This window comes from Castor canadensis, chromosome 9 (assembly GCF_047511655.1).
Source record: "Castor canadensis chromosome 9, mCasCan1.hap1v2, whole genome shotgun sequence".
In the NCBI taxonomy this organism is placed as follows: Eukaryota; Metazoa; Chordata; class Mammalia; order Rodentia; family Castoridae; genus Castor; species Castor canadensis.
Window position 1 is genome coordinate 74,632,781 of NC_133394.1, and position 72,089 is coordinate 74,704,869.

Genomic DNA, 72,089 nt, shown 5'->3' on the forward strand with positions numbered 1-72,089 from the left:
ATGAATATGGGTACCTTAATAAAATTAGTGATCAAATGATAAGACCAAGTAAGAATGGAACTTCATAGCCCTGGGTAATTAGCAACAAACGTGAAAGGAGAATAACATTACTTTTTCAAAAGTTGAATTCCTGGATTAAGTATTCCTGTGAATAATTTCACAGAATCAACCTTCTCAAGAACTTTTTAAATGCCCAAAAGACCTGTTTTAAACTCTAATGGCCTCTGTAGTTATCATCCTTTATATTCCCCAGTTATACAAACATATTCATGTACCTGTTTTATACACATCAGACTTTGACTTTTTATTTTGTTTTGTTTTGGGGGAGTTTTTTTTTTTGGCAGAAGTGGGGCTTGAACTCAAGCTGGAGCTTGCTAGGCATGCACTCTACCATGTGAACATTTAAAATTTTTAGTTATTTTTTGGGTAGAGTCTTGTACTATTTTATCAGAGTTGGTCTCAGATGGTAATACTCCCATACACGCTTCCCAAGTAGCTGCGATTACAGATGTTAGTCACCACTCCTGCCCCTGCATTAGAAGTGTTGCAAAGAAAGTTCAAATTCATTCTCAGGTATGCATCATCCTTGGCCCATTGTGTTATGCATATCACTTAGATTATATTTGTCACATCTTGGTAACCACCATACTCAGTCTAATTTTGCTGTGCTTAGAGATATGAATTCACAAGGCAACACCTGAACTATTATCTGTGTGATTATTTCTCTCCGAAATATTCATCTAGGAGAAGTGTCTTGGAATTTCAGAGTGGGCTTAGTTGAATGTCATTTAGATTCAGCATAGCAAGAGTTTTTTGAACTAACACTGGAAATGTTAAAGAAACAAGAGTACCATCTGGGCATGTAGCCAAAGGAATCTAAGTGTTCTGGAGAGACACCTGTACATCATGTTTATCATGGCTTTATTCAAAACAGCCAATCAGCTAGCTGCCCAGTAACAGATGAATAGACGATGAAAGAAAACAATTGAGTAATATTCAGCCATAAAGAACAGAATCATGCTACTTTCAGGAAAATGGATGAACTGAACATTATCATAAAGAGAAATAAGCCAGACTCAGAAAGACGAGTGTCACATTTTTTTCTCTCATTTGTGGAATCTAGACTTTTAAAAGACATGAAAGTAGAAGAGGAAGAGAGCTAATAGAGAAGCAGAAAGTGATCAAGAAGAGTGGGAGGGGAGTAAGAAAGGGTAATGGAGTGGATCTGACTGAAGCAAATTATACACACATATGAGAATGTCACAATGAAACCCATTATATAAAACAATCCATATATATTAATAAAATATGTTTTTAAAATAAGCACCATAGAAAGAATTCAAGTTGCATGGGTTCCTAGGGTCTTACATCTTCTTTAGAGCTAACTGGTAAGTTTAATACAGCTGGGCCAATATTTATATCTTGACCAATTCCATTAACGAAAACCATTTTTCAACATCTGACTTGCTAATTAACAGGTACTGACTTTACAAATTGAAACTGAGTTTTAAAACAAACAAGAACATTTCTTATAATGGAAAAGGAAGAGGTCTAGAAGAGTAAAAATAAATGTATTTACTAAAAGAAGTGTATAGATACATGATCCTCCACAAAACTCACATCTGGGAGAGTATATGGATATGAAAGTGCTCACACTCGCCATTGCACTATACTTACCTAATCCGAATTAATCACACTCAAAATATATTTATGGTATTTTAAACAAAATTAAGTTAAATTCAGCACAGATTAAAACTTATTTGGAGAAAAAACGTATAATCACACATGTTTGATTGAGAGTCTAATAATTTATCAGATGGATGAATGAATGTTTTAAATATCCTATGGCCTAAATTTAAGCAATAAAGTTTTCCCACTGTTTTGGAGCAGGAAAGCATGCTGGGAGTGCCCAGACCAGCTGAAGAAGAAGGGAAATTGTAGGTGCAGTTTAGGCTATACAGTCTCCAAACTATAGTTGTGAGTTTTGTGCTGACCAGTGGTGAAGAGAGATCTCGCCTGGACACGATTTTAAACAAAACACAAATGTTGCTGTTTATTTTTGTTTTACGTTTGCAGATACAGAGATAGGCAAAGATGCTAACTAAAGTGATTAATGGACAATGGATCAGTCCCTAATTCTAACTTGTCAGGACTTGAGGAGCTTGAAAACACATGTACACGCACACACTTACACACACATACATTCATACAAATATATGTAAACATGCATGCACACACACGCACATTCATATACACAAGTACACATGTATACACATTCACACACATGCATGAACATGCATGCATGCAAATTCATGCAAACACATGTACACTCGCACACACGAATGCACACACATACACATGCACTTGTGTGAACACACATACACACACGCAAATGCATGTAAGCACACATGAACACACAACAAATACACAGAAGCACATATGTGCACACATTCATACCCTTGCACACACATACATGTAAAATACAAGTACATGTGCACACACATGTGCACATATATGCACATGTGCAAACATTAATACACATGCACACATACACATGTACACTCATGTGCATACATGTGCATGCACACAAATACATACACGCATGCATGCATGTACAATTATAGAATTGTAGGTGAGGATTTCTGGGAAAGATGCAACTAGGTATTGCTACATGGACATTGATTATGAAGGAACTGTGTCCTACACAAATGTTCACCAATAAGTGACTTGGGTAGAGGAAGAGCTTTGTAACCAGAAGTATAAGATGGCTGTCCTGAGATGCCAGCAATTCCTATTCTTGCCCAGTAAGTTATGGACAGAGTGACCACAATGGCAGGCATGGAGTTTAAGCCTGAGCTCAGTACCATGAACTTTACTTGCCTGGGAAATCTGGCACTGCTGAGTGACAAACCTGCCAGTAGCAGATGCTCATGCTGCACTCATCAATGGACCAGCCATCCTGCCATCAGCGGAGGAGCATCAAGGTGCCAACACTAGAACAAACCATGGGGATACTTACTAGGTCCCAGTGGTATGACCAATGAGCAGCATGTGAAAGATTTCACAAAGGCCAGAGTTACTTACTTTCCAAAGGCAGAAAGGACCAGATATGAGAGACAGCATCCATTCTATAAGATAATTAATGTGAGGCTTTGTTCAGGCAGGGGTTGTATGAACATGAGCAGGGAGTGGAATGGGCAGTAACTTGGTCGCGTTGACAGATGGTGGGGTGAGTGTCCTGATTCGACCGGCATATTGACCAGGGTGTAGTTTAACCTGGAGCCCTGTCTTCTGAGTACTGTGGTTTCTCAGTATAGAATAGAGCAGTCACTGGCTATGGCAGATCTGAAACAGACAAGAAAGGCTGGAGGCCACAAAATGGAGTCTCTTAGGCCTAGTGTTAGCTTCACAATGCTGATCTGCCTCCTCAGCCTGCTGCAATTACACCACCACCACCATCAGAAGAATTTCAGGGTACTTAACTTACCCATCATTCCAAAAGGAAGTCTTCTGACAGGACTGACTCCACAGTGAATGAGGTGCCACAGTGGGCTCAGGCTTCCTGAGGCCATCCATCCTGCAGCAGCTGGCCAGATTTTGTACCTGTTTTTATTTGGAACTTAGGTGTGATTAGAAGAAATATGTAAGGAAGGTCCTTGATAAGGGATTGGCTGCTGCAATCTGCATGGGTGAATTCCAGGCCTTGATTGAAATGGAACTCATACTTCACAAATCTCCCTTCATGTGTATTCTGCAAGCTGAGACTTAGCCAAAACAGAAATTTTTAAGACAGTAAAGATTTGAAAGTGAAACAGTGAAATTACTTTCTGAAGGTTGTAGAAATGCTGGCAACTTTCAGCTGTCCTCATTCTTCTCCACCCCATGTGACCTCCTATTCCCACCTATAAGTCATGCTCCATAATCAATTCTGAGGCCCTTCATTAAATATTAAGGTACTAATCCAACAAGACCACAGCTTTCTTGTCACACAGCAGCACTGGACATTCTTGAGCTCTCACATTGACTGGTTTGCTGACACTTGTATTCTTACAAGTCCTGGTTTCTGATCTTCACTCCATAAACTCTGCCTAATTTCATAAATCAGTGGTTCTGTGACTAAATCCTGACTTAAACAATTCCCTACTATAATGATAGAATCAGGCAAGAATTATGAATGTGCATTAAATTATTAGGTAATGGGGACTATCCCTTGCCCCTCTCTCCCTATGTTACCCAAGTGTTGTGATGAAACACCTTATTAAAGTATAATTTAGTATATGCCAATAAAATTTTAATTTAATAAACAGATTTCTTCCTCTCCATTGTGATACATGGTGAAACTTTTCTTTAGCTTCTGTAAACTGATTCCACTTACTGTCATTAATATTGGAAAACAAAATATGCTGTGACACACAGCCATAAGATGAGGTATTTATGGGTGTGAATTATGTATGCACATACACATATCTATATATACAATTTAGTAATTTACCATTTTGTATTTATGTGTATGTTAACAAGTTAGAACATTAAGTATATTTTAAGGAAAGATTTGTGAAATCTATGTAACCTATGAATTAAGGATCAAGCACTCCCTTAAATCTGTGTGCGTTAGCAACACATATACCTATGCTGTGCGTATATTTGTGTTGTTTGGTTGGTTTTCCCTAGTGGCAATGTTCCCAGAAAAGTTTCTCTGAAGTTCAGGTTCAGTACAGGAGGACTGACTTTTTCATGAGACTCTTTCCAGATGGCCGCTGGTGGGCTCCTCTCCAGTCTCCCACCTTGTAACCTTTTCTGAGACTACATAATCTAGAAACATAGAGGTAGTGAAGGTTACTCAGAACCATTATGCTCATGTGTGAAAGACATAACTGGAATGTCAAGACAATGTCTCTTCTATAGAGAAAGAAAACATTCTGAAAATATCAGCTCAATGAATAAGCATATGCTTCTAAGCAAAACAAAAAGTTTGAATGAGAATATTAATACTTCAACCTGACTTAAGCATTATACAATGTATACGTGTATTGAAACAGTACATGTTACCACATTAATATTTATAATTTTTATATTTGTATGAATCCATTATAAAATACATTTAAATTGAAGAAAAGCAGTAGCAGTGTAAAACACTAGGAAATCTCAAAGATGGTACTTGTTCTAGTGTGGAGGTCAAAGATCTTGAGAGGCTGAAAAATAAGAGCTTGATCTTAAAGGAGCTTCTGATATATGGCATATCTCTGATATACAATTTTTGGTTGCTAAATCCATTCAAAGAAGTTAAGTGGAACAATTCTGTGACAGCCAAACAAAACAAGTACAAAGTAATGCCTATCAATTTAAGTTTTCTACCATAATGGTTGTTCTTTTTCAAAAATCTAAATTAAAATTTTAAATTGATATACAAAAATGCAAAAAAGTGCAATTAATGGAATGTCATATAATGCTCCAATTCATGTATACATTGTTCAGTGTTTGAATTAGATAAACACATTCACCCATCAGCTGATGAATGGATAAAGAATATAAGGTCCATTTAAAGAAGGAAGTCCTATTGTTTCCACAACATGAATTGAACTGGGGATCATTATGGTAAATAAAATAAGTCAAGCACAGAAGGACAGGGGTTACATGACTTCAATAAAATGTGAACTCCAAAAAATGTTTATTTCATAGAAGTTGAGCATAGAATGTTAGTTACCAGGGCCAGGGAAAGTAGGATGGAGGAATATGGAAAAGCTGGCCAATGGGTACTGAGTTACAGTAGATAGGAGCAAAACATCCTACTTTCGCACAGTAGGCTGACTATGGACAATAATAATGTACAATACATTTCAAAAGACCAGAGGAAATGAGTCTGAAAGTTTTCAAATTAATTTGTTATTCATTGTGATATACTCTCACCCTTATGTTTTTGAATATGGTTTTCATGCTACATTTTGAAAATACCATGTTGTATTACCATGTTTTGATTTATCTTAGCCTTTGTTTAAGTTTTTCCTGAGCTCATAATTCTTACAAAACCTCAGGTACAATGTAAATAACTAAAGCACAGAATGCTCAATAACTTGCTCATAACCGTTCTGCAGTAAACTAAGAGCCATTCTGTAGAAACTAGGCCTTCTTTTCCAGAACCTAAGCTTTACACTTCTTTGCTTCCATAGGTAAACTAATTTATACTTTATTGTCTTTTAATAGATACAAATGGTATGTGAGTTAAGGTGAAAAATAATTTGTCCTCAAAATTTCAAAGGTGTGATGGCTCCAAAACAAAAGATTTTATTTTCTGTATATGACCTTTACAAAATAGTTAATGATTCATTTTGTGAGCAGGAAAAATAAAACATGCTGTTAATATATAATCATATAAATATCAGCAACCTCATCTTCACACATCTGTTAATTCATTTTGGGATAAAATATGTGATGCTTAAATGAATAAAATAGGTCAAAACTAACAATATAAATTTGTCCATATAAAACTATGACAAAATAAATTGTGACTGTTAAAAAATACAACTTTTGTTCTGAATTTGTTTCTTTATAATCAGGAAATTATTGAAATGATAGTCCAAAGAAAAATAATATAAACTCACCTAGGGATTTGTAAGGCCATAAAATACACTTTATTATTAAGTTGTAAATCTATTTATCTATACTTTGTGGCCAAATTGCAGAGGCCATATATTGAGCACATGGGATCTCATCATTTTGCACCTTAGTGAAAATTGCCACCAAATTATTAGTGCTGTTTTTTCTTTCCTTATGAGGAAGATAACTAGAGAAACACGTATGGAAAATGCTTATTCTTTAGAAGTGAGTCTATATTTATAGATAGCCTAGGAAATTGTGATATATAATGTGTTTTAAAGATACAACATCCTTGTTGTTGTTGCTGTTTTGGGATAGGGTCTTGCCATATGTTCTCCCCCAATTCTCTTGCTTTAGTCTCCCAAGTACTGAGATTTATAGCTGTGTACCACCAGACCGAGATACATTCCTGGAATAGTTTCAAGGTGTCTTGTTTTCCATTGTCATACATGTGTACATTCAACCTCTTTCACCCTTTCCTTATATCCTCCCCCCTCCCACTGGTACCAACTCCCAGACAGGACCTGTTTTACCTTTCTGTTCTACATTGTTTCTGAAAAAGACATTTTTTTTGTTGTTGTTATTTAAAATAGCTCAACAGGGAGTTTCCTAGTGACATTTCTATGTATATATGTATTATAACCCCAATTGATATATCTCCTCTATTTTTCTCCTTTTTTGCATTAGTCCCCTTCTTATGATGATTTCAATAGATTTTAAAATTCTATAATCATTCTTGTATAGGAAGTACATCACCCATATAAACTTTTTTTACTTCCTTCTTTTCCCCTTCTTCTCCCGTTAGTGACCTCTCTTTAGTATAACCTGTTTTTCATAATAATGTTTTTATTCATATTGTATCTATCTCCCACGTATGAGGGAAAATCTGCAGCCTTCATCTTTTTAAATCTGATTTACTTCACTTAATGTGATGTCCTCCAATTGTATCCATTTACCTTCAAGTTGCATGATTTCATTGTTTCTTCCTTATTGTATATATACAATATATAATGGAGTTTTATTCACAGTGGAGCTGTACATACACACATATATATTCAGTGTAAACTTTCATGATATAATTCAAACTTTTAACATTATGTCTTAGAAATATATATTTTCATTGTTTCCATTCTTACTGGTCCCTTCACATGCAAACTGTTAGGAAAAATGCCACTCACAAAGAAACCTGATGAGAAAAGTCTCACGTCCAAGAGCAAAGTTTAATGGCAGGCTCAAACTGACAGGCTGGCCAGGGAAAGATGGTGCAGCCCAGACTCTGGGCAAGGCGTGGCTTTTATAGAAGGGGGAGGTAAAGGAAGTTAGTGCATGCATGGTAGTCTCTGGTAGGGGTGAGGCTGTCTTAGAGTGTGGGAATTTCTGTTAAGGGTGGGGCTGTCCTTGGGAGATTCTCAAGTGAGGTCTGAGGATAAAATGGCTGCTGATTTACAAATGGCAACATTATTGTTCTATCATTCCCCCATTTTTTTTTTAATAATGATAAGAGTAGGGGTTTAGGATCAGGAATTGGTGCAATGCATTGGTCTCTTAGCTGCTTCCTGCTGGCAGGGGGCTGTGTATGGGGCAGGATCCTCAGGCTCCTGTGTCCTGGTAGGGGCCCTCATAGCATTCCTCTGGATGGTTTTGGAGAAGTTGATATCCCTGGAGGTACAAATGGTTAAACTTTTGATTAGAAATAGCAGATATGTAGTATGATACAAGGGAGAAAACTTAAGAATAGGAGAGCAAGAAATATAGACATTAGGATGGGCATTGACCAGGAGAACCACTGTGAAATGTTGTTCCCTAGATAATTTCAAGGGTCCTCCAATTTTCTTCTCCTTTTTTTTTTAACTGCTCCTTAAGAGGTGCCACCATTGGGGAATCCCATTGAGCTTGACAGCAGTGGGTGTCATGAGAATGACCAGATGAGGGCTGGTCCACTGAAGTCCCAATGGAGAAGGTAGAAGATCCTTTTAGGAGAACAAGATCCACTGATCTAAAAGAAATTGTTGTAGGGTAGGATAGGATCTGCTCTGCATGCTTTCTGAGAAGCTCCCTGCAAAGGTTAAGGTAAGGCAGGTAGTCAGCCAGAGGAGCAGAGTATGTTGGAGGCAAGTTTTCTTAGAGAAATGGGTGGCCATACATTATTTAAGTCCCAAATAGGAATATTAGGAGGAGCATAAAAAGGTGTCTGCTAAGGGACTGCATACTTAGGAATCTAAATTCTGCAAAATCCTGTAACTCCCAAGAAAGCTGTAAGCTGTCTTATGGTATGAGGGGAGGGAAACAGAAGATTGGGTTAATGCATTCATGACTCCGGGAGTGAGTCTGTCCCTTTAAGACCACACCTAGATGACCTGTGAGAGGCAGGGGCTGTCAGGATTTAAATGTAACACTCTTGGATGAAAGAGCGCTTTAGCTCATTATTTTATATAAGTTGATACTTTTAACTTTGTAAATGTTTGTACCATATTTAGATAAAGTATGACATAACACTGTTACAAGGTGGTCATTTAAGACACATAATTAAATATGTAAATAAATTCTGATTTAGTAGTACTTAAAGCTTGACAAGATCAGAGCAAATACAAATAATTTCTTCGATAAAATCTTTCTCTGTAATGCTTTTTTTGTAGATGTTACTCAGAGTAGAACAATATTAAGATAACCTTGTTATTTTATAGACATAGAGAATTTGATTTTAGTTTGACATAACCCTAAAAATCTTTTAGGCTACTCTTATATTATACTCAACTTTAACTTTATTACACATGGAAATTTTTTATCATACACTTTTAAAACTTACTTATACTTTTATATAACATACTAAACACTTTGATGGCTTGTCTTTATCCTTTCTATTGGAAACAATCTTTAGGACAAACCCTTTTTTAGAAAATCCTTTTTTTATCTAAAAACATTCCTTTTTCCTTTAACTTCTCACAAAATACATTTACTACCTATCTATATCCTTTTTAGTTGTTTACTTTGTAACTTGTATCTTAAAATTAACTTTTATAAGAATTTTGAATTTATTATATGGGCTGGAGTAAATAATTAGTAGCCTTTGACATTATAAGGAATTTATGATAAGCATAGGCCTTATCATTCTTCAGAGGGGCTTGAGGGGATATTGTTTTGGGGGTGGAAATTGTGAGGGATTTTTGAGTTTTATTTGAATAGGGAGGACTGTCCAGGCTCACCCTACACTATTCTAATCAGTCCACATTGTGGAATCTATTTGTTCCTGAAGGAGGGGGCAGCAGAAAGAGCTGCCTGAGGGGAGGAGAATTTGAGTTTTTAGTTGAGATAGTAAATCTTGTCCCAGCAGGGTCATTGGAGTTTTAGGTACTATGAAGAAAGAGTGACAGAAGAGGAAGCCTTCCCAAGATCAGGCCAAAGGCTGGGTAAGCTAGCGCTCTAGGGGCTGGCCAGATTTGCCCCAAATGATAACTTTTATCATTGGACCAGGGACCAGGAGAAAAAGGTAAAACAGAGAAATGAGCTCCAGTGTCTAGCCGGAAAATGATCTTTTGTTTTTTTTGTCATAATGGCTACCATGAGACTCCTTAACATCGATACCAAAAAGTGGAACATGGACAGGGGGCTGGGAACAATCAATCCATAGGAGGTGGCACCTCACCTTCCATTTGGAGATGGGGCACTTAGATCTCCAGTGGTTACCTTTGCAGATAAAGCAGGGTCCTGGTTGGGGGAAGGGTTGTCTCCTGGGCTGTCCCCCCTTAAACATTCTCTGCAGAAATATCCCTCCAGTCCAACATGGTAGCAAACTCGAGATGTAGGCCCCAGTCTGGTAGGGGCAGCAATGAGGTCATGTCTCTTATCTTTCTCTCTGTTGGCAATGTCCTGGTTATAATATACAGACATGGTTAGTTGTATTAGTTGAACCAATGACTTTTCTCCTTCAGCCACAGCCTGAGTTTTCTACAAATATCTGGGACTGACTGTTAGAAATTTACCTTTGAGGAGAACCTCTCTCACCTGTGACTCTGGGTCCATCATGGTATGTTTTCTGATAGCCTCCTTAAGATGCTGTAGAAAGGTAAGGGCATTTGCCCCAAATGAAAACTTTTTTCCACTATGAGATGGCTGAAGTGACATTAATGACACTTATCTTCCTTACCTTTTTTTTTGTTTTTAAGCAATGGTAGGGAATTGAACCCAGGACCTTGTACATGCTGGGCAGACACTCTCCCACTGAGCTACACACTTATCCCCAAATATTTTTTTTCTCTTTCCTTTGGCTGTACTGGGGCTTGAACCCAGCACTTTATGCCTGCAAAGTGACACTCTACTGCTTGAACCATATCATCAGTCCCTTTTGGTATGGATCTTGAAGGGGACTGCCTGTGATCCTGTAGATATAGGCACATTTATTTCCTCATTTCCAGGTGCCACTAGTATTAGGGCTTATTGTAAATGGTAATCATTTCCAACGTGAGTGGCCTGGGCCCAAACCTATTGCTTTTCTAATGAGAGAAGAATCTAGTCTAATAGAAGCATAATATCCTTTTATATCAATTGAAAGGTTTGGATCACAGAGATAAAGGCTTGGATGTATTGGTCTGGGGCATCAGTATAACTGTCCAGATGTTTTCTAATTTCCCTTAGATCTGATAACAGGAAGGGGACATAGACTTGCCCTCTCCCTACCATTACCTATTGAAGGGAGAAACACCCATTAGGAGGTTCTGAGTATTGGGGTAGCTTAGAAGGTAGGGCAGAGGGTGGAGCAGTAGGGGTGGACTTTTTCATTGATAAGGGGCTTCTTTGGTCCTCCTTTTCATGTTTATCCTGTGGCTTACAAAGAATGGCCAGTGTTTGAGTATCTAAATAGCAATTTAAAGCCAATCTGAGATGAAAGAAGATTTGTATAGGGGCCCTCAGTTCACTTTTTTCCCTTTTATAGAAAAGGTCTAATTGGAGTATGGTATTGTAATTTAAGGAACCCTGTGAAGGCCACTTCTCTTGGTCACCAAGGCATACTGAGGCCAGGCCTCAGTACAAAGCTTCTAACATCTATAAGCCAGAAGACTGGAAGGTGCAGGTCCCATCTAGAAAGAACAAAACACTAGGATCCTGTCTTTTAGCTAACAGCAGGCAGCCTCTTTAATAAAGGCTACCTTTTTAACAAAGGAATAAATCATCTGTAAAGTTAGTCAAGGGCATTCAGAAGGCATCCTAGGCCAATAACAGTACCATACTGTCCATTTTGTGATTTTTGGGACTATAACCTTGAGCTAACAATTAGCTTACAAGGGCTGGGTCTTGTGCCCAAGGTGTGAGATGGGGCTAGGAGCAGGGCATGTGCAAGGAACTGACCCCTCCACACACACCCAGGACAAGTGACCCTGACTGCCTAGGCCTGATCCTGCAGCCTGTTGCCCCTCCCCCTTTCCTGTGTAGTCCACGTGCCACAGTCACCACCATGTGTGGCTGACGTCCTAGGATGTGTGCTGGGTTGGCCTATGGATTCTCTTAGCTATGGCAGGCATTCTCACTGTGCACAAGCACACCTATTTGCTTTCCCTCTTTCCCTTGTGGGGCAGAGTTAGGGTGTTAGTGTGGCAGACACAGTCTTTTTGTAAGTGCTTTTGCCTAGCAGCAGACTTAACGTTACTTTAGACTGAGAAGCCTGGTAAACTAGTTGGAATAACTTAAGTCATAAGGTACCATGCTACAAGTTTTTCATGGGAGGCAAGGTCCCAGGAAGCACAGGGAGGGAAAGGCAGAGACAAAGGACATGTGGTGAAACCATGGAAGAAGCAGAAAAGGTGTCCTGACATTTTAGGTAAGAGAGAAGAATGCAGAGCCTGGAGGCATGACACATGCCTGAGGGACTAGCCATCACCTGTACCTCTAAGTTTCTCCCATTGACTGGTACTGGAACACTGTCAGCAACATGAAACCTCCACTCTGTGGTTGCTATCTCAGGCAAAAGTGGTATTAGATGGGGGGAAAAGAGAAGCAGTACTCCAATGCCATAATCAAACAGGACACCCCAAATATAGCATGAGGCATACCTAAATAAACCCCAGGCTTGGTTCCAGACTACAGGGAGGGAGCATGAGTTCTCCCAGAGCTGGAATCACCATGAGACCAGAGTAGCAGCCAGTGTGAGCAGCACAAGAAGTTTGCTTACATGGGGAAGGACAAGGTTCAGAAGAGGATTTGGTTCATTTAGAAGCTGGTTTAGAGGCTAATAGAAGCTGTGCAAGGGAACAGAAAGTACAGAGGGAGGGTTTGGTGTGGAGATAGGAAAAGGATTGGGTGTAGGGAAGTTCCTTCCATTTACCAGCACGCTCACAGAAATTGTATAAATCCCTTAAAATATTGGGATTGAAAGTGCCATTAAGTGGCCATTTGAAAACATTCTCTAATGGATATTGGGGCCATGCCTGATTACAGAGAAAAATGAGCTTTCATGGCTTAAGATCAGGTGTTAGGTAGAGGGGCCCAAGATAGGCCAGAAGACATCCCAATGCAGAGTCTGAAAGAATTTTGGATGAGTCAACTCTCATGGTGAAGCCTGACCTGAAGAGAGATATGGCAGGCATCCCCAAAATATGAGGTCCTCAGGAGAGAGAGAGAGAGAGATGTGGAGTATCCAGAGAGAACACCTTCACCACTGGGTTCCCAAGTCCCTAGTGGGGAACCTGGTTACCAGGGATGGGAGTGAGCCAAGACCTAGTGCTAGGATTTTCAGGAAATGAGAGAGGGATCATGGCTCTGTGTAAGAACTCACTGAGAGAGGGCCTTAAGGGAAGATTGGCTGGTGGTGGATGGCAATTGGAGGCACGCTGGGGCAGAGGAAATTCCCTGTGAGCTGGGAGAGAGTGGTGTTTTCTAGGATCAGGGGTTCAGGCAAAGCAGCTCAAATCCCAGAGGAAGGGAATGGGAGTTGAGAGAGAGAGAGAGAGAGAGTGAGATGGGATGGGGGAGGCCAGGAGAGCAAGGTCAGTGCCAGGTGCACCTGATCTGAGTCAAGGCACCAAAATGTTAGGAAAAACTCCACTCACAAAGAAAGCTCACACCAAGAACTAGAGAAAAGGTTAGATCAAAAAGAATTAACCTAGAAGGTAACACACATGCACAGGAAATTAATGTGAGTCAACTCCCTGTATAGCTATCCTTATCTCAACCAGCAAAAACACTTGTTCCTTCCTATTATTGCTTATACTCTCTCTTTAACAAAATTAGAGATAAAGGCAAAATAGTTTCTGCAGGGTATTGAGGGGGTAGGGGGGAGAGGGAGGGGGTGGAGTGGGTGGTAAGGGAGGGGGTGGGGGCAGGGGGGAGAAATGACCCAAGCCTTGTATGCACATATGAATAATAAAACAATAAACAAAAACAAAAACAAACAAAAAAACAAGGCTTACGAGAAAAGTCTCATGTCCAAGAGCAAAGTATAATGGCAGGCTCGAACTGACAGGCTGGCTGGGAACAGATGGAGCAGCCCAGACTCTGGGCGAGGTGTGGCTTTTATAGAAGGGGGAGGTTAAGGAAGTTAGCGCATGCACAGTAGTCTGTGGTCGGGGTGGGGCTGTCTTAGAGCATGGGAATTTCTGTTAAGTGCGGGACTGTCCTTGGGAGTTTCTCAAGTGAGGTCTGAGGATAAAATGGCCACCAAGTTCCAAATGGCGACATGATTGTTCTATCACAAACAAATTGAGACAGGTGCTAATTCAGAAATTTGATGATAAACATGATAAATATGGAGGGTGGTGTGATAAAGCAGCAGACTGATAAGGACTTTCAAAGACAATGTAAGATGAACAGCACAGTGATCTACAAGAGACAGGACTAAGAATAAAAAGAGAAGGAAGAAAAAAAAAGAATGACAAGAAAAGCCTGGGGAGGAACTTCAGTTTTTTTGAAGAGGAAAAATATAGTTGTGTCAGTAGGGTTCCGGAAATTTGGGGACTACAATAGTTGCCATTTGAGTAGTATTACTAAACACTAGGAAGCAGATTTGTTGCAGGATGGCTCAGACAGAGAGACAGGGCACCAAAACTTTCAGGAAGCAAGTTTAATAAGAGGCCAGCAGTGACTCAGAGGATTCGCATCCAAATGCTGAGCCCTGAGAATACCATTTAGAGCAGGTTACAAAAATGAGGGGTACAGATTGTCCCATACATGGTCACATTCAATTTCTTTGGCCACTTTAACCTCTGGGGTGAAGTGACCCTTCTCTGGTCTCACCCCAGATAACATTCCCCAAATCTGTTTTTTCTTTGTTTAACTGTAGCACTCACTATCTCTCATTACCACTCATTATCTCCCTTCCCCCTCCCTACCTTCCCACCACAGGTTGCCAGAATATTCTAAAGAAAGACAAAAAAGCTTTGAAATATTTTATATTTTGTTATTTGGCTTTGCTTCATTTTATGTAAACTTGCACACAAAGTGAATCATGGGACTTTCCATGTTTTGCAAAAGGTATGGGAGACAAAATTCTAATATGAACAAAGCTTCAATATGGAATTTATAAACTGGACACTCATTTTGAAATGAGAATTTTCAAAACCATTTAATTAACATAATCACTTGCTGTCTGTTTAAATGTAAATAAGAGAGAGACTATTGGTAGAAATCACTTTGTAATGGGAAAATGATGCTGATATGTTATACTTAAATATTATGGTGACCTTTGAAGGAACATAGTCTCTGGCAGTGTTCAGGTACCCTACTCTCTCCTTTGAGAAATGCACAGCCTTTTGGGATAGCCTTTAAGATGTTTATTAACACATTGCTTAGAATCAAACTTTCTTACAAGCAAACCCTGAAAAGGTTGCAGCTATAATTTTTTCTTGAGTAAGTTTAAAATATCTGGGACAAGTTCAGGCATAATATTTTTCTTACAAATACTTTCAAAAATATTAAGTATTTTTTCATACACTGTAGCTGGAAAAGAAATCACATTCTCTAAATATATATTTATCAAAATGTTATTGGAATAGTATTGCTAGTAGAATTTTTCTCATCTCAGAAGCACTATAAGATATTCAGTTTATAATGAAGCTACATATTGGTAAATAAATATATTTGGATCATTTTGTTTTTATTTATTGAAATTACAGTATAGGTATTGATATACATTGTAGATCAAATCTTCTGTCTTTCCCTTCTCAGGCATTTCTCTGACTCCTCTATCTTTCTATTCTGTTTTTTTAAGTCCCCATAGGATTGTAGTGAGCCCATGTAAATAATCCAGGTAGACATCCATATTGGAAAGTCTAAAAATTAATTCCATCTGAATCCCTTTTATCATGTGACAAAACCTTGATGGGATACAGGAATTAGAGGTGGACGTCCTTAGGTGATCATTATTTTTTCCAAATACAATAAACTAATATATTATGATTTGTTTTGAAAAAAATACAGCAAATATTTGATTTTATAAAGAATATCTCTAGTTACCCATTCAACTAAAAAAAACTCTGAAGCACTGAGTTCATAAGATAATGAGATACTTTAAAATGTTTGTCACATGCACTTTGAATATATGCATACAATAGGTATATATATATATATATTATATATATATACATGTGATTTCTTATTTATAGATACGTATGTTTATACACATATTTTGACTTTACATATATATTCAAAATAGAAATATTTAAAATAAATCTCCTAGACACAATTATGAAGAAAAGATAAAACTAAAATTTTGCTGTACGAAACAAACAATTTGCTCCACATCCAGAATAGGGCAGTGGGAAGTGTTAAGGGTGACAATTTTTAATAGAGAAAAGTCCACATCCACAATGACTTGTGATCATCTGAAGGAAAACCTTTTGAATTTTTTCAGTCATTTGGTGTATGCTAATTATTGTTGTACAGACGGCTCAGTAGCCTAAGGCTGTGTAAAAAAGTAGCCCATTTTCAGAATTATATAATAATGAGTGTAAAATAAAGAAAAAATGGGAAAACTTGAAGAAAGAACTTAAAGGAGAGCAATTCAAGTGGACAGTGGTCACATGAGAAAAGAAGAGTGAAGCTTTAACAGTAAAATGTCTGTGAGTGAGAGAGAGAGAGAGAGAGAGAGAGATGTTTTTCAGATACAAAAAGTCTAATAAGTAGTTTTCACATAAGCAGGGAGCTGTTGATCTTTGTGGTCCTATCTGAAGTGGGAAAATGTTACTTAAGGGAAGTTCCACCTTAGTTTAGACAGTCAATTGTGATTAAACTAGCTGAACAATTAAAAAAGGGTTGAAGTGTTGGTGAATGTGTTGGCTGACAATTGATTCCATTAGGCTTTTTATGTTTATCCAAACAAATCTGTGAGAGTCTCTCATTTAGGAAAGGGTAAAATAAGCCAACTAACTTTAATGAGAACTAGTAAGAGTGATTTCAGTTAAAGCAGAGATGAGTTGTATCAGAATAGGTTTAACACTCATGAAGAGAAGACTGGTTATTTAGGTAAGAACTTTTTCATACTCATCTTCTTATTAATGTGGGAAAAATAAAACACAGTATATGAGAGAAGCTCTATAGTAGCACCAACAGTAGGAAACCATGAAGCATTAAAAAAAGAGCAGAAAATATTCTAAAAATGGTAGGGTGAAGGAACTCGACTCTGCTTCAAAGAAAAATTTAGGAATCAAATTGCTTTAAATATGGATCAAACCGCTTTAAAACTTTGAAGAAAATTCAATGTCAGCTAAATTCTATGACAATGATAATAAATTGTGAATCATATTCATGAAGAAATGCAGAAATCAATTAAAATTAACTAAGGAATTGAATTAAGACATATGATCCATTTATGTACATACTGTTTATAAATACCACACAAAGAAAATATGACAAAAGATTTAATCTGCTAAAAGTAAAGCATTTTATTCTAGAAATGAGGGAGACAAAATAAAATATTAAAAACCAATGCATTTTACAGAAACATATTAAAGTATATTAGAGCAAGATATAACAAAATCAGTGAAACTATAGGTATATACAGAGAAATTACATGCTATTAAATTAGCATATATAGTTAAAATAAAGAATAAAATTGTGAAAATGTATATGTGTATATATATATACATACATAGATATATACACATACATGCATGCACATATATATAAAGTGAAATATCTGGCCCATAAAAATAGGGATATGGTTGCTACAAAAGGTTGATAAGTTATGAGCAGAAAAATGTCAAAAAGCATAGTTTCAAAGTGTAGTATCCTTGTTGTAAAAACTGTAAGAATAGTTACACAAAATAGGAAATAATAAAACTGACTCCCGAACAAGCATGATCTCTCATTTCCCAGTTTTCACATATACCTATCAGGAGAGGATGGTTTAGTAATTTGCATGCTCCTTCTTGGGGGTTTTATGTTTGTTTTGCACTTCCAAGCTTCTGTAAGGACTCTGAATGCCTAAGGCACCATAAAGTGCTTGTAACTATATTATGATATTCCTGAAGCTTTACTATTTTACAGCAGCAAGCAGAGTCAATTTTCTTGTAATACCCTTCAGCCAATTCTGATATCAAGACTTTGTGAAAGGCTGATCCTCAAAAGTAAATGAGAGAACTGAGAATTTAAAGTTAAACCTAGAATATATACTAGAGCCAAATTAAACAGGGTCTGAGGTTAGCCTACTGCTGATTATACGTGGACTTTCACTGAAATGTGCAATGTCACCAGGAGAACCTAGTATTTTGATGTAAATGGAGGAAATACATTGGTATAAGCAGAAAGCAACTCGCATCTTACACACAGGGTTTTAAAAAGTTGAGAGTGAAGGGCCACAGTTCCTGATCCTTCACTATGCCTACAATCTAAACTACTAAATAGAGATCTGGAGAATCATGGTTCAAGGTCAGCCTAGGCAAAAAGTTAGGAAGACCATATTTCAACAGATAAGCTGGCATGGTGCTGGGCTCCTAGCGTCCCAGGTTTACAGGGGACATAAATAAGAAGACTGGGGTCCATGCCAGTCTGGGTGAAATTGTAAAACCCTATTTGAAAACTAATGAAACAAAAAGTCTGGAGACATTGTTCAAGTGGTAGCACACCTGCCTAACCTGCATGAGGCCCTGAGTTTAAATCCTAGCACTTCTAATAAGGAAATAGTATTGGAGTAGTACTTAGTACCTTTTTGGCAATGTTTTAAGAAGCAGGAAATGGCAATACTTTGTGTGGTGATCTTTTTTTGTTGTTTTTTAAAATAAAAAGCATAGCAGGGGAGATCCCAACATGACCAAGAATAGGTGCCATGTGCTAAATTAACACACAAGGAAGAAAATATTGAAGAAATGGACAAATTTCAAGATACTTACAACTATCCAAAACCAAACCTAGAGGATATTAGCCACCTAAAAGGATGTATAACATGAAATGAAATTGAAGCAGCAATAAAGAGTCTCCAAAAAAAGAAAAGTCCAGGACCTGATGGATTCTCTGCTGAATTCTATCAGACATTTAAAAAAGAACTAATACCAACCCTGCTTAAACTTTTCCACAAAATAGAAAAGGAAGGAATATTGCCTAACTCATTCTATGAAGCCAGTATTATACTCATCCCCCAAACAGACAAAGACACATCCAAAAAGAAGAACTATAGACCAATCTCCTTACTGAACATCAATGCAAAAATCCTCAATAAAGTAATGACAAACTGAATCCAACAACATATCAGAAAGATCATTCACCATGATCAAGTCAGCTTCATCCCAAAGATGCAGTGGTGTTTCAACATACTCAAATCTATAAATGTAATAAAGCACATTAATAGAAGACAAAAACCACTTGATCACCTCAATAGATGCAGAAAACATCTTTGGTAAGATTTAACACCACTTTATGTTAAAAACTGCAAGAAAACTAGGAATAAAAAGAATGTACCTCAACATTATAAAGGCTATATATGAAAAACCTATAGCCAACATCATACTTAATGGAGAAAAACTGAAACTGTTTCCACAAAAATCAGGAAGGAGACCAGGGTGCCCACTCTCCCCACTCTTATTCATCATAGTCCTGGAATTCCTAGCCAGAGCAATAAGGCAAGAAGAATAAATAAAAGAATACAAATAGGTAAAGAAAGTGTCAAAGTACCCCTACTTGTAGATGACATGGTTCCATACCTGAAAGACCCAAAAAACTCTACCCCAAAACTCCTAGACACCATAAATAGCCACAGCAAGGTGGCAGGATACAAAATTAACTTACAAAAATCATTAGCTTTTCTATACACCAACGATGAACAAATTGGGAAAGAATATATGAAAACAATTCCATTTACAATACCTCAAAAAAATCAAATATCTAATAGTAAACTTTAAAAGGGATGTGAATGACCTTTACAAGGAGAACTACAAACCTCTGAAGAAAGAGACTGAGGAAGACTATAAAAGGTGGAAAGATCTCCTGTGCTCATTGATTGCTAGAATCAACATAATAAAAAGGGCTATACTACCAAAAGCAATCTACATGTCCAATGCAATTCCCATCAAAATCCCAATGACATTCATCACAGAGATTGAAAAATCTACCCTAAAGTTCATTTGGAAACACAAGAGAACACAAATAGCCAAGGCAATACTCAGCAAAAAAGCAATGCTGGAGGTATCACAATACCAGACTTCAAACTATATTACAAAACCATAGCAATAAAAACAGCATGGTTCTGGCACAAAAACAGATAGGAAAACCATTGGAACAGAATAGGGGTCCCACATATGAATCCACACAGCTATGCCCACTTCATTGTGGCTTTGCTTCAGAGAAAGGGCTCACATTGTGTCTGCCCAACTCCGAGAACTTAGGCTGTTGGTGAATGGTGCCATTTTAAATACAGTGCCACAGTTGGCATCCATACTGCCCTAGGGGAGAGAAGATTCTGTGTATTTCCATCTCTCTGGCCCCATAAACATTCTAACACAGCCTCATAATCCAGCTGAACTGGTTGTACAACTGTGACTATAACACCCTGCCCATGCAGTCCCTGCACTATAGGATATAGGTATCAAACAATGATTTGTGGGGAGGGCTGTGTGTTCAAGACCTGAAGAACCTGAAGCCATTCTTAGCACCATCTGCATGCACTGCTGAAGGTCCTGAGGAAGTGCTGGCTGTACCTCCCTTCCTCACTGCTAGCTTGTGGAGCTGCATGTCCCTACAAGGCCAAAGGGTTTTTTCACTGAATCCACATTTGACACTGTTCCTGTAGGGGCTGATAATGGTGCTCACTAAGGTGGACCTGAAGACAGAAACCTGCACACAATGTCACTGAGCTACCACTGCCATTGAGAGTACAGATTGCCCCTTAGTGAACCTAGGACATGTTCCCTACAGTCTGTGTCCTCTCTGGCTCCCACCTTAGCTGTTTTGGGGGGACTGTATTTGATCATTGAGTAGTGCTTGCTCCCAGGGTCCTAAGGGCATTCACCCATCAAATTCCTACATGCCTAGTAGACGTAATATGGCCTCCACAAGTACCTACAGTCTAAGGCACTGAGACTCACAGTCACTGTAGATATTGAGTACAGCTGAAGAACATCTTGCTGCCCACTCAGAGCCAAAACCAAAGCACTTTATCCAAATGATACTCTACAAGTAATCTATATGGAAACTTTCTCCCTATGAAAGATATTTTCTAAAATTAGAAGAGGTGACAGACATACCAGATTCACAGATATGCATGTAGAAACACAAGAAGTAGGAACAAACTAGGTAACATGATGTCTCCAAAAGAAAAGAATAGCTCCCTAGCCAAAGATACCCCCCCAAAGAGAAAATAATGATTCTGAGAAACTCAATGAGATATAAGGAATTATACATAGATAATTCAACAAATGAGAGAAACAACTGAGGATATGAATGAAAAATTCAGAGATAGGGGTCATAGGAGTCAAGAGCAGAAATGCTGAGGCTGAAGAAATCAATAAAATAATTTAAAAAGCAAAGTAAGATCCCCAACAACTAAGTAGATTAAGTATATATACACATATGTACACATGTATATATATATAAAGAAAAGGAAAAGGAGTCTTTGATCCCATTTCTTGAGTGGGGAATAGGAAATGCTTCTCTCTCTCTTCTCTCCTCACTTTTGCTCTCCTAATAAACTTCACTGTTACTTTTACTAAAAAGAAAAGAAGAAGAAGAAGAAGGAAAGAAAAAATCCCAGAGAATGGAAGAAAGCCTTTGAGATTCATGGAAAATCATTAAGTGAAGAAATATTGTAATTTTAAGTACTTATAAGAGAAAAGGCAAACAAATACTATTCATAAAATAATAGCTAAAAATGGGTACATCTTTGGAATGATAGGAACATTCAGGCTTAGGAGGTTAAACAGACTCTTAACAGATTTGACCAAAAATAGTCCTTTTTGTGACATATTCTAGACAAATTGTCAAAAGTACAAGACAAAAAGAACTTTAAAAGAACAAGAGAAATTGTGTAGATCCTATTAAACTATAAGAAAATTTCAGCAGAAACTTAATAGGTCAAGAGGGAATGAGTTGATTTATTCAAAAAGAAAAGTATCCAGGGATAGGCATTATGAATCCCACCTATAATCCCAGATACACAGTAGGTGGAGACAGGCAGGATCATGGTTCAAGGCCAGTCTGAGTAAAAAAATAGTGAGAACTCATCTCAACAGAAAAAAGTGGATGTTGTTGTATGTGCCTGTGATCCTAGCTACACAGAGGCATTGGTACGAGAATTGTGGTACAGCCTGGCCCAGGTAAAAGTGCATGGCCTACCTGAAAATTAAGTAAAGCAAAAGAATGGCTAGAGGTGGACCCGAGTGATAGAGCACCTACTTAGGAAACACGAGGCACTAAGTTCAAATGCCAATATCTAAAGTGCACCAAAAAAAAGAAGAAAATATGTCCAAGTACAAATCTTATTGTGAGCAAAGTTATCCTTTACAAATGAAGGAGAAGTAAGGATTTTAAAAGATAAGCAAAAGAGGTTCATGGCAATAAGTACCTATATAAAAAAAAATAGAAGATTTTCAAATAAACAATCTAGCAATGCAACTTAAGGAACTAAAAAAGGAAGGACAGAACAAATTCCAAATTTGTTGAAGGAAACAAAATAAAGATCAGAGCAGAGCAGCATTGAGAGATTAAAAAAAAAAAAAGCCCTACAAATGAATAGTGAAATGAAGAGGAGTTAGTTTCCTTTAAAAGATAATAAAACTGAAAGCTGGCAAACCTTCAACTAGCTAACCAAGAAAAAACAGAAAGAAAATCCAAATGGATAAAATCACAGATAAAAAAAGAAATATTACACCTTATGCCACAGAAACACAAAGCTTCAAATCCATAACAACAAATTAGAAAATTTTTTTAAAAATGGGTAAATTTCTGGAAACATAATTTACAAAACTGAACATAGAAAAGCTGGACTGGGCAATAGCAAACTATAATATCGAATTAGTTTTTTTTTTTTAAACAAAATCTCCTAAGCCAGGCACTGGTATCTCCTACCTGTAATCCTAGCTACTCAGAAGGATCAGGAGGATCGTGATTCGAAGCCAGCCAGCATAGGGCAAATAGTTCTCCAGACCCTATCTTGAAAAAACCCATTACAAAAAAACAGGCTGGCAATGCAGCTCAAGTGATAAGGGTGCCCGCCTAGCAAGATGAGACCCTGAGTTCAAAACCCAGTACCACAAAAAAAAGCCATAAAAAAGACAAACCAAGAACCTTATGACTTCATTTTTGAATCCTATATAATGTTTTAAAAAGAACTAGTACAAATTATTTTCAAACTATCACAAAAAATGAAAAGGAGAAAATGCTGCCAAACTCATTCTAAAAGGTCTATACAATCCTGATACCAAAATCAAAGACAGCTGAACAGAAAACAACATAGAGAATAAAATCTCTCATTAACATAGATAAAAAAATGATCAAAATATTAGAAAACAGAATAAAAAAGATGTTGTATCATGATCAAATGGATTTTATTCCAAGGAACAAGGATGGTTTGACATATGCAAATATATAAATGTAATAAAGCACATCAACAGATTGAATGACAAAAACTACACTTACCTCAATAAACATAAAAAATTCTATAATTTTTTCTATTGTCTTGAAGAGATAAAATCTCAACAAATTCTTTATAAATGGAACTATAGGTTTAGGTATCAAGGAATTACCCCAACAAAATAAACCCTATATATGACTGGCCCACAGCCAACATCTTGCTAAGTGGGAAAAGCAAAAAGTCTTTTCCTTAATATTTGGAACAAAACAAGAATGTCCACTTTCATCACACTCCTGTGCAACACAGAGTTGTAAGATCTAATGAGAGAAATTAGGCAAAGAAAAAAATACAAGGTACCCAAACGGGAAAGGAAGGTCAAATTATTCCTGTTTGTAAATCATATACAATCTTTTTTTCTTTCTTTTTTTACTTAGCATGTGTCAATTCTACAAATTAAGTGGTTTAATTATATTTCTTAACATGCATAATATTTAATTTGATTAATGTTTAACTTTGATGCTCCTCTCCTCTATTAGTTTTTCTTTTCCTGTCATCCTTTTTCCCTTCCCCTTCTACTTCCCTTTTACTTTCATGACCTTGTCTTTTGTTGTTGCAGTTTGTTTTCTCCTAGCTTCCACAAATGAGAAAAAACATGTAACATTACACTTTATGGGACTGACATATTTTTCTTAACATGATCTCTAGTGCCATCCATTTTCCAGCAAATGAAAGAATTTTATTGTTCTTTTGGCTGAGTAAAAATTCATTGTGTATATATACCACTGTCGGAGCCAGCAGTGGGAACTTGCCTGTGTGAGTTGGCATCTGGTCTTCTAAGAAAGCTCCAAGGAACTGAGGCAAAGACCAGACTGTGCCTGTGTGTGTGTGAGTTGGTATCTGACCTTGTGGGAAAGCTCCAAGGAACTGGGGCAAAAGTCTCAGACCAGACTGTGACTATGTGAGTTTGTATCTGGCCTTGTGAGAAAGCCAGACATCCAGAAAAACAATATTCAAGGTTCCCAGATGATTTTGTGTCCTTCAAATGTAAATAAGAAAGTTATGTTGACCATGTGCTTCTCCTGCTTCTCTGTTCCCATTTTAAAGGACACATAACAAAGAGTTAATTTTAACTGTGCTTCCCTGTGCTAATGTAACCTTGACACGTAACACTTGGCATGCTTTTTCTGACAAAATGCTCTCTGTGTAAGAGGAGTTTATAAAAAGCGAAGTATACTTCATTAAAGTGACTACTGAGCAGGACTCAGTAGTCCCCTCATCTCTTCCTGCTTTGGTTACCTAGGTTCCCCGGTAAACAGCATTACATTTGGTGCCCAAACAGGAACCTGAAGGAGAATTTTGAAAGTGAAGTGAAGACCGTCACAGAAGAAGGTAATGAGACAAGATGGGGCAAAATCAGTGCAGAGTCCAGCCTTTTCTTTCACTTGTACATCATTTTTTATTATGAGGAGGAACTCGAGTTTCCAAACAGCAGTTAAAGGACTGCTTAGAAGTAATTTGTGATTATAATCCTTGGTTTCCTGAGGAAGGTACTTTAGATGAAGTTTGGGAGCGAGCATGTAAAAATGTTGAAAAGGCATACAGATAGGGAGAAAAGATAGCTGTTCATTTTGGGATAACATGGGTCCTGGTTAAATCTGTAATTCTTATACTTGGGGGAGAGAGAAGGGAAGAACACTTACAAAAAGAGACTGTTGCATTCCCTTCATGAGTATAAATTAGATGCAGGTGCTATGGGAAAAATCACTAAGGAAAGTAAAAGCTGCTTTAGTCATGGCTTTATTGTGCTGGAGGAAACTGAAAGTAAACTGCCACTTGCAGCACCAGTAATTGCAATGGCTCCTCCGAGAGAAACTGCTGATATTTTTCCTCCTCCCAGAGGAGGAGGATTGGAATGAACATCCTAAAAGGGGAAACATTGAAGAAGAAATGCGTTACTTACACATTTGCCCCAAAAAGGGCTTGGGAAGAAAGAATGACCTTTCATTAGCAGCTCGCATTCCTATCCCCCCATGGCCACATGAATTGCGACTGCTGTTTCCTGTTATGTTTAATATGACTAGCAATAACACTTATAATGGATTGGATATGAATCTTATAAAAGACTTTAAAAAGGCTTGTGAAACTTATGATCCTGCTTCTCCTTTTTCTAGAGAATATTTGGCAGGATGGAGCAATGACACTGGGTAGATTCTCTATGACTGTCATATTGTGGTCCCTAAATAATGAAAAAATTACAGGCTTTAAAACAATTAATTCAAAGACAATTAGAGCACAAACATATAGAACCTTTCTTTTCTCCTTGGAATTCCCCAGTGTTTGTTATTAAGAAAAAAATCTGAAAAATGGAGACTTCTTACAGATTTAAGAAATGTAAATGCATCTATGGTAACTATGGAAGCTTTACAACCTGGATCGCCTGCTCCTACATGTATTCCTAAAGAATGGCCTTTGACTGTTTTAGATTTACAAGATTACTTTTATACTATGTCTATACATCCCAAAGATAAGGAGAGGTTTGCATTTTCCATACCTAGCTTAAATCAGAAAGAACCTTTACAAAGATATCAATGGATGCTGCCACAGGGTATGACTAATTTCCCCACTATGTGTCAGTATTTTGTAGGAAAAATATTACAACCTATTAGAGTAACATTTCCTAATGCATATGTCATCCATTATATGGATGACATTTTAATTTCTCATGCATGTTCTAAACAATTAGAAAAAAATTTTAAAACCACACAAAAAGCTTTACAAGTAGGAGGATTGGTAATAGCTCCTGAAAAAATACAAACTACTACTCCTTTTCAATATTTAGGTCATACAATTGAATGACTCACCATTCATCCTCAAAAATCTGCCATAGGAAGAGACTCATTAACAACTCTAAATTACTTTCAAAAGTTACTAGGAGACATTAATTGGCTTCATCCTTCTTTAGGTATACCAAATTATAAACTTACTATTTGCTTTCTATCTTAAAAGGTGATACAACCCTGCACAGCCCTCAGACTTTAACACCTGCTGCTGAAAATGAATTACAATTTTTTGAGTTATGGTTACAGACTGCCTTTCTAACAAGATTTGATCCTTTAAAACCTATTTCCTTGTTAATATTTCCTTCTCCACTTCTCCTACAGGAATTTTAACCCAAGAGAACTCTCCTTTAGAATGGTTATATTTATTTATTTATTTTAAAATTTATTTATTTGTTTTTTTTTATTATTCATATGTGCATACAATGCTTGGGTCACTTCTCCCCCCCGTCCCCACCCTCCTCTTACCACCCACCCTACCCCCTCCTTCTCCCCCCACCCCCTCGATACCTGGCAGAAACTATTTTGCCCTTATCTCTAATTTTGTTGAAGAGAGAGTATAAGCAATAATAGGAAGGACCAAGGGTTTTTGCTACTTGAGACAAGGATAGCTATACAGGGAGTTGACTCACATTAATTTCCTGTGCGTGTGTGTTGTCTTCTTGGTAATTCTTCTTGATCTAATCTTTTCTCTAGTTCCTGGTCCCCTTCTCCTATGGGCCTCAGTTACTTTCAAGGTATCTGCTTTAGTTTCTCTGCATTGAGGGCAACAAATGCTATTTTTTTAGGTGTCTTGCCAATCCTCATATCTCCCTTGTGTGCTCTCGCTTTTATCTTGTGATCAAAGTCAAATCCCCTGTTGTGTTTGCCCTTGATCTAATGTCCGAATATGAGGGAGAACATATGAGTTTTGGTCTTTTGGGCCAGGCTAACCTCACTCAGAATGATGTTCTCCAATTCCATCCATTTACCAGCGAATGATAACATTTCGTTCTTCTTCATGGCTGCATAAAATTCCATTGTGTATAGATACCACATTTTCTTAATCCATTCATCAGTGCTGGGACACCTTGGCTGTTTCCATAACTTGGCTATTGTGAATAGTATTGCAATAAACATGGGTGTGCAGGAGCCTCTGGAGTAACCTGTGTCACAGTCTTTTGGGTATATCGCCAAGAGTGGTATTGCTGGATCATATGGTAAATCAATGTTTAGCTTTAGGTAGCCTCCAAATTTTTTTCCAGAGTGGTTGTACTAGTTTACATTCCCACCCACAGTGTATGAGGGTTCCTTTTTCCCCACATCCTTGCCAACACCTGTTGTTGGTGGTTTTGCTAATGATGGCTAGTCTAACAGGGGTGATGTGGAATCTTAATGTGGTTTTGATTTGCATTTCCTTTATTGCTAGAGATGGTGAGCATTTTTTCATGTGCTTTTTGGCCATTTGAATTTCTTCTTTTGAGAAAGTTCTGTTTAGTTCACTTGCCCATTTCTTTATTGGTTCATTAGTTTTGGGAGAATTTAGTTTTTTAAGTTCCCTATATATTCTGGTTATCAGTCCTTTGTCTGATGTGTAGCTGGCAAATATTTTCTCCCACTCTGTGAGTGTTCTCTTCAGTTTAGAGACCATTTCTTTTGTTGAGCAGAAGCTTTTTAGTTTTATGAAATCCCACTTATCTATGCTATCTTTTAGTTGCTGTGCTGCTGGGGTTCCATTGAGAAAGTTCTTACCTATACCTACTAATTCCAGAGTATTTCCTACTCTTTCCTGTATCAACTTTAGAGTTTGGGGTCTAATATTAAGATCCTTGATCCATTTTGAGTTAATATTGGTATACAGTGATATACATGGATCTAGTTTCAGTTTTTGCAGACTGCTAACCAGTTTTCCCAGCAGTTTTTGTTGAAGAGGCCGTCTTTTCTCCATCGTATATTTTAGCGCCTTTGTCAAAGACAAGTTGGTTATAGTTGTGTGACTTCATATCTGGGTCCTGTATTCTGTTCCACTGGTCTTCATGTCTGTTTTTTTGCCAGTACCATGCTGTTTTTATTGTTATTGCTTAGAATGGTTGTACTTAAAACAAAAGGAAACTAAAGTGTTAACTTCATATATTGATCTAATATCCTCTTTATTTGTACAGGAAAGAACAAGATGCCAAATCTGTTACCCCTTAATGATAATTTAAGTAATAGTATAAGCAATTATTATGGATATATAGGTAATCATTACCCAGCAGGTAAGTTGTGGGATTTTTTAAAGCAAACTCCATTTATTGTTAATACTATAGTAAATTTAAATCCTATATCTCATGCTTTAGTTTATTATATAGATGGATCATAATATAATGGTCTAATAAAGACCCCCACTTATCCCTTATATGTTACTCATATTAGGGCTCATTCTAATTTGCCCAGCCCTCTAGTGCGAGGAAATGATATTGCAGATAATCTTACATGTGCAGTGTTTTCATCCCCTGAAAAAGAACATCAGCATTTACATACTAATGCCAACAGATTACATGTGCATTATAAAATTCCTCTTCATACTGTTCATGATATAGTTAAATCTTGTCCTGTATGTGCTTCTTTACATTGTAGATCTCACCCATCTGGTGCTAATCCTTGAGGTCTACGTACTAATGAGTTATGGCAAATGGATGTGACTCATATAACCTTTTTTCCACAGCAACCATATTTACATGTTGTTATTGATACCTATTCTAAATCCATTTGGGCTGTTCCTCAATGCAATGAAAATGTTCATGCCATTATTGCCTCTGTTTTACAATGCTTTGCAGTTATGGGAGTGCCCTCTAAACTTAAAACAGACAATGGACCTGCATATATAAGTTGTCAATTTAAACAATTTTATAAGGAATGGAACATTGTTCATGTCACTGGCCTCCCTTATAATCCACAAGGACAAGCTATTGTTGAAAGGGCACTTAGAACTTTAAAAACACAATTGTTAAAAAATGAAAAAAGGGGAGCCCCCTGAGATACCCTGGTATTAATACTTTTCACTTTAAATTTTTTAAATTTACCTCAGGGTGATGTTTTGACTGCAGCAGATAAACATTTTGTTGAACCTCCCTCTTTGCCAGACATACAAATCCCAATTTGGTATAAATCTTTTAACTCTTGGTTGCCTGGGCTCTTACTTAAAAAGGGAAACAATTATGCATGTGTTTCTACAGATGTCCATGTATCCCCTGAAACATTATGGGTTCCTTTTCAGAGCATCAGGCCCAGAAAAACCAATGAACATGTCCAACAAAGTGATGACCACTCATCAAAGGGAGATTCCTAAAGATGAACAAATGGAACAGGCCAAATACAAGACTATATCATATAAACATTGGAAATATTCCCCTCCTCATTGGAACAATTGCCATGCCAGTACTGAAAAGTTACTTGCATCCACTCATAATTTCTCTTTTATTGATTGGGGCCCTCATGAACACTTTGTACACAATTGTCCTGAAGATTGAAATAGGATGGTCTGTGATTATATTTACAAAATTATTTGGCAAGATAGTCCATTACATACAGAACATCATATGAAAGGACTAATGGCATGACATGATGGGGGAATGTCATCCCCAAGGCCCCAGTTGCTAATACAAAGTATTACTTATCCAGAGCAACCTGAGATCTGGAAATTGGTTGTTGCCTCTGCGCCAATGACCTATTGGAAGAAAGTTTTCTGGAAGCAAATATTCCTGGTCTGACTACGTCTTTGATTATAATGCATCCTTTTATGTGCAAGCATGTGTCAATTTACCATATGTCTTAGCTTTTGGAACTTTTAGTTTTAATTTTAATCTAAAAAGTGTTGATTGCTATGATTGTAGACTATACACCTGTGTTGACAATTCTTTGTCTATTAATTGTTCCTCTCAAGCATTGTTTATATTAAGGGCAAGAGAAGATGTTTGGTTGCCTGTAAACTTAAAAAGAGAATGGCAACACTCTCACTTAGAAGGTTTAATGACTAAAGTAGTGTCTGAATTATTGACACAATCCAAAAGATTTATCAAATGGGTTATTCTTGCTATAGTTGGTCTTGTTATTTTTTGTATAGGATACTCCTGTCTCCAATGACAATTAAAATCTTACAAAACTTTTGAAGCCATGGTCACATTGGGATTGCTACATTTAAAAAATAAAAAAGGGGGAATTGTTGGAGCCAGCAGTGGGAACTTGCCTGTGTGAGTTGGTATCTGGCCTTGTGAGAAAGCTCCAAGGAACTGGGGCAAAAACCTCAGTACCAGACTGTGACTGTGCTTGTGTGAGTTGTTATCTGGTCTTGTGGGAAAGCTCCAAGGAACTGGGGCAAGTCTCAGACCAGAATGTGACTATGTGAGTTTGTATCTGGCCTTGTGAGAAAGCCAGACATCCAGAAAAACAATATTCAAGGTTCCCAGATGGCTTCGTGTCCTTCAGATGTAAATAAGAAAGTTATGCTGACCGTGTGCTTCTCCTGCTTCTCTGTTCCCATTTTAAAGGAGACATAACAAAGAGTTAATTTTAACTGTGCTTCCTGTGCTAATGTAACCTTGACACGTAATACTTGGCATGCTTTTTCTGACCAAATGCTCTCTGTGTAAGAGGAGTTTATAAAAAGCAACATATACTTCATTAAAGTGGCTATTGAGCAGGACTCAGTAGTCCCCTCATCTCTTCCTGCTTCCATTACCCAGGTTCTGCTGGTAAATGGCATTACATACCACATTGTCTTTAACCACTTGAATGTTGGTGGGCACCTTAGCTGGTTCAAAAATTTGGTTATCATAAATAGTGCTGAGAAAAACTTGTACACAGTTATTTTTGTAGTCAACTAACTTGGATTCTTTTGGGTATTCTTTATAGTATTACTCAATCATATGCATAGTCTATTTTTACTTTTTATGAAATCTCCACACAGATTTTCATAGTAGTTGGAATAGTTTACATTTCCACCATCAGAGGGTGAAAGTTACCACTTCCCCCTCCTCACTAGCATCTGCTGTTTTTTGTGTTCTTGATGATAGCCATCTTGTGGTGAGGTGGATCACAGTATAGTTTTGGTTTGCATTTCCCTGGTGGCTAAGGAGGTACAATATTTTTTCATGTATTTATTGAACATTTGTTTTTCTTCTTTTGAAAAGTGTTTGTTCAGTTCCATTGCCCATTAGTAATTTGAATAACTATTATTTTGGTGTTTAATTTTTGAGTTCTCTAAGTATTGTACATATTAAATCCATTCTGGGATTAATCTGACAAAGATTTTCTCCCATTCTGTAGGCTGCCTCTTTGCTCTTTTGATTGTATATTTGATGTGCAGGTTTTAAATTTGATGCAATCCCATGTCATTTCTTACTTCTGTATCCTTAGTAACTGGAATACTATTTAGCAACTTATTACCTATGTCTATATCTTGAAAAGTTTCCTGTGTTTTCTTCTAGTACTTTTAAAGTGTCACAGTTTGTAATATGATATTTGATCCATTTTGACTTGATTTTTGTACAGGATGAGAGACAGGGGTCTGGTTTCAGTCTTCTGAATGAAGATAATTATTTCAGCACCACTTCTTAGGAAGGCTTTCTGTTTTTGATGTTCGTTTTTGGTGCCATCATTAAGAATCAGATGGCTGTATCTTCTGAGGTTTATTTCCAGATCTTCAATTCCTAGTGTACCTGTTTACATATCAGTTTTTCTGCCAGTATCATTCCTTTTTTGTTATCATGTTTCTGTAGAATAGTTTGAAGTAGGATACTGTGATACCTCCACTATTGCTCTTTTTGCTCAAGGTTGCTTTCTCTATTTGGGTGTCTTCTATGCTTCCATATGAATGTTAAGGTTTTTTTTTCTATTTCTGTGAAGAAAGTCATAGAAGTTTGATGGTTATTTCATTGAATTTGTATATGAATTTTAGTAGTATGACCATTTAACAATATTTATTATGATCCATGAATATGGAAGATGTTCCCAAATTGTAGTGCCTTCTGCAATTTTTTTCAATGCTTTACAGTTTTTTATTATATTGATCTTTAACATCTTTGATTTAGTTTGTGCCTTGGAAAATTATTTTATGCTATTGTAAATATGATTGCTTTCCTGATTTCAGCAAGTTTGTTGTTGGTGTATAGAAAAGCTATGAATTTTTGAAGGTTGATTTTGTATCCTGCTATTTTATCCAAAGAGTATACCAGACCTAAGAGTCTCAAGAATCTTTCATGTATCAGATCATATATTCTGCAAACAGGGATAATTTGATCTCTTCAGTTCCTATTTGTATCCTTTTTATTTCTCTTCCCTGCCTTACAGCTCTGGCTAAGAACCAGAGCATAAGATGGTTCTGGCTAGGTACCATTCTGCATAAGAATGGTGATAATGGATAACTTTCCTGGATTTAGAGGAAGTGTTTTCACTTTTTCTCTATTGAGTATAATGTTGGCTTGTGTGCCTCTCATATATAACATTAATTATAGTGCTGTATAAACCTTTCAGTTCTCCTTTTTCAAAGCTTTTGTAAAGAAACAAATGTTGCATTTGGTCAGACCATTTCTGCATCTACTGAGATGGTTACATAATTCTTCCCTTGCCCTTGTTTATGTGCTGTGTTACATTTATAAATTTTGTGTGTTGAAGCACCCTTGGATTCCTGGAATGAAATCCTCATTGTGTAGGGTGACTCTAACATGTTGGTGAATTTGGTTTGCAAGTAGTTTATTAAGGATTTTTACTTGTATGTTTAGAAAGGAAACTCCCAATAGTTTTCTTTCTGTTGTGTTTTTATCAAGGTTTTCTGTCAGGGTAATACTAGCTTCATGAGTTTTGGAGTTTTTGTTTCCTTTATATTATAAGGAATCATTTGAGGAGCACTGGAGTTTGTTTTTGTTTAAATGCTTGACAGTATTCTGTGGTGAATCCATCTAGTGCTGGGCTTTTCAGTATTGGATTACACTTTAATAGTGTTTCAATCTCATTGTTCATTGATTATCTATTTATCATATATGTATCTTCTTGTTTCCATTTTTGTAGGCTTTATGTTTGTAGACAATTATTCATTTGCCCTAAGTTTTCCAAATTATTGGAGTATAAGCTTTAAGTATACTCTCTAGTAATTATCTGTATTTCAATAGTATCTGTTCTATTCTTCTTCATTTTAATTTTATTAATAAATGTCTCCTTTTTTTCTTTTGATTAGCTTGGTTAAGAGTTTGTCAATCTTGCTTTTCATTTTAAAGAATCAACTTTTTTCATTGGTCCTTTGTATTATTCTTTTATTTTCCATTTTATTAATATAGGCTCTGATCTTTATTATTTCTTTCCTTCTACTAATTCTGGAATTGGCTTGTGCTTATTTTTCTATGACTTTGAAATACATCATTAGACTATTTGTGCTATCTCATTTTTAAAATGTAGGCATTTTATAACTATAAACTTCCTTCTGAGAACTTTTTTCATTGTAACACGCTGTTTCTGATATATTATGCTTTCATTTTAATTTTATTCTAGAAAATTTTTAATTCCCTCTTTACTTCTTTGTTGACCTACTGGTCGTTTAAAAGTGCTTTTGTTTTGCTCAGTTCTTCATGTACTTTTATATTTTCTATAGGTTCTCTTTTATTTTTATTTTAGTTTGATAAAACAGAAGAAGTTACTTTGATTTCATTGTATTTGTTAAGACTTACTTTATGTCCTAAAGTAATTTGTATTATAGAGAAATTTCCATGGGCTGCTGAGAAGTATGTTTATTCTGCATATATTGGGTAGAATATTCTGTACACATCTCTTAAATCTATTTGATCTACAATGTCATTTAATTCTAAAGTTTCTTTGTTGATTATTTTTGTCTAGCAGGCTTATCTATTGGTATGATAGGAGAATTGAAGCTATGTACCTTTATTGTATTGGGTTATACCAATGGCTTCATCCCATCTCATCTTCACTTTATGAAATTGTGTGCATCAGTGCTTGGTGTGTACATGTTCCCAACTGTTATATTTTCTTGATTGATTTTTTCTTTATCAGTATGAGTTGGCATTCATTGTTCCTTCTGACTAACTTGGCTTGATGTCTGCTTTGTTAGATATGAGTATAGCCACTCCTTGCTTCCTATTGGGCTCCATTTGCTTAGAATAACTTTCTTTGTCCTTTCACTTAAAGGCTTTGTCCAAAGGCTTTGTCTTTGCTAGTGAGATGTAGTTCTTGTAGGCAAGAAACAATTACGTCTGTGTCTTTTAATTGAAGAATTGAGACAATTAATATTCAGAGCTACTATTGAAGGTATCTACTAATTCCTGTCATTTTACCAATTTTTATAATGCTTGATTCTATCTTAACCATTTGCTTATCTATTATTCTAGCGAGGTTTATTTTTTTCAATTTTTCATGACTGTGTTTATCTTCTCTTTGTAGGATTCTTTAGATATCTTTCTCAGGGCTGGCTTCATGGTTATTAATTCCTTTAGTTTGAATTTATAATGGAATTTTTTTCCCTCCAATTATGAAGGATAGCTTTACCAGACACAGTAGTCTAGATTGGCAGTTATTTTCTTTCAGGACTTGAAATATATTATTCCATGCCTTCCTTGCTTTTAGAGTTCCTTTTTTGATTTCTTCTATTATTTATTCTTTTATATGTGTTCCAGCTTCTTTCCTTAATGTTTTAACTATAATATGATATATAGAGAAACTTTTCTTATCTTGTCTATTTAGTGTTCTAAAAGCCTCCTATAACTTGATGGCTATCTCATTCCCAAGATTTGGGAAATTTTCTAGTCTTATTTTAATGAATATGGTCTTTGTGCCTTTAACTTGTATCCTTATCTTATTTCTATGCCCAAGATTTGTAGGTTTGTTTTTTTTTAAATGGTGTCCCATAGTTTTGCATGTTCTACTCATACCTTCTTATATTGTTATCTTTCTTAATGCCTAACTGTTATAATCAATCTAACTTCTCTTCATTCCCTGATATCCTATCTTTTATTGAACCAGAATATCTTTGATTCTATTCGTGTAGCTTTTAACTTTGGTTTTTACATGACTATTTAGCTAATCATTTCAAAATTTCAATGTGATTTTTTTCAGTATTTCCATCTCTTCATTGAATCCATATTCCATGCCCTGTATTTTGCTCCTTATTTTATTTGGTTATTTATTTGTATTATATTTAAATATGTTCAAGTATTTACTGTGTCCTCCTTCATTTCATTGATCATTTTATAATCATTATTCTGAATTATTTTCTAGGATTTCATCCACCTCACTGCCATTGGAGTCTTTTGTGGAATTACTGCATTTGAAGGGACCATGCTGCCTTGTTCTTTCATATTCCTTGTCTCTGCATGAACATTTGCACATTCAGACCCAAGATGTTTGTTGGATATTTTAATGTCTTGGATTCTTTCACTTGATGTATTCACAATGTTAAGGCAGGTCTGGATTGTGGCAGGGTTCAAGCAAACTCTCTCATCACTGGACAGAGGGCATTTCTCAGTAACCCCCCAGTCATACTCAAGGCACTATGTCTTGCCCAGCACAACTCAGAGAAGAAAAAACTAGCCTTGGAGGCAACCACAATTGATAGACTCACTATGTAAATATAGCAATAATTCACTTAATACAATGGTCACCAAAACTCCAATAACCTTAGAAGAGTAAAAAAGCATGCTATGTGAGATAAGATGATACTAGTTAAAGGTGGAAATGGAAAGAAAACAGAAGAAATAATATTAGTGAATAACATTAAAAATGTACAGAAAAGAAGCAGAAGTATTTATGAGAGGCATAAATACTTGGGGGAATGGGAAAGAAGTAGGAAATAAAAAAGATCCAAATGATGGTAAAGACAGAGAAAATAATAATACCCAGCAAATAAATAGCCAAAAACTGACAATACAGAAGAACTATAGAAAGAGGGATAGAGAAAGAAGAAAAGATAAGAGACAGAGGGGAAATGATCTAATGGAAGACAGAAAGAAAATAAAAATGAGGAAATAGGTGAAAGGAGAGGAAGGAAGAATGAAGATTGAAAGATTGTGTATTGTTTTGGATCTATTTTCCTAGCACTTGGGAGATTGAGTGAGGTAAGTCACAAACCCCAGGTCAGCCTGGACCCCATCCAGAGACCCCATTGCAAAAACAGAACAAAACTAAAGAAGACTAAGAAGAAGAAGAAAAAAGACAAAACAGGTCAAAGAAATTAGTCATTAAATGGACAAGTCATATGAGGGAAGCATAAAAGCAAAGAAGAGACATGGAAATTGTACAAAAATAGAATAAAAAATTTATATGAGCATATTTAAACTGATTGCTCTTATTTAAAAACTCTGTAGAAGGAAGTGAAAAATTGAAAACAAAATAATGGGAGGAGGGAATAATAAATTTTAATTTTTTCAATAAAAAAGAATACATATCCAGTCATCAGAGGATGCTAGTCTTGTGGGCTGCAGCAATCTCTGGATCAGTGCTTAGTGGATTTTCTTTATTCAGTGAGGATTTTCTCTGTTTTCCTTTTTGTCTGTCTAGCAACCAGAGGATGCATTTCAGAGAGAGTGTAGGTAATGCTCACTGCTGCAGAAGCCTCTCCTGGTCCTTGTCTCCCAAGTGGTCTCCTTCATCCCCAGCTATGCCTAGATTGGAAATGACTTCCATGACTCTGTTTGACTCCAAACACTTTCCCAGAGTGAAAGAATCAGGTACTCTGATCCACATTTTCTTCTAAGACTAAATCAATTCTCTGGGCAGCTCTCAGTCTATACCCACCTAATTCTTTCTATATGTTCCCATATATGCTTTAAGCTGTGACCAAATGCCTGGAAGAAGAGAGACATTCCCAGGATGCCTGACTGGATAGACTGCATGTCTGTTTGGTTTGAGTCTAATATTGTAGTGTTTTCTGATATCCTCTCTTTTTTGCTTTTTTGCTCTGTTCTGTGGCTACTAATGAGGCCATGTGCTGAATCTTCCTCTTTCATCCTTCAGTTTCTGAGACTTTCTGTTTTTTTTTAAATAAGATTTTCATTTCACAACTGAAGCCATATTGCACATTTTTTCCACCTTTTGTTTGTTCTTATTTTCTTTTGCTTTAGTTTGCACCCTTCACAGCTGCCTCTGCTAATAACATATAAGGCACTTGACCTCTTAGAGCAGGCTTTCTCTTTCATTGTTCTGCTTACCAAAATCATCCTCCTTTCTCTTTAAATATGGGTCTATCTGTATGCATCTGAAACATCAGCTGCTTTCCAGCTGCCCTACATCTCTTTCCCAGAGATACTATGAATATAGGGGTGCTATTAGACCACCATGTAAAGTCCTGATGACATATCTTACAAAAGGAAAATCCTAAAGGCTCCAAAAAAGAAAAAAAGAACATTCCAAAAACACTAGCACTGTTGTGTGTTTGCAACAAGTCATCTAAAACTAAAACTAAAATAGCAATTGCATTAACAATTTGCACACAAAATCTGGAATAAATTTAACCAAGGATAGGAGTGATCTATACAGTGGAAAAATAGAAAACACTAATGAAGTAAGTAACAGGACTCCCAAACTGAATACACAGCTCCTGTCCAAGGATTGAAAAAATGTTAAAATGTCCACACTATACAAAGCAATCTATAGATTCAATGCAATCCCTACTAAAATATAAATGACATTCTTCATAGAACTAGAAAAAAATCCTAAAATTTATATGGAACTACAGATTCACACAACTATTTACCAAAAAAAATTGCCAAACCAATCTCAAGCAAAAAGAACCAAGCAAGAGACATTGCATCACCTAATTTCAAAATATACTACAAAACTTTAGTGATCAAAACCAGAGGTACTATAGTTTGGATTCTGAATGCCCTCTGAAGCACCATGTATTCAAAGCTTCATCTGCAGGGTGGTGTTATTAGGAGGTATTGCTAGCTTAAGGAGGTGTGGCCCCAGAAGAAGTCTTTAGGTCATTAAGGGTGTTCCTTCAAGGTGAGCCTTTCCTCTTCCTCTCTAATGCTTCCTGGCCAGGGTCAAGCAGTTTTCTCTGCTATGTTCTCCTTGAGTATTATTTGGCATACTGATCAGTGGCCCTCAGAATCCCTAAATTATAGCCCAAATGAAAATTTTTATTTTATAAGTTAATTTTTCTCATGAATGTTGCTATATTGATGGAAAGTGACTGATGCTGCATGGTATTTGTATAAATACTTCAGAGAACAGTGGAACAGAAAGGAGCTTGTGGAGATAATCTACATATTCAAAGCTACCAACTGACCTCTGACAGGCTGATAAGAACATGTGAAGAATATGCAATGGAGTCTTTCCAACAGTGTTGAGAAAATTGAATATCCACATCTGAAGGACAAAATTTGACTCCTGTCTCTCACCATATAAAAAAATCAAGACAAAATAGATTCAATACTTTGAAAGTGGTATCTAAAACTGTGAAACTACTAATAGAAAACATAGGGGAAATACTTCAAGACATTTTTATTGCAAAGTTTTTGGAGAAAACCCCAAAACCCCAAAGGACAGGCAATAAAACAAACAAAGTGAAGAGACAACCTACAGAATGGAAGGAAATATTTGCTAACTAGTCCTCTAAAAAGGAATTAATATGCAGACTACAAGAAACTCAAAAACTCAGCAAAACTCAAGTACTCCAATGTAATAATGTGATCTAAACAGTTTTCAAATGGAGATATACATATGGCCAATAAGTATATAAAAATGTCAGTATCCGTAATCATCAGAGAAATGCAAGCCATATTAAGGCACTGTCTTACCCCAGTTAGAATGACTATTATCTAAAATTAAAAAAAAAAAAGAAATGGTGAAAATTAAGAAAGGGGAAATTCTTATGTATGATTGGTGGGAGTGTTAATTAGTACAGCCATTATGAAGACAGTGTGGCTGTTCCTCAAATAACTGAAAACAGAACAACTATTTGAGCCAGCAATCCTGTTTTTGCTTCCAAATCTCCACATCAAAGTGATACCTACACTCCCATGTTTTCTGCAGCATTAATCATAAAAGGCAAGCTATGGAGTCAACCATGCTGTCTGTTAGTGAATGCATGGATATTTAAAATATTCATATATATGATGGAATGTTAAACAGCTCTAAAAAAATATGGAATCCTACCAATTGTGGCATGATAGGTAGAATTGGAGAACATTATATTATATGTAATAAAGAAGGAACAAAAAAACAAATAGTGCATCTTGTCACTCAGCCACAGCAGCTGAAATTGATAACATGGAAGTGCAGAGTAGAATAGTGAATACTAGAGGCTAGGAAGCAATGGGAGAAGTAGGCAGTGAGAGGCAGTTTGGATAACAGATGGCAAAATACAGTCAGATAAGAGTAATAAGTTCTAGTGTTCTATAGCACAGTAGGTGACTACATCATATATATATATATATATACATAAAGTCAGCCGGGAGATTCTACAAACATAAAGGAATGCAAAGGAGGGCTCAATGGCAGTGCTTATCTAGCATTTGTGAGGCACTGAGTTCCATCCCCAGCACTGCAAAAACAAATTTGATCCTTATGTATTGTGTATATTCTTTGAATTAACTTGTATTATTTGATTTGCATCATAAATAAGGACAAATATTATATGTCAGTTTGAAAATTATAAAATAACTTGGAAGCCATGAAAGCAATGCTGAGAAGACAGTAAGCATCTCAACACTGTCTGGATGAAGACCTCAACTGATTTAAACTAAAGTCATGTGAACAAGGGTGGAGACAATAAATCCAATGGACTCCACCAATAGCAGGTGATTGCAGGGATTCAGGATGGGAGAGACTGGGCCTTCCTGCTCTGCCTGATGTTCAGTGGCCTCTGTGCTCCTCCATCACTTGTACACACCATTTCCTGCACTCAGTCTCCAAGCTGACTGCTGCACACCATAGATTCCTGAATCTCAGGTCATGTATATAGTCATCTCACAGACAGCACAGGGGAAGTTTTTATTATGATGATTATTATCAAAACTGTTTCATTTAGAATTTATTAGTAGTACAAGGGGGTTCCCTATGAAAATTCTACATAGTCATACAGTGCATTTTGAGCAACTTTAATCCCTCTATTTAGTTCCATAACTCCCTCCCTCTTCCATTCCTTTAAAAGACATTTGGTGTGTTTCTTTACCCTATCTCCAGAGAGTTTTGATTTAAGATTTTCATTTTGATAGTCTTATACTTAACACTGGAATTTTGAGGCTGACGATAAAATTCATCTGGAGATAAAAGAGTTAAGAACTAGTACTACATGTGATTTCAGTTGTAGTTATGTTTGTGAATGTTTTGTTGATGAATTTACTAGGTTTTCCCTGTATTCCAAAGAAACAACAAATGCAGAAGAAATATAAATGGTGTTTTCACATTTGGTGAAAGCCAAATGATATGCTAGCAAGTTAAATTCTCCAATGGAAATAATAGAAGATAAAGTAAGAAAAACCCTAAATCTACTAGCCTTCTCAGAGGCAAAAGTTAAGAATGGAAATCACAGTTTTAATTGTCAAAACTTGTGGGTTTTCATTAGTTATCTTAAGAACTCAGTATTTCTACTATAATTTTCAAAAAGACTGTTAGTCAAAAGCTTTGCTCCAAGCAGGTGAGTCTGCTGATTTGTGTAGACCATTGTACAGGAGCCAGGAGAGAGTTTGATATGTTTTATAATCCATTGCAGTCCCCAGCAGCCAGCCTGCCCCCATTGTCTCCCAGGTCATGGCTCTCATTTCCCCAGGCTTCTAAGTGCAGAAGTTTTATACCCATATAGACAAAAGTGGGACCCAGCCACATCGTTATATCTACTACCCATGTGAATCCAGCAATTAGTTACATAACTAGTTGTCCCTTGGTGGTTACCTAGCAACAGTGAGTCCTAAGTACAGGTAATTTGCTTAATAATCACTTTCTGTACAGAAAGTATGGGAGCAAACAGTCAAACATGAGTACAACTGTTTTCTACCAACTACCTCAACATAACTTTTCAATGATATGTTGACTAACTTTTACAAAAAAACAAAGCCATATTTTGGTATACTGCTATATTTTGGTATACTATTTCCTATCTCCTATCTGGTGTTTACCAGAGAAATTGAAGACTGAGTTGTTAATATTAAGCAGAATAATATCACATTGATTATATTGGCCTTTGGAGTTTACCTCAGAGCCTATTTTGTATCAAGCATTTATCAATAGTACACATATGTTTGCTTATTAGGAGTATATAACATGTACATTAAGGTGCATCTGCATGTATTTTAAAGTATTGGAAACACTGTATTAAACACATTTTATAATATTGTGAAAACTTGATATGGTCTACATCATGTATAGGTAAATAAATGAATCATATTTTTATTAAAAAATCATAAGAGGCCAGACACTGGTGGCTCACAATAGTAATCCTTGATGGGAGGCTCAGATCAGGGGGATTCTGGTGTAAGGCTAGCCTGGGCAAAAAGTTCTCAAGACCACCTCTCCACAGTAGCTGGGTACAATGACATGAGACTATCATTCCAGCTATGAGGAGACTAAGATTGAGAGGATCTTCATTCCAGGCCAGTCCAGACACAAAGAAAGTTTGCAAGATCCCATTTCAGTGGAAAAATAGTTGGTGGCACACACTTGTTGTCCTAGTGATGGCAGAAACTTAAAATATGAAGAATATGGTCTAGGCAGGTTTGGGAAAAAAAACTAAACTCTATCTCCCAAATAACCAAAGAAAAGAGGCTGGAGGTATACTTCAAATGATAGAGCACCTGCCTAGCAAGTATAAGGCCCTGAGTTAGAATCCCAGTGTCACCAAAAAACAAAAAATCGTAGTATACATGTGGGTAAGTATATGAGGACAGAGGGTGGGTGATGAGCTGCTGCCTGAAATAAGGCAGATTGCAGGCCACAAAGCTCATCTCCTAAGCCAGTGAGCAACATCCAAAGTCAGATGATGTTTCAAAATTGAAAAACAGTCAGCAAACCAGCATAACACACTGACAGCCGACAGCTGGCTGACAGATCTCTGACCTTGCCCCAGAGAAAAGGTGAAAGGCAAAGAAACAAGCCCCCAATATACCAACACAGTGAAAACCCAAGTACAAAACAGACAGCTAGTGGGCCACAGAGATGATCTTTAGAACCTGAGAATAAGCCATACCTCACTGAAGGAGGAGCTGAATAAGCAGCTGCTGCTGAAAGACAGGGAAAAAAAGCTGGTGAGTCTCCCGAACTATCTGGCAGGACTAGGACAGAGCTTCTGCTTAAATACCAACAGCAGGACTGGTTGCTGAAAGAGTAACACCAGAATTACTAAGACTGAAATTCTATTGTTCCTGAACCTGGAATTTTTTTTTTATGTGTTTGTTTGTCTACCATCTCTCCCTGTTGATTTCTTTTGTTCTCTCTCCTTTTTTTCTTTCTTCTTATTCTTATTTTTTCCCTTCTTTCTTTGCTTTGTTAGTTTTACTATTGTAAGTTAGCTAATAATAAATTACACACAGACCAGGGACAGAAACAGCACCAAGTGGAATGATGGGAAGACAAAAAAGTGATGGAAACCATTCTCCCCCAAAAAATAAATACAGGATTCAGAGGGAAATGAAGAAAATGGATACCCAGTTCCAGACTCCAACAAAACAAAGATCAACTATGCCAACAAACCCAATGAAGCTCACAAGAACACTCTGAAAGAAAAAAATCCTGCAAGTAAACACTGAGAATTTAATGGAGATATTACTGGACATGGTTAACCAAAATGTACAAGAGGCACTCAAGAAATTCCAACACAACAAAAATAAAGAATATGAGCAGACACAAAAACAAATGAACTTGTAGGAGCCCTAAATAAATACCAAATTGAAACAGAGAACACCATAAATAGATAATTGAATTAAGGATGAAAATTGACAATTTTAAACAGGAAGTGATCCATGATATGGAAAACCTCAGAAAAAAGAATGAAACAGAAAAACAAAACACAGTGGAAGGCCACTCCAACAGACTAGAACAGGCAGCAGACAGAATCTCAGAACTGGAAGATGAAATGGAAATTAAAGGAAAAACTGAAGAGCAATTAGTCAAGCAACTCAAGACCTATGAAAGAAATATGCAAGAACTCACTGACTCCATCAAAAGACCAAACCTGAGAATCATGGGCATTGAAGAATGAGAAGAGGTCCAAGCAAAAGGGATTTGTAACATATTCAACAAAATAACATAAAATTTTGCAAATCTAGAGATAACTAAACCCCCATTCAGGTACAGGAAGCCTCCAGGACACCAAACAGCCATGACCAAAATAGAACTTCTCCATGACATATTATCATTAAAACAACAAGCATAGAGAATAGAGAAAGAATATTGAAGCCTTTAAGAGAGAAAAAACAAACAACATACAAAGGTAAACCCATCAAAATCACAGCAGATTTCTCAACAGAAACCTTAAAAGCAAGAAGAGCATGGAGTGAGGTATTCCAGGCATTGAATGAAAATAACTTCAACCCCAGGATACTCTACCCAGCAAAACCATCATTCAAAATAGATGAAGCAGTAAAAGTCTTCCATGATAAGCAGAAACTAAGACAATATATGACCACCAAGCCACCACTACAAAATATTCTTCAAGGAATTCTGCACACAGAAAATGAAACCAAACAAAATCATGAAAGGACAGGCAGTACCAAACAACAGGAGAAGAAAAGGCAAGAAAGTAGAGAATAACATTGATTCAGCTGCACACAATCAAACCCTTAAACAACAAAAACAGCTAAATGACAGGATTCACCACATACCTATCAATACTAACACTGAATGTTAGCAGACTTAATTCCCCCATCAAAAGACACCATTTTGCAAAGTGGATTAAAAAGGAAGATCCAACAATCTGTTGCTTACAGGAGACCCATCTCATCGACAGAAACAAGCACTGGCTTAGGGTGAAAGGCTGGAAGAAGATTTACCAAGCCAATGGCCCCTGAAAACAGGCAGGGGTAGCAATACTTATCTTGGACAAAGTAGACTTTAAACTTACATTGGTCAAATGAGATAAAGAAGGACACTTCATACTAATAAAAGGGGAAATACACCAAAAGGAAATAAAAATTATCAACCTATATGCACCCAACATCAATGCACCCAATTTCATCAAACATACTCTGAAGGACCTAAAAATATATATAGACTCCAACACAGTGTCAGTGGGAGACTTTAATACCCTCTTATCACCAACAGATAGGTCATCCAAACAAAAAAGATCAATAAAGAAATTTGAGAACTAAATCACACTATAGATCAAATGGACCTAGCTAATGTCTACAGAATATTTCATCCAACTTCTGCACAATATACATTCTTCTCAGCAGCCCATGGAACCTTCTCCAAAATCAATTATATCTTAGGGCACAAAGCAAGCCTCAGCAAATATAAGAAAATGGAAATAATCCCATGCATTCTATCTGATCACAGTGCATTAAAACTAGAACTCAACAACAAAAACAACAGTAAAACACATGCAAACAATTGGAAGCTGAACAACACATTGCTCAATGATCAACGGGTCATTGATGAAATAAAAGAGGAAATTAAAAGGCTCCTGGAAGTTAATGAAAATGAAAACATGACCTACCAGAAGCTATGGGACAAAGCAAAGGCAATCCTAAGAGGGAACTCTCTGTATAGCTATCTTATCTCAACTAGCAGAAATGCTTTGTCTTTCTTATTATTGCTATGTCTTCTCTTCAACAAAATTGGAAAAGAGGTCAGAACAGGTTCTGCCTGGAAATGAGAGGGGTGGGAGGAGAGGGAGGGGGAGGGGGTCAGGGGGGAGAAATGGCACAAATAATGTGTGAACATGTGAACAAATGAATAAAAAATTTTTTAAAGAAAGTATATGAAAGGAATTTGAAAACGTAACTACTAAATAATAAGCCAGGTCAAAAACTGCAGAATCCTTATATATCCCTCCTGATTTTCTCTTTCTTGAGTTACTTGTGAGTAACTTATTACATGCTAATCACCCACAAACCCCCACTTCTGTGCTACAGTCATTTAGAGAACAGGATCTCTTCCACGTGGCTTTTTGTCACAACTGAATTTTTGGAATCTCCCCCTTGAATAGCCTGTACATCAACCACATTCACTCTGCTTTAACTGCTCCACTTACCCTGCCCCCTTCCATTAGTACCCAGTCCCAAACAGGACCATTTATGCATTCGTGTCCTTCATTCTTTAAGTGTATATTCATTGTTTAAGGGGTTTTCACCATGATACTTCACATCTGAATATATTTGACTTTAATGTAAAGATTAGCCTCTCTATTGCTCTCTCTTTTCCTTCCCTTCCCCATTTTTTTAAAGGCTTTCAGTGCATTTCATATGCGATCTTCATACACACATGTGATGTATTTGGATATTACTCACTCTTTGTCGTTCTAATTCTTCTACCTTCCCCTAGTCCTCTCAGACAGTACCACTATTGCAATCATCTCTCTCTCTCTCTCTCTTTCATGTATATGTTTATCTTTTAAGTCTATGTTCCACATATGACAGAAAGCATGTTACTTTTGTCTTTATGAACCTGGCTTTCTTTGCTTAACATGATGATGATCAGTTCCATCCATTTACCTGCAAACAACATAATTTCATTCTTCTTTATGGCTGAAAAATACTACATTGTGTACATATACCACATTTTCTTAATCCATTCATGAGTTCTAGGGCATCTAGGTTGTTTCTATAAAGTAGCTATTGCAAACAGTGCTGCAATAAACATGGGTGCAAATGGCTCTATTGCATCCTGGCCCACATTCTTTTGGATGTACACCCAGTAGTGGTATCACTGCATCACCTGATAGGTCTAGCATTACTTTTTTGAGGAAATTTTATACTGCTTTTCACAGAGGTTGCACTTATTTATTTTCCCACCAACAGTGGATTTTCCCAAAATCTTCACCAAAATTTATTTTGTTTGTATTCTTGATAATAGCCATTTTGACTGGGGTAAAGTGGAAATTTCAAGGTAATTTTGTTTTGAATTTCCTTTGTGGCAAGGGATCTTGAGCATTTCCTCAAGTATTTTTTTGCCACTTGTACTACTTCTTTTGAAAATTGGTCAGTTCATTTGCCCATTTCTTCATTGTGTCTTTAATTATTCAGGACTTTAGTTTTTTGAGTTCCCTGTAAGTTCTGTTCAGATGTATAGCTCTCTTGTCAGATGTATAACTGGCAAATATATTCTTCCATTCTTTAGGCTGCCTCTTCTATCTTGTGGGTGTTTCCTCTGCTGTGCAAAAGATTTTTGCTTTCATGAAGTCCCGTTTGTCAATCCATTATCTTATTTGCTGAGCTATTGGAATTCTCTTCATAACATTATTGTCTATCCCTACATGTCACAGTTTATTTCCTATTTCTTTCTTTAGTAGTTTCAAAGGTTTAAGACTTCTATTAAGGTCTTTGATGCATTTTGAATCTAGTTTCAGTCTTCTACATGCAGATGAAGCAGGCTAGAATTAGGGAAAGTTCACAACTCATAAAAAACGTATAACTTAATATTGCACATCATTTTGACCATGCTCTGGTTCAGGGACTGCCCTCACCTGGCCTGGGAACAACCTACAGACATACCCACTCTTTGATTATTGGACGGATGTCACCTGGTTCCTCCCTTTCCACAGGTTAGTGTAAGTTTCAAAAGCACCTGGAGAAAAGAAGCATGTTCCCTATGCTTCCCAGCTTCCACCTGTATTTCCCTTCACTAACTTTTAATAAGGCCCAATTGCACCCATGTGTCCTGCCATGGATTCTTTCCAGCAGGACACAAAGAATTTGGAAGTCTTCTGGTCACAGACTGCTCCTGTGCCATCAACATGGGTATCCAGTTTTCCCAGCACCGTTTGTTGGAAAGGGTGTCTTTTCTCCAATGTATATTTTGGGCTCTTTTGTTGAGAATAAAATGTCTGTAGCTGTGTATGGTTACCTCTGAGTCTTCTGTTCCATTGCTCTTTCCATCTATTTTTGTGCCAGTACTATGCTGTTTTTATTGCTATGATTCTGAAGTATAACCTGGAATTAGAGACTTTGATACCTCCAGCATTTCTTTTTTTCCTCAGGATTGCTTTGGGTATTCAAAGTCTTTTGTGCTTCCATATAAACTTTAGGATTTTTTTTCTATCTAGGAAAAATATTATTGGAATTCTGACAGGGATTGCATTGAACGTACAAATTTCTTTCAGTGGTATAGCCAGTTTCACAATATTGATTTTGCTGATCCATGAACGTAGACCATTGATCTAGATCATAGATCTATACATCATAGACCTTTCCATCTTCTGATTTTTTTTTATTTCTTTCCTCAGTGAGTTGCAGTTTTCATTGTAGAGGTTTTTCACTTCCTTCATTAAACTTATTCCTAGGTAATTTTTAAGGCTATATGTTTACATATATAATCTTCAGTGCATTGAGGTTCATGCCTTATATTCTAACGTTCTTCAGAGCTTTTATCATAAAATGATGACATACTTTGTTGAGGCTTTTTCTGCATCAATTGAGATGATCATGTGATCATTGTCCTTTATTTTGTTTATATGCTATATTACATTTATTGATTTGTGTATGTTTTTCATCCCCATGATGAAATCAACTTGATCATTTGTATACTCTTTTTGATGTATAATTGAATTTGGTTTTCAAGTTTTTTGAGAGCTTTTGCATGTATGTTCAATAAAGAGACTTGTATATAATTCTCTTTTTTTTGTTGTGTCCTTGTCTGGTTTTGGAATAAGTGCAATACTGGCTCCTTCAAATGAGTTTGGTAGTGTTCCTTTCATTCTATTTCAGAAAAAAGTTTGAGAAGTATTAACTTTAGTTCTTCTTTAAAAGTCTGATAGAACTCAGCTATAAATGTATCAGGTCCTGGGCTTTCCCTTGTTGGGAGACTCTATATTACTGCATTAGTCTCATTGTTTATAATATATCTATGTAGGTGGTTTATATCCTCTTATTTCAATTTTGGTATGTCAAATACATCTATAAAATTATTCATTTCTTACAAATATTCCAGTGTATTTGAATATAGGTATTCAGAATATTCCCTCATGATCCTCAGGATTTCATTTATATTTGTATGATATTCTCCTTTTCACTCTGATTTTGTTAATTTGGGTCTTTTCTTTTATACTCAAATTAGTTAAGAGTTTATGAATCTTATTTATGATTTAAAAGAACAAACTTTTAGTCTCATTGATTCTTTGTATAGTTGTGTGTTGTTGTTGTGTTCTAGGCACTCAAAGGTATAAACTTTCCTCCTACCACTGCCCTTGCTGTATCCCAAAGGTTCTGGTAGGTTGTGTTTTTGTTATCATTAAATTCTAGGAAATTTTTGATTTCTCCCCTATTTCTTCAATGACCTACAGATCATTCAACAATGTATTGTTCAGACTACATACATTTGAATATTTTCTATACTTTCTGTTGTTGTTAAGTTCTAGTTTTATTCCATTGTGGTCAAATAGAATACAGGGAGTTATTTCAGCTTTCTAATATTTACTAAGATACTTTGTGTCCTCAAATGTAATCCATTTAGGAGAAACTCCATGGAATATTTAGAAGAATAAGTATTATACAGTGGCTGGATAAAATACTCTGTTTATATGTCTGTTAAGTTAGTTTGGTTTGTTGTGTCAGTTAAGTCTCAGGTTTGTTGAATGTTTACCTGATGTATTATCTATAGGTGAGAATAGATTATTGGAGTCTCCTACTATTATGGTACTGGGTTTAATCTATGCTTGCAAGTCCAGTAGTATTTGTTTAAACAAGTTGGATGCACTGGCATTTGGCACATATATGTTAAGAATTATTATTTCCTCTTTTTGGATTGTTCCCTTTGTTAATATGAAGTGACCTTCATTGTCCCTTCTGACTAATTTTTGCCTGAAGTATGTTTTATCAGGAATGGGTATTGCTACTCCTGCCTGCTTTCAGGGTCCATTTACTTGGAAGATCTTTTTCCACCCTTTCACTTAAGCCAGTGTTTGTCAGTAAGACATGTTTCTTTTAAGCTACAAAAGTACTTGCTTTTTAAATCTAACTTGTATCTTTAAAATGTTTTTATTAGGATATATTCATTGTACAGGGGGATTCTCTGTAACTATTCTAAACAGAATTATACTGTACATTGGTAAGATCACCTCCATCATCTCTTCTTCTTGACCCCCTTCCTACCCTACTTGAAGCAATTATATGAAGTTTCTTTGTTCTATTTCATGTAAGTATATGAAGTCTATCCACGATAAACCCTCATTTAATGTCCTTCATTCACCCTCTGCTCTCTCACAAGTACACTCTACATCTTACCTTCCCAGATATTGTTTTATGATATTATTAATGCTCTATCATTCTCTTTTCCTTTCCCTCTTTCCCCAAGTTCCATAAAGTAGTTCCACTGTTAAACATGTACTACATCTGAGTTTGTGTATGATAATGCTTGTTTTTGTGTATATGTTTATCTTTTAGATCTGTCTTCCACATATGAAAGAAAGCATGTGGCCTGTTTTTCTGAGCCTGACTTACTTCACTTAACTTGATGTCCTCCAATTGCACTCATTCCCTTTCAAACCACATGGTGTCATTATTCATTATGGCTGAGTAAAATTTCATTGTGTACATATACTACATTTTCTTGATCCATTCCTCAGTTGTAGGGAAATTGGGTTGTTTTTTAATAGGGGAATTGAAGCCATTAAAGTTCAGTGTTAATATTGAAAGGTTTGTTGTACTTTCAGTAATTTTATTGTTCTTCTGATGTTTACTTTTTCCCGTATTCCTTGTTTGCTAACTATTTGTCTAGTGGCATGTATTTTTCGTGCATTTTCCTGGCTGCATCTATCTTCTTCAGGTGTGTGTAGGATTCCATGAAATATTTTCTGCAGTGCTGTTTGGTGGTCATGAATTCCTTTAGTTCTTATTTATCCTTCAATTATGAAGAATAGCTTGCTGAAAACACCAGTCTAGGTCAATAGTTGTTTTCTCGTAAGGCTTGAAATATATCATCTCATGTTCACCTTGCATTTAGAGTTTGTGTTGAGAAATTTGCTATTATTCTAATGAGTTTGTCTTTATATGGGAATTGTCATTTCTCTTTTGCAGCTTTTAATATTGTTTGTTCAGTATATTGAGTGTTTCAATTATAATATGTCTGTGGGGTGTTTCTTTTTCTGATCCTACATGTTTGATGTTCTGAAAGGCTATTGTACCTGCTTATCCCTCCCTTTCTCTACATTGGTCAAGTTTTCTGCTATTACGCTACTAAACAAGTTATCTGTACCTTTATTTTGTATTTTTTCACCTTCTTCTTTATCTATGATATGTGCGTTTGGCATTTTAATGGTGTTTTGGGGGGTCTTCCAGTTTCATTCATATTTTCTTAATATTTTTTTCATCATCTTTGACTGATTAATCTAATTCCTCTACTTTATCTTCTTTTTTTTTATAGTCAATGCTTTTATTGTGCATTTTATTTTTTTTATTTTTCTTTTATTATTCATATGTGCATACAAGGCTTGATTCATTTCTCCCCCCTGCCCCCACCCCCTCCCTTACCACCCACTCCACCACCTCCCTCTCCCCCCGCAATACCCAGCAGAAACTATTTTGCCCTTATCTCTAATTTTGTTGTAGAGAGAGTATAAGCAATAATAGGAAGGAACAAGGGTTTTTGCTGGTTGAGATAAGGATAGCTATACAGGGCATTGACTCACATTGATTTCCTGTGCGTGGGTGTTACCTTCTAGGTTAATTCTTTTTGATCTAACCTTTTCTCTAGTACCTGTTCCCCTTTTCCTATTGGTCTCAGTTGCTTTAGGTATCTGCTTTAGTTTCTCTGCATTAAGGGCAACAAATGCTAGCTAGTTTTTTAAGTGTCTTACCTATCCTCACACCTCCCTTGTGTGCTCTCGCTTTTATCATGTGCTCATAGTCCAATCCCCTTGTTGTGTTTGCCCTTGATCTAATGTCCACATATGAGGGAGAACATACGATTTTTGGTATTTTGGGCCAGGCTAACCTCACTCAGAATGATGTTCTCCAATTCCATCCATTTACCAGCGAATGATAACATTTCGTTCTTCTTCATGGCTGCATAAAATTCCATTGTGTATAGATACCACATTTTCTTAATCCATTCATCAGTGCTGGGGCATCTTGGCTGTTTCCATAACTTGGCTATTGTGAATAGTGTCGCAATAAACATGGGTGTGCAGATGCCTCTGGAGTAACAGTCTTTTGGGTATATCCCCAAGAGTGGTATTGCTGGATCAAATGGTAGATCGATGTCCAGCTTTTTAAGTAGCCTCCAAATTTTTTTCCAGAGTGGTTGTACTAGTCTACATTCCCACCAACAGTGTAAGAGGGTTCCTTTTTCCCCGCATCCTCGCCAACACCTGTTGTTGGTGGTGTTGCTGATGATGGCTATTCTAACAGGGGTGAGGTGGAATCTTAGTGTGGTTTTAATTTGCATTTCCTTTATCGCTAGAGATGGTGAGCATTTTTTCATGTGTTTTTTGGCCATTTGAATTTCTTCTTTTGAGAAAGTTCTGTTTAGTTCACGTGCCCATTTCTTTATTGGTTCATTAGTTTTGGGAGAATTTAGTTTTTTAAGTTCCCTATATATTCTGGTTATCAGTCCTTTGTCTGATGTATAGTTGGCAAATATTTTCTCCCACTCTGTGGGTGTCTCTTCAGTTTAGAGACCATTTCTTTTGATGAACAGAAGCTTTTTAGTTTTATGAGGCCCCATTTATCTATGCTATCTCTTAGTTGCTGTGCTGCTGGGTTTCATTGAGAAAGTTCTTACCTATACCTACTAACTCCACAGTATTTCCTACTCTTTCTTGTATCAACTTAAGAGTTTGGGGTCTGATATTAAGATCCTTGATCCATTTTGAGTTAATCTTGGTATAGGGTGATATACATGGATCTAGTTTCAGTTTTTTGCAGACTGCTAACCAGTTTTCCCAGCAGTTTTTGTTGAAGAGGCTGCTATTTCTCCATCGTATATTTTTAGCTCCTTTGTCAAAGATAAGTTGCTTATAGTTGTGTGGCTTCATATCTGGATCCTCTATTCTGTTCCACTGGTCTTCATGTCTGTTTTTGTGCCAGTACCATGCTGTTTTTATTGTTATTGCTTTGTAATATAGTTTGAAGTCAGGTATTGTGATACCTCCTGCATTGTTCTTTTGACTGAGTATTGCCTTGGCTATTCGTGGCCTCTTGTGTTTCCATATAAATTTCACAGTAGATTTTTTGATCTCTTTAATGAATGTCATTGGAATTTTGATGGGAATTGCATTAAACATGTAGATTACTTTTGGGAGTATCGACATTTTTACTATGTTGATTCTACCAATCCATGAGCATGGGAGATCTCTCCACTTTCTATAGTCTTCCTCAATCTCTTTCTTCAGAAGTGTATAGTTTTCCTTGTAGAGATATTTCACATCTTTTGTTAGGTTTATACCTAGGTATTTGATTTTTTTTGAGGCTATTGTAAATGGAATTGTTTTCATACATTCTTTTTCAGTTTGCTCATTGTTGGTGTATAGAAATGCTAATGATTTTTCTATGTTGATTTTATATCCTGCTACCTTGCTATAACTATTGATGATGTCTAGAAGCTTCTGAGTAGAGTTTTTTGGGTCTTTAAGGTATAAGGTCATGTCGTCTGCAAATAGGGATATTTTGACAGTTCTTTACCTATTTGTATTCCTTTTATTCCTTCTTCTTGCCTAATTGCTCTGGCTAGGAATTCCAGTACTATGTTGAATAGGAGTGGAGATAGTGGGCATCCTTGTCTGGTTCCTGATTTTAGAGGGAATGGTTTTAGTTTTTCTCCGTTACCTCTACTTTATCTTCTATCCCTGATATTCTTCTTTCAAGCTGTTCCACTCCATTAGTCAGACTTTTTTAAAAATTATAAATGTATCCTTTAATCATTGTAAAAATGAAAACATTAGCCAGACTTTTAATTGAGGTTCTTATTTGGGATTTTGAGCTTTCCATTTCCAAGACTTCATTTTGATTTATTTTTAGGATTTTTATATTCTTTATTGAATACTTTTTCATATCCTTCATTATCTTCTTTATTTCATTCATCTGGTTGTTTAAATTCTCTTTGAGTTCAGTTGATTGTTTATTTGTATCCTCTTTGAATTCAAATAGCTGCCTATATGTTTTTTCTTTGAACTCATTAATCATTATTGTCATTGATTTTTAAAAATTTGTTAATTGATATTCCTTTCTCTTCACTACTGTTTTAAGTCTTTTGTTGTGAAATTGTTGGCTTTTGAAGGAGAGCTGTTGCCATGTTTCTATGTTGAGATTTGTGCATCTAAGGTCAATTTTGATCAGAGTTTCAAATACCCTGCCTCTCTTTGAGGATTTCTCAAAGTTTATTGAGGACTGGGTAGTACCTGGGCCATGGTGCATTTTCTGTTCCCTAGACTGGGGATGTGCTGCTCAGTCGTCAAACATTCACCTTCAGTTTTCAAGATGTTGAGCACAGCTCCATACTCCACAAAAGGTGAGGAAGCTTAATTGCTAAAGCTATCAGAGTTGCTAAACCATTGTTTAGCAGAGTTGCTAAGCAAGTGATATGGCAGCAATTCTTAAATATCAATTGCTTCTACTGTTCTAGTAACTTTAGAGATATATTGGAGCAAACATGAATTTTCACAATGTAGGAAGACTGAAGGTAACAGGGTGGTAATAGGAAAGAGTGGGCTATGAATAATACAAGGCACATGGTTTTATAAGGCAGAAAGGGGGTGATATCTAACCTTAGTAGAAGAGGTTAATGAGAAAGTTGAGCAGCATAGATTGAAGTGGTCTAGTTAATATTTTGTTGAGGGAGAGAAGAGGAAGAGAAATATAGAAAGTTGAACAGTTAGAAAAGCAAACATAAGTAAAACCAAGAGGAAACAAAAAGATCTGGCAATCTACCCACTAAAAGTGCAGGTAACAGGTGGGTAAACAGAGACAAAAGAAAAGATGAGCTAGAGAGCAGTTCTAGCTGTAATCAGGAAGAAAATACACATGGAAAAGGGTGATATGAAAGGGAAGGAGAAGAACAGAAGTTTAAGATTGAATACTGAAAGGTGGGTTTCATGGCACTCATATGATGAGTACAGAGAAAGGGAAGGGGAAAGAAACAGAACTACAGAGAAAATGCGAGAGAGTGCAAAATTGCCCTGAGTCTGATGCACGAAAAAATAATACAAACAAATGCATAAAATAATCTAACTATCTAAAACTTAATGGTAACAAAAGCAAATTAGTATAGAAATACAAATTTTCTAATGCTTTTCTGAGTAGATATTTTTTCCCCCTTAGCATCTTAAGTCTTTCAGTCCTTTAGGTGGCAATCTAGTTGGATACCTAATTATGGAATGGTTCAGTTTGCCACCTTTTCCTTCTTAGAAAAGAAGTGAGGTGGAAGAAGAGAATTTGGATGTATGAATATCTGATAATCTGAATATTATCTCTGGTGAAAATCTTCTGGACTTTGGACCCTTATCTTGCCAGTCTCACACTGCCTGCCTTAATTCGGCTCTCTCAAGCCCCCAAGTACTTAGTCTGTTATTGTAATCTGGGCATAGTCCTTTGTCAGATGTCTGCTCCTTGGTAAGCCTGGACAGTGTGATGGGATGCACAGCAAGGCAGCTCTGGACAAAGATGCAGGCCACTGATTCCTGACATGAGGTATGGCTAGGGGCAGAGCCCTGCTGGTGCTAGGGAACTTATGTTTGGATGGGTCCACTGCCTAAACACCTCTGGCCAGTTTCTCTGAACATTAGAGCCCTTGCACTAGACCCTCCACCTGCTTCTGCACTCTCACCCCATTTGATGCCCCAGGCAGCACTGCACACTGGTTTGTATTTTGTGCCAGACCACAGGCTGCAGCTTCTCTCCCACCACCAATCTGAGGTTCATGTGCTCTGTTACAAGCTGCTTTCCCACGTGGTCCTGAGCAGTTTTAAATAGTTTTCTCAGCACATGATTGATGCACACATGAATTTAAGGAGGCATTGAATGTATACACAATATGATTTAAATATCCATGCTTAAAATTTTGTTGTCTATGTATTGGAAGAAAATTGCTTTTTTTGCATATTGACTGTGAGTCAGAGCTTATTGTCAATCTACACATGAATTTTAATGGTTTTTAAGTTAGTTTAGTTTCTTCCTATACTTAATCATGTCATCTATGCATAATTGATTTTCTTCAACATTTCTAAATTTTATAATTTCTTTTCATTGGTGTTTTTTCTTTGTTTTTTTAGAGACAAGGTCGTGCTATATAGCACAGGCTGACTTCAAGCTCAAGGTCCTCTTGCCTTAGTCTCCTCAGTGCTGGGATTGTAGACATCCACCACCATGCCTGGCCCAAACTTCTTATACTTTCAAACAGTAATGATTTAAACTTAACCAAGTAAATATATTTGTCATTTTCTCAAACTCAGGAAGAAAGCATTTAATATATCATCATTTATTTTTTGCCATTTTTTTATCTGGTTGAAAGTTTTTCATTCTATTCCTTCTTTGCTGGAAGATTTTAGTTTTCCCATGAGTCAATATGGATTTTATGTGACATTATTTCTACATTTATTGAATGGTTGTGTAATACAGTTATTTTGCTAATGTATTAAACTATGTTGATTGATTTTCAAATGTTTTCGTTCTTGGAATAAATCCATATGAGTTATAATGGCTCACTCATATTAATCTGTGTTGTCTGTGAAATGATACTATTTTGCATAAGGTTTTCTCTTTAAATATTAGTATTACCCAATAAAGAAGTCTGAAAAAGGCTTTAGCTGAACCCACAAAACACATTGGAGAGTACTTCTTCTTTTCCCTGTATGAGAAAAATTTGGTTAAAATTTTATTCTTTATTTAATTTTTGAGAAAAATGATTAAAAGCCATCTCTGGCTGAGTGTTTTTTCTGGAAGTGTTAAAACAATCTATCTTTCCCCCACATCTTACTATATTTATTTTGTTAATTGAAGGAGATAGTTAAAATGTTTTATTTTTCTGTCAGTTTGGGAGAAGTGTAGTTTTGAAAGAATTTGGGATTATATACAACTTTTTGACTTTATTAGAAAACTGTCTTTTCTGTTAAATGACTTAGAATTTTGTTCTGATATCCTGTTTTTCCTCTTATTTTGTAAGTTTTATCATTTTTCCTTCTTTGATTTTTCTACAGATTTATCCATTTTATTAGTGTTAACAAAATTTTGGCTTTTTACATTTTTTTCTATTGAAAAGATATTTTATATTCATTAATTTCTTCTTTTCCTTATATTATACACTTTCATCTACTTTATTTTAATTAATTTCTTTTCCTACCTTTTTAAGATTGATCAAAACTTTGTTCATTTATTATAAGCATTTCTGTTACTTCCTAAAATACATATAAACACTATAAACACAGCTTTGGCTACATCCTAGAATTAAGGATTAGGCATATTTATGTTATCATCCAATTAAAATTATTATTAAATTTTGGTTGTATTTCTTTTTGATATCTTTGATATTTTAAAATATGCTTAATCTGTAATATTTTGAATTTTCTTATTTGTCATTTTGATTTTTATTCTTATGCTAACTCCATTATAATAAAAAATTATAATTGTTTTGTTTTTTAAATAATTTTTATTAGGCTATATTAATGATACAGGGAGGTTTCAATAGTGACAACTTCTACTAGACTTATATTGTACATTGGTTACATTGCCCTCACCCTCTCTGCCCCTCAGCCTCCTCTGCACTGGACTTAAAGCAATTACAAGAGGTTTTTTAGTTCTGTTTCATATAGGTATATGGAGCCTATCTACCATATATAGTCACCTTAATCTCCTTAGTTTGCCCTCCCTCCAACTAGTACACCCACACTGCATACACTGTGCCTATTTTACGGTCCTTGTTTTTGTAATTAATATCTGAGTTGACATTCAGAGAGATGTCTCAATGTATGCCATCTGTGAGTGTGTTTTACTTTGGTCTGTTCAATCCCTTAGAATGCTCTCCCTTACCTCTTTACCCCAATTTTTCAAAATCTTTCAGTTGCACATTTTCATATCCTCTACCTTCACATCTTGTGATATGCAATATTACTGTTGCTCTATCATTCTCTTTTCCTTTCTCTCTTTCCTGAGTTTCATAGAGTAGGTACACTGTTACAAACCTGTTCTACAACTGAGTTTGTATATGATCATGTTTGGTTTTGTTATATATTTATCTTTGGATCTATCTTCCATTTATGAGAGAAAACACACATATTTTGTGTTTCTGATCCTGGTTAACTTCACTTAAAATGATGTCCTCCAATTGCATCTATTTACCTTCAAACCCATGTCATTATTCCTTATGGCTAAGTAATTCTCCATTGTGTATATATACCATAATTTCATGATCCATTAATCTGGGTTGCTTTTAGATAATGCTGCAATGAATATCAATGTACAGGTGTCTCTACTACATACAATCTTTTGTTCTTTGGGGTAGATGGCCAGGAGTGGTATCACTGGATCATATGGCAGTTCTATCTCTAGTTTTTGAGGAATCTCCACATTGTTTTCCATAATGGTTTTACTAATTTGCATTCCCACCGCAGTGTATAAGGGTTTCACCATATTCCTGGCCAGCTTTTGTTGTTGTTATTACCCTTGATTCTGACCATTCTAACTGGGGTGAGATGAAATCTCTTTCATAACCAGAGAATTTGAACACTTCTTTGTGTATTTACTGGCCCTTTCTACCTCTTCTTTTGAGAATTCCCTCTTTAATTCATGTGCCCATTTCTTCATTGGGGTGTTGATCCCTGGGGGCTGAGTTTTTTTGGAGTTTCCTGTAGATTATGGATATTAGAACCTTGTTGGATGAGCAGCTGGCAAAGATTTTCTCCCATTTTGTGGGCTGTCTCTTAAGTCTGGTGATTGTTTATTTTGCTGCTCTTTAGCTTAATACATTCCCATTTGTTCATTGCTTCTCTTAGATGCTGAGGCTTTGGAGTTCTGTTTAGGAAGTCATTCCCTATACCTATCTGTTCTAGTATATTTCCTACTGCTTCTTAGAGTTGTTTCAAAGTTTCAGGCCTTATATTAAGGTCTTTGATCCACTTTGAATTGATTTTGGTACAGGGTGAAAGACAGGGATCTAGTTAAGTCCTCTGCATGTGGATATCCAGCTTTCTCAGCAGCATTTGTTGAAGAGGTTGTCTTTTCTCCATTGTGTGTTTTGGGCTCCTTTGTCAAGGATCATCTGTATATAGGTGCACAGGTTTATTTCTGGATCTTCTATTCTGATCCAATGCTCTTCCTGTCTGTTTTATGCTCTTTGTATTGCTATGGCTCTGTAGTATAGTCTGAGGCCTGGTATTGTGATGCCTCCAGTACTGGAATTTTTGCTCAGAATTGATTTGGCTATTTGAGGTTTTTTTGTGTTTCCATATGTACTTCACAATGGCTTTTTCTATTTCTGTGCAGTATGTCATTGGAATTTAATAATGATTGCATTGAACATGTAGATTGCTTTTGGTAGTATGGCCGTATTCATGATGTTGATTCTACCACTCCATGAGCATGGAAGGTCTTTCCATCTTCTGAAGCCTCCAATTTCTCTTTTCAGTGGTTTATAGTTTTTATTAAAAAGGTCTTTGGTTTCTTTTGTTGAATTTATTCCAAGGTACTTTTTTTTTTGAGGTTATTGTAAATGGGATTGTTTCCCTGATTTCTTTCTCAGTCTGTGTGTTGCTGATTTATAGAAAACCTACTGATTTCTGTATGTTAATTTTGTACCCTGCTACTTTGCTGAAAAAGTTTATGATTTCTATTAGTTTTTTGGTCAAGTTTTTGGGTCTCTTGTGTATAGAATCATATCATCTGCAAATAGGGATAATTTGACTTCTTCCTTCCCTATTTGAATCTCTTTTATTTCTTACTCTTGTCTTATTGATTTGGTGAGGAATTCCAAAACTATTTTGAATAGAAGTGGAGAAAGTGGATGGCCCTGTCTTGTTCCTGACTTTAAAGAGAACAATTTCAGTTTTTCTCCATTTAGTATGATGTTGGCTCTAGGTCTGTCATATTTAGCCTTTATTATGTTGAGGAATGTTCCTTTTATTCTTAGTTTTTCAGAGCTTTTATCATGAAAGGATGTTGGATTTTGTCAAAGGCTTTTTCTGCACCTATTGAGAGGATAATGTAGTTTTTGTTCTTGCATGTTTGGTACTGCATTACGTTTATGGATTTATGCATGTTGAACCATCCTTGCACCTCTGGAATGTAACTGACTTGGTCATGGTGTATGATCTTTTTAATGTGTTGTCGAATTCTGTTCGCTGGTATTTTGTTGAGAATCATTGCATCTATATTCATTAAAGATATTGGTCTATAATTCTCTTTTCTGGTTACATCTTTATTGGGTTTTGAAATGAGTGCAATACTGGCTTCATAGAATGAGTTTGTTAGTGTCCCTTCCCATTCTATTTCCTGGAAAAGTTTGAGGAGTATTGGTGTCAGTTCTTCTTTAAAGATTTGGCAAAGCTCAGCCATGAATCCATCAGGTCCTGGGCTCTTCTTTGTAGGGAGACTCTTTATTACTGTTTCAATTTCATTGCATGTAATAGGACTATTTAGGTGGTTAATATCTTCTTGGTTCAATTTTGGTTGGTTGCATAAATTTATCCATTTCATCTAGATTTTCCAGTTTATTTGAATATGTTTTCAAAGTAGTCTCTAATTATTTTCTGTATTTCATTGGTATTTGTGATTATGTCCCCTTTTTCATCTCTGATTTTATTAATTTGGGTCTTCTCCCTCTTGTTTTGTCATGTTGGCTAAGGGTTTGCCAATCTTCTTAATCTTTTCAAAGAACCAACTCTTTGTTTCATTCATTCTTTGAATTGTATTTTTTTTAGTTTTATTAATTTCTTCTTTATATATGTTTTTAAATCATATTATCTGCTACATGCTAATTTCATATTTTGGTATAGTCTTGTTTCAGTGAAATGTTAACAACAAGTGAAGGAGAACATTAGAAGACAAGTACAGTATATTCAAGGGAGAGGTTGGCCCATGATGGTGGATAATGCAAAGTGTGGCTATACTGGGAGTGAATGGGTATTGCAGGATTTTGATCAGAAGAGTTGCAAGAAGTAACTGACTATTGAGATAACTTAGTCTACCTCTGTGTGGTGAATGCACTGTGAAATGGCAAGAGTCAGGGAGCTTATCTTGGAGCATAGTGCTTTAGTGTATTTGAAATGAGGATGGCTCACTAAAGTGGGAGAAGTGACTGAACTCTAATTTTTAAAGAAGAAACAAGAGGATATACTAATAGATATCAGAAGCGTGGAGTAGCCTGAAACAGAAATGAATCAAGAGTGCTTCCAATATTTTTAATAGCAGATGTCACAAGAATAATGTTACCAACAGTGGTGAGCAAAGCTTCAGATAGGCATTGGTGAGGGACAGTCACAAAGCTGCCTGACTGCTTAATAAAGGTGTCAGACTGGGATAAATACATAACTGTAAAACTTGTTCTTTCACAAAAAAAATTCCATTTTCTTTGTTGGTAAGTGATCACAGTATAAAAATACATAAGAAGGCTCATAGCATAGCATAGCTGTAGTGCAGTACAAATTTTAACTTTTTTGGTGAAGTCAGCAAGGTAAATTGCTTCTCAAGATTTAAAAAGGTGAAGGCATTAGTTTGCAGCTATTTTGTTTTCTCACAGAGTATTTTTTCAATGATTCACATATGTAAGCATAAAGGATGGAATATCAAAGATGCTTCTACTTAGTTCTGTTTGCGTCTTTTATGGCTTTGCTTGTTTATTGATTCAGATCATCATAGATTTTGTTTCTCTCAACCCATCACACTTTGTTAGTTTAAATTTGGCTTCATATATTTAGCATAATGCCACATAACTACAAATTACCTTCCTTTAATTTGAAGAAGGCACATTTTATTTCCTACTGTGTTTTAACAGTAGTTTCTCTCATTTCTTTACATTCCTGAAATGTTACATAATGGATTCTAATTCTGTAACACTTCCTTGGGCTAAATTGTTCTACTTCTATCAAGACAAACACCTCCTCTGGTCACAAGCTAGTTATACATTCCTTTGTTTTGTCCCAAAGGAAGCTTGGGATCCTCTAAACACTATGAATGTTATGTGTGATCCTCCAAAAGCTATAAATACAATTTTCTAAGAACTGTAGATAATGAAATGCATTCTAGCACTGATAACAGAGAAAACTTGTATAATGAAAAATCCCCTCCATGCAATGATAGTATCAAGTTTCTAATCCCTGCTATTATTTGTCTATTAAATGTCCCCTCTGTAGAAGGGATAAAAATGAATCTGCAAAGATAAATAAAAAATTTTGCAAATGAGTATGGTGTACAACCTTTTAAATTATGTTTCTGCTCTAGTGTTTAATACAATTACCCTTATTTAAAAATAGAAAATTTCTTCAGCCTAAAAGAAACAAATTGGAGAGAGTTTCATTTTGTTTCTGTCTTCATAGGCAGACAGAAACTCTTTATTGATGAAGTGAAAGTTAAAATAAACATTTATTAAATTAAAGTAGTCCTTACCAATATGTCAACTGTTACCTTTTGTAACCAAGTGGAATACTAGAGAGAATAAAAAAGTGAGCAAAAACATGGGGTTGATATTTAAAGCTTATACTTCCAACTAGAAGATAAATATATGAATTAGTCCACTAACGTAAATTCTGTAATATCAGCTTATATTTTAATGGGGAGTTCCAGGAAGATAATTATACAGCAACAATAAAGTTATTATATAAACTTCTTATGAAAACAAGGAAGAAACATAAAACTATATGGTTTTAAGTGAGGTGTGCATCAATGATTTAGGAACATACATTTGATCTTTTAATTTTAATTAGAATTTAACACTTACGGAAATCTATTATCTGCTAAATTAGATGACATCGAAATCTGACCAAATGAGAAAATAGAATTAATAGACATGCATATCAATTATATTGACCTGTCCAGAATGGTTTCTCACATGTGTGTTTGTGTGATGTGTGTGAGACTAAAATTTTTTAAAATGCAAAATAATAAAACATGGCTTGTTTTTCTACAGCTCTTTAAAAAGTTGAAAATTTTACAAGTGTAGTAGAATAAAATGAGCCAAAGTGTTGGCATGGTGATGATATTTGGGCAAGCATCACTATATATTTCCAATATCTACTCTTAGGTAGCTCTCACTATCTTTTCATACTACAGAATCTCTTTCATTCACATGTGTGTTCCCTGGAGACTTAGCTTTAATGATCCCCCAGTTTTGAAGATTGTTCTTATGCTCTCTCCTTCTGCACATAAATAATTGTTCTTTTTAGAGTGTCTCTACATTTTTGTTGCACTGTATTCATGTCTAGCCTGATATTTGCACAAGTTTCTGACGAATGGTGGCCCTTTGCCAAGAGAAGATATAATAACAGAGATGCAGGCCCAGATTGAAGGTCCCTTGAAATTAGCACCTTATGACTCTATGAGACCAGCCATGGTAATGCCATGGAAATCTGTGGAGTACTTGCATTAAAATTTTAGCAGTTGCAATGCCAAATCTACTGGCTCCTTGCAGCTGGCAAGCAGACATCAATCACAGAATGCTTCTTCTCTGCCCAGGCCTGCGCTAGGGTATTACTGTACATGATGTGTCCCCATGAGCTTTGCATATTCCATGCACAAATTAGTGACTTTGCAATAGCACCACTTTTTGCAAGACACATGCTGATGGTATATTGTCATCACTACCTTCTTTGAGAATCACAGGCCTCCCTTTAACCTATTAAGGACTGATATCACCAGTTTCAATGTCATCAGTCTTCCTGCATTCTATCTTATAGTCTGTACTGTCAGTTTGTCCTGAAGATTGGGAAATAAGTAGGAGAGAAATCAAAACTGTAGAAAATGACTACTCGCCCTTCCACATTTCTTTTGTTTTATAGGTCAAAGAAAGCCCTGGAGTCAGGCTTTTTGTGTCATTAAAATTATAATCCTTCTTCTTAAGAAGAAATATATATGATCTAACATCATAAATCAGGAGACTACATTCCACATATGATGGAGACTTAGAATCTACTGGACTTGGTGTTTATGTGATAAGGGTTTTACAAAGCATCTTCTCTTAATGAAAATGGCTTTAAGTCCTGCTCTGTTAGGAGATAATCTGATTTGGAAATGCCAGAATAATATAAAACACCTCTACCTCTATTATTTTTGTATGAAAGTCTTAGTCACACCCTTCTTATAATTTACTGGCATCTTGATTATATATGCCGGTGAGAGTAATGTTATGAAAAATAAAGCTTAAAGAAAAGAGTCCTTGCACACCATAAAAATTATAGCCCATTGGTACTTTCATTTATTGAAAGCATTTCCTTAATTTGTAAATGTACATTCTTTAAATTAATATATTATTTTTCACTGAGTTGTCAGGCAATTTATTAAGAAGAAACTGCATTTTGAGTGTTCCTGTTCTCAATCAGCTCCAATGCTGACTCCAGATTTGTAGGAAATGTTAGTGAATCCAGAATCCACTCATTTGTCATTCCTGACTGGGTGGTGTCTCTGAGGGATGATAGGGCCTCAAGACAGGGCTCTTTGTGTTATTTCTTCCTGTGACTTGGAATTTTCTGTGTATGTCTGTGATACCCAGTTATTTGCAACTCTGTGTCAAATCCAAGACAACCACTGGCTGCCAATGGTAAGGATTCATCTCAGTGACCTCACCTTCATCTGGCTAGTCTATAGCAAATGGTTTGCTTGTGATTGAGATCAGTGACTGAACACAAGTGTCAGTGAAAGATGTAAAAGACACCAAATGTATTCTCTCCTTCATCTACCTGAGATCTAAGGGTGATGACCAGAGCTCATCTTTTTCTTCTTCTGAGCTGCCATTCTGTGGTTGTCTCCAGACTCTGCTACCAGAAAGAAAACATAAAATCAAATTAGAGCCACAATAGTTTTCTTTCCAAATTCTATTACAATGGAACAATAAAGATATAGAACACTGAGTATCTTATGTAGAGGCATATAATACATCGAACTGTCAAGAATTTGAAATTCAGTTTTTTTTAAAAGACCAAAATATATGGACACTGGAAAGGAGCTTAGACAATATAAGAATGCATTACAGTTAAAAGGGAATTTCAAGATTATCAATATCAATATTGACACTGACATGTTTCTACATACGTACAACCTCTGATATTGACTCTCTCAAGGTGTTTATGAACTGCTATTACAAATGCTAAATATGATGGCAAGTATTTTGGTAGAATCAATTTTTTAATAAAGGAATTGCTTTAAAACCTATGTGAATATTTTCCAAATACAGAAGATGATTCTTAAGTTTTAAGTCTATCAGAGCCACATTTGTAATCCTTTAGCTCCTTCTAGCCAGTTACTGCTTCAGTTATACAACCACAGTCACAGGGAAATGATTTATAAATGAAAATGAAGTAAAAGCCAGGAAAGTATAAATTTATCATTTTCTTTTTCACTCCTTTCTTTCCTTCTCCTTTGCATAGGCACAAAACATAGACATAGTCAGATGTACTAGAAGATATAACTGAAGAGATTATTAGGAATAATATTAATATAAATTTGTACATGGGTTTAAAGTTTTAAGATATTATTTCAATGTTATACTTCTTCTGTTTATTTCTAAAATTATGTAGAGATGAAAGTTAAGAAAACAAAATTGAGCCAGCTGTGGTGGCTCACACTATAATCCTAGCTACTTGGGAGGCAGAGATCTGAAAGATCACAGTTTGAGGCCAGTCCAGGCAAAAAGCTCACAAGATCCTATCTCAACTGATGGAAGCTGGGTATGGTGGCTCAGGCTTGCCATCCCAGCTACACAAAGAAGTATAAATAGGATTATGGTCCAGACCAGCCTGGGCATTAAGGCAAAGCCCTATAGAAAAATACTTAAAAGCAGAAATGGCTGAGGTTGTGGTTCAAATAGCAGAGTGGCTGCCTAGCAAGCACAAGGCCCTGAGTTCAAACCCCAGTAACGCCAAAAGAAAAAAGGGGGGAAACAAAACTGAATCATTTGTAAGCCATAATAATAAGAAAAATAGAAGAACAATTCAATAACAAACTTTGCAAAAATTAAATATGTGATTAATTATGCTTAAAACCTTTTCAGTTTTCAACAATAGATGCTTGAAGAACATCTAAAGGACTCAGTAATGAAATCCACAGGTGACTAACACAGGGCTATTCATAGAACATGTGGAAAAGGAAGGATGCTTGGTAGATTCATAGTTACAAGTGAGGTAAGTAGTCTTTTTCTTTATAGCAGTCAAACACTAGTCGATTTTGAAAACAGACTGGAGTACTTACTTTGCTGATTTTGAAAGGAAAAAAGTTTAAAATGAGCAACGTAATTGCAAAAAGTTTGTAATGTATAAATTATAAGTGTATGAGTTTATAAATATAGTTTAACATAATTACTTCTGCTTATCTCAGAGACTCTATATAGGAAGTAATTTTAAAAGTTAACCTCACAAAACAAAAACGTCATAGATTAATAATAAATCCTGCATATTTTGCTGAAATAAAGAAGGTGACCCAGGTGAAGAGATTGTTAAAAGTTGAAAGTATAATTGTTGCAATTTATAGAATGGCATGCAAAACGAAAGAGAAGAGTTCCCAGGGGATTAAAAGTAGATGAAGCATGGTTTACAAGGCACATAATATATGTATGTGTGTGTGTATATATATATTATATATATTAGTGCTTTATAGATTAAAAACAAAATGTTTACTTTTAAAAATGTTTTTTAGGATAGAAATATTATGATTATTTAAAAGACAGAGAAATATAAGCAAACTACAAACAAAGCATCTAACACAGATGAAAAGTAAAAGATTTATAACAATTTAAAAAGGAAATTGTAAGGGGCAAAACGTATTTCATGTGTGATAAGCTTTTATGATTTTGTAGAGCTTTGGAATTTAGTTGTACGACTATAGTTAAAGAGAAAAGCCAGTGATGGAATGGAATATGATGGCCGTTTGGGAATTGTGGAGACACATGGAATGATATGGCTCAATCAGAATGCTATGTTGGTGAAGTATTTAATTACCTACTAAAATATGAAAATAGCTATAATTATTAGTCCTATACTATATAAAATACACCAAAATGTAGTATATAGTGAGGAGTCAATTTTAGAAATAAAAAGGAAAAATAAAATATAACAACAAAAATGACTTTGAAAACTGGCCTGTGTCATATTTCCTATTGCTGAAGTGTGGTGGTTCAAGTGGCTCATAAGAGGTGACTGTCAGAAACAGAAGGGTGTGGTTCTTCAGGGAATAATATTGTGTTAGGGAACATCTCATGCCTCCTACACATCAATAATTATCAGTAAGTGCTAAAATGAGTTCAACATCCATATGGATCAGGATATGAATAGGTTTGTACAAAATTATCTGAATGAGTGTTTGAGGTTTGAGTAACTTGGAGAAGGTTCTTTGAAGAAAGAAAGCATTGCATTGGTATAAACAATGAGACAAAAAGATTTCAATTTAGATAAACAGCCAGACAAGGAAGTGTACATTTGTAATCCCAGCTCCTTAGAAGGTAGAGGCAGGAGGAACATGAGTTCAAGGCAAGCCTCAGGCAAAGTTCAGGAGACCCTATCTCACAAACAAAATGTAAGCAAAAGAGCTGGAGTAGACATTACGCTCAAGTGGAAGAACACCTGCTTATCATGTGCAAGGCCCTTGGTTCAACCCCCAGTAGGGTAAAAAAAAAGATGAATAAATAAATAAATAAATAAATATAGATTGATCAACAGATCAATTAAGCATAACCAAACATAAATTTATATAGAATATATTCAACCAAATAATCAAATATAGAGTGATCTATAAGTAGCAATAGATAAATCTGTATCTATCTCTACATATTGATAGAATATGATAACTTATCAGCCAGATATCTTTTTGAATTTGTAACACCAAGGTCAGGTGAGTAAAAACAAGGCAAGTATCTTCTTTCTATACAAATTTGATATACTAACCTAACTTTTGATAATGTCATTTATTTAGTGATAAAGAAACTGAAAGAGCAATACAGAGTAAAATAGTTGTCAGTAAGGATTGAAAACTTATTGGTTAATAAGTGAGTTAATGCATAATTTTAGTTGCAGTACAACAGTCAAAAAACTTTTTGTAGTAAATATTTCAAGAATGATATTAGATTATTTGAAGGTCTCTTCATTTGTCCCAGTTCCTTTCATTAACAAAGATATCACTCAATCTCCCTCTGTTCCCATAAAGTTCTAAATAATGTATGATGTCACACATGTGAAAAAGAGAAAATGAGGGCTGTCTGCTCAAGTGGTAGAGTGCCTGCCTAACCAGCATGTGCTCCTGAGTTTAAACCCCAGCACCAAAAATTTTAAAAATTTAGAAAGAAGATAAAACTACCCACACCAAACTTTGAAAAACTCATAAATCATACTGCCATACTGGCATCCTAAGATAAGGATTGTAAATATTGATAAAAATTTCTAAATAACAATGGGGATAGGTAGGAAACACAAAACTTGAAAGTGTTTGGTGTCCCACTGCAGAGGAGCTAATACAGTAACCTTAAAACGACAGAGACCACTATGGGAAGGTGACCAGGAAGTAGTGAAGAGGTCAGGTAGAGATGAATCAATTTGGGTTGTAATACATATGTGCATGGAAGCAATGCTAGGAATCTCTCTGAATAGCTATCCTCATCTCAACTAGCAAAAATGCTATGTCTTTCTTAATATTGCTTATGTCTTCTCTTCAACAAAATTGGAGAAGAGGGCAGAACAGGTTCTGCCTGGCAGTGAGTGGGGAGGCGGGGAGAGGAAGGGGTGGGGGGTCGGGGGGAAGAAATGGTCCAAACAATGTATGCACATATGAATAAATGAATAAAGAAAAAATGCAATGAATTGATGGTCTCATGACCATGAAATTCATCAATCTGAACACATACATGATCACCCATTAATACACAGTCTAATAAAAAAAATTTTCTAAATAACAAATAGTCTTATAAAATTTTAGACAAATAAGTGTGGGTGAAGATTTAGGACAGGCCTGCTCCAGCTGTCCTTACATAGAAACCACTTCTCCTGACTGTCAAATGAGTTATGTCTCCTTGTCCTCCTTGGTGACAGGAATCCTTGGTGCCTCATTTCTAGTAATGTTAAAGTCAAATGCTCAAGGTGAATCACATGTTTGGATCACATTTTCAAAGTATTTTGGGTACATTCTGTTAAATAAAACATATTACAAGGTTCAAAAAATTTAAATAAATCTTGGGATTTTTCAAAGTAAAAACTACTTTAAGTGATATAAGAATAATCAAATATTAAGACACAAAACACATTCAATAGTAACATCAATGATATCAAAATGACCAAACAAAATTAAAATTCCTTGCATTGTAAAATATCTAGGGATAAGTTAAAGTGCAAATGGAAATCTCTAGAAAATTAAAGCCAAAGATATCAAAATTTTTTTTAAAACCTGAAATTAAAAACTGATTTACTTCCTTCTAAGTTAAATATCTGTCAGTCAGTTTTCTGTTATTATGGCAAAATAGCTGAGATAATTAACTTAGAAAATATTTATTTTAGATATCACTTTTAGAAGTTGCAGTCTATGATTGATTGGCCCTTTTGCTCTTAGTACTATGATAAAGTGGCACTCCATTGTGGAACACATGGCAGAGAAAAACCATTCACTCATGGCCAAGAAGCAAAGTGAGAATGAGGAAAGGGCCAGTGCTTCACAATCCCCTTCAGAGTATTCCCCTAATGTCCCAAAGACCTCCTATTGGGCCCTGCCTCCTAATAGTTTTACTACCTACGAACAGCATCCCCTGAGTAACAAACTTTTAACACACCGATATTTGGAGGACACTTAAAATTTAAACCATAGTAGCACACAAGAAATTTTATCTTTTTTTTTTTACTTTTTGTAATCGCAATCAGATATCAAAATAGAGCTGAAATTTCCACTCCTAGAGGCTAGGCTATCCCTCGATCTAAAATTGCCTCCATCATTGCCTCATACTATGAAAAAAAGAGTTCCAAAGCTCTCCTGTACCTATTTTGTTTTGTTTTAATAGAGAATAAAGAGTCCACAGGACAAAAACAATTTTCATACTTTTGGAATTCTAACTTCAGGTATAGAATAAATTCTATACCTGGCCCCCAGAGCTTTGACCTTAGAGATATTGTGATCCCAGAACATAGTCCCTTGTATTGCTATAGGACTACATTAAAAGTACAACCATATCTGAAGGATGTAGAGTAGGTAAGAAAATATCTTGATCATTGCTTCATCAGAATCACATTCATTGTCACTGGCATCAGTCTAAAATCTGTTAAACTCACCTAGGAAGTATCTTCCTGAAAAAGGGTATTGGTGTGTGAAGTATTCACAGACATGGAAGAATATCCGACTATGCCTGTGTTAGGTCCCTTGGATAGAAACATTGAAACAGTGCTCCTTCAGGCAACATTTAGAGATTTGTTACTATGGCAATTCATCTCAACAGATCTTACTTAATGCATATTCTTTCATTCTTGCATATCCAAAACATGTAAATATTCATTAGTATTAAACCCTGTGTTTCCTGCATCTCTAGATTAATAAACTGAGCTCGGATTGGATGAGGCTACATGAAATCCAAAAAATTTTGAGAACCGTATTTTAAATTGAATAACAGTTTATATTGGCTCCCATTTGGTAAGAAAAGCCTCAGGTCTAAAAACTAAATTTCATAAACATAACTCATCTTTCCCATATCCTTAGCCAATACTGAGCCACCTTGAGACTGTGTTGAGTGATGATCATGAGTTCATACATGGATCACATGGGTTCACTCCTTTTTTCTCTTTGCTTTCATGATTATCTTCACCCTGAATAGAAAACTGATATTGGAGCAATTAGTGCAGAGCTGCCTCAATAGAGCTGGAGTTAAATTTAATACTGTGACATGATAAGTGCTGCGCAGATCATGTGAGATGCATCTACCTTGGAGTTTCAAGTAGAATACATTTTTATGGCTTTCTGGGTCTAAAATGACAATGTTTTGCAGCTTGTATTGTCATATTTCCATCTTTGTGTTGATGCCTGCTTAGGTAAGGTTACTCTTGTTAATCTAAGAGCTACATATTTGGGAAAATACACAGCATAAGTTATACTCACTCACTAGATCCAAAGTTTCCATGACCTACGGGATGAAGTTACATGGGTTTTTTAAGACAACTGTAATAGCCAGTTTCATAAATCAGTATAAACTTCTCCAAATTGCCTTTTATTATATTGTGTGTGTGTATTTTTCAATGATTCATTGCTGTATAAAAACAATTACATTTATTTTGCTCATTAATTTGCAATTTGGGCAGGCTCAGGGGTAGGGACAGCTAGTCTCTAGTCCACTTGTATAAACTGGGAGAGGCTAGAAAGCCAAAGTCAGAAAAATGTGAAGGTACTGTCACTCTCGTGTCTGGTACATGGACTGAACAGGCACAATCAGTAGGCAGCCAGAAGTGCCTGCACTCCTTGGGCATCTCTAGCTGTCTCCATGTGGCCTCTCTGCCCTGACTTTCTGACAGCCTAATTTCTTATATGAAAGCTCCAGACTTGAAGATGAATGTCCCCAGACAGAGCCCAGAGTAGAAGTTGTTTTACCTCTTTGATCCAGCCTCAGGAATCATGAAACATAATTTCCACTGAATTCTATTTACTAGAAGCAGTCACCACAGCACATAATCAACAGAAGGAGGATTAAACTCCACCTTCTGATTGAAATAATATGGAGGAATGGCAGATAATGTTTTAAAAGCTACTACATCCAGGAAAATCATTTCCCATTTATTTAGATCCTTATTGCTGTCAAAAGATGCAAATCTGACCATCCTTATCAATCATTTGCATAAAAACGCACTCTGTGTATCATTGAATCTATTTCTCTGATCCAAAAAAATTACAGAATCTGAACACATTTAGGTCTTGTCTAGACTTTAAAAGGCAGAAAATAGCTATGAGATTGCAGGGGAAGGGAGGTAATGAATGCTTTGTTCTGTGGACCAGTGATGGTCATAACTGCCATTGTTACAATTCTAATAATATGATTCAGTATTCTTCTATTTGAGAGTACTCTTCAAGATATTCCACAAATTTCACCTCACATTTTTTTTTTTATCATATTTATAGGAGCAGTTTACTCCAGGATAGGTAAGCTGAAGCTCACTAATGATATGTGATTTGCCAGAAGTTCAAGCTTTGGCTTGGCTTTGTTAAGTAGTTAAAAGAAACTTGAGACTCTGCTACAGTTTAAATCTGGAATATTCCCCCAAAGGCCCATGTGTTGTAAACTTGATGCCCACCCTGTGATACTCTTGGGGGTGGTGGAACCTTTAGGAGACTGAGCCTATTGGAAAAACGTGAGTTCATAGAGGGCATGCCCTTGGGATCCTGGCCTCTTCCTTTCTCTCTTTTGTGCTTCTTGGCTGCCATGGAGTATGTAATGTCCTAATCCACATGCTTCCATCATGATATTCCTTACCACAGGCCCCAAAG

General features: G+C 36.0%; 1 long non-coding RNA gene across 1 annotated transcript; it reads left to right on the forward strand.

The window, feature by feature from the left end:
* Nucleotides 1–24,776: 24,776 nt before the first annotated feature.
* On the forward strand, nt 24,777–39,255 carry LOC141410926 (uncharacterized). The gene is made up of 2 exons (XR_012435732.1): nt 24,777–24,967; nt 35,656–39,255. It is a non-coding gene; the product is annotated as an uncharacterized lncRNA (long non-coding RNA).
* Nucleotides 39,256–72,089: the final 32,834 nt, after the last annotated feature.